Raw genomic sequence first — 72,089 nt, 5'->3', positions numbered from 1 at the left:
TATAAAGCCTTGCACCAAGGCCTTGAATTCTTCACAATTTTGAATTTCGTGGAACTCACCATAGTTCCTCTCATTTTTAGAGGTTAACATACCTCTCTTTATCATCTCCTCCCAAATCACCTTCATGGGCATCCTTACCTCCGCAACATCTTCTTTGATTCTTCTCTCACTGGCTTCACCAATGGCATTCACTCCTTGGTCACCATGATTTGGCAACGGGTTTTCAGTACTAGGGCTATTGTCAAACTTTACTACCCCCACCTCAATAAGCCTCTCTACGGCTTTCTTGAAACCGGTACAATTTTCAATCGAATGGCCTAGTATTCCAGCATGGTATTCACATCTGGCATTTGCGTCATACCATTTGGGATATGGGGGCTGTAGTGGTTTCAAATGGAAAGGAGAAATAGCATGTGCATCGTATAAGCTTTGATAAAGCTCACGATACGTCACAGGAATAGGTGTGAATTGCATCCTTTCAGTATTCTGTCTGGTTCTCGACTCTTTCTTTTGAGAACTCTGTTGATCAACTGCAGCTGTTTTAGGTTGGCCGACTGTGATTGCCCTCGTATTGTAGGTGCTTGTATTATTCATTTCACTATCCTTTTTCCTTGGGGCCGATCTCTTGGTTGCTTCTCCCTCGATTTTGCCACCTCTTATGGCATTTTCAATCATCTCTCCTGCCATGACTATATCAGCAAAACTTTTAGTGGTGCTTCTGATCATATGGGTGATGAATGGAGCCTTTAGAGTGTTGATGAATAACAAGGTAGTCTCCTTCTCCAACAAGGGTAGTTGAACTTGCATGGCCATCTCTCTCTATTTCTATGTATACTGCCTAAAATTCTCATTAGGCTTTTTCTCTATGTTTTGTAGCGTGATCCTATCTGGAGTCATGTCAGTCACATGATTATACTGCTGTATGAAGGCTTGTGCAAGATCCTTCCATAAACTTATTCTAGCCCGGCTCAACTGATTGTACCACCTAGCTGCCGCTCATACTAAACTGTCTTGGAAATAATCGATCAACAGCTGATCATTATTTACGTACCCGGCCATTCTTCTACAGAACATCGTGATGTGGGCCTCTGGGCAAGTAGTCCCGTTGTACTTTTCAAACTCCAGCATTTTGAATTTATGAGGAAGCACCAAGTCTGGGACCAAACTCAAGTCTTTAGCATCGACTCCATGATGCCTATTAGCACTTTCTAAAGCTTTAAATTTCTCCTCCAGCCATTGGCAACGTTCTTCTAATTGTTTTGCAGCTTCGGCTCTCAAATCTCCCTTTTCAGCTATATCCAAATCAGGAATGAGAGGATTGGTAAGGTTATCGCCTAAATTGAATCCCGAGCCAGTTGGGAAATTTATAAGGATCCCAGCATCAACTTGACCCTGTTGAGGCCTTATTGTGACAAGCGACCCTCGAGGATATGCCTCAGGTTGAGTTCGTATGTGAGGTGGAGTGAAACCAGGAGGATGACCCTCATTCTCCTCTCCAGCAATTGCCATGGGAGCCTTTCCCTTATAAGTGGCGCTCAGTAGTTGAGCCATCTCAGCCATCATGTTCTTCTGAGCTTCTAGCATTTGCTCCCTCATGTCATTTTGTATTTTTTCCAATTGCTCTTGCAGTTGGTCTTGCATGTCCTTCTGTAGCTGTTCAAATATTTGGTCTATATTCTTCAACTTAGCGCGTGTACCGTAGGGATGTGTTGCTTCCAGATTTTCTTTTTCTTACTCTGTTTCTCCCTAATAATTTTAACTAATTAGAGTCTTTCTATAAACTTGAATGCATATGATGTAATGAAATGCAAATGCATGAATGCAAAAAGATGTCGATTCTGACTCAGTTTCATTTTAGAAAACGTTATTTAAGGAAAAAAAAACTTTTCATAAAACGGATTACAAATACACTTTTGCCCGTAGGCCTAGAGTCTTAACCCTATCTAATAACAATGCTAACTCTCGTCCTTTGTCTGACGATGACTCACACATCATACTCAACGTTCTAGCCTGTGTTTCCAACTCCTGCAAGTGTTCAGCGACCTCTCGAATCTGAACTAGGGCCTCTCCCATGATATGATCTCTATCTCCCACTTGACTCTGAAGATGGTGAAGTTCTCCCTTCCACTGTTCTTCTCTTACCTCGAGCTGCTCAATCCGTAGCTCACAGCCCTGTAGTGCTGCTTCTAACTCCCCAATATTGTGCTTCATTTTCTCAATCTTGTCCAAGCTTGCCTTTAACTCGATCGCAGGGTTACGACTTCGGTAATGATGAAGGGATTGTCCAAGCTCTGTCACCTTAACTTTTAGTCCTTGATTTTCCTTTTCTAGGGCCTGATTATGTGACTGCATCTCTTGGAACTTCTTCTCCCAATACTCAGCCTTGGCTCGCTCCTCTTGAATCTCATGCTGCCACTGCTCTGAAAACTTCCCTAATCCGACCCTTTTCAATGTTACCTGGGCTTTCTTATAATGCGTCTTTAAGTCATCACGATCTTCCTCGACCTCTCTCTTTTCCTTTTTCACCTTCTCGACTTCCATATTTTGAACGTCAACATCGAGACTCAAGCACATTTTCTCCTCTTCGAGCTTCTCAATCCTCTTTTCCAGCTTCAAATTCTTTCTCTCGAACTCTTGTTTCATAACCTCCAACTCTGATGGAATCACTCGTAAGCTCTCCTCTAATGATCAAGCTACTCCAGAATTCGGCCTAGGAACATTATCATTGACTCTCTTACTAAACCACCCCTTATACTCAAGGGTTGACGCCGAGCCTTCAGCCAAGATCTTCATACAGAAAGGCTTCTTCCAAGCCTCAGAAATCTCTCGCATCCTCTTCTTGTAGTGATCTCCTTTGTAAGAGAAATCACTTTGAGCTAAACCCTGTGTAGCTGGTATAAACTGCCTCACTTGATACTGCCTTAGACCTAGCAACGGTGTATATCCAACAACTCCCCAAATTCCTAGCAAAGGGACCCAATCAAAACTGTTGCATCGGTAAAGGACTTCACTAGGAACCAACCAGGGAGCCTTCCACATAACATCCTCTTCTCGAAGATTCTGAAGAAGGTCTATCCACCTCTCCTCCGAAATGTCATCTCTCCTAGCCATGTCTACTGCTTCCTTTAAAGGAGAATAACCCTCAAAGAAAACTCGGCAAGGAACCTTATCTAGCTTCCAGAAGTGACTATGAAACTAAACCAACAGCAACTGTGCACATCCAATGAATCTTCCTTCACCAGCTCTTCTACATGCGCTCAAGGATCTTATCGTCTCAGCTAAGATCGCGGGCACAGGTGTGTTCTGTTTACCAAGTCAATCAAACAAATCTGCAACTGACTCATCTATGTGCCCTAACGCTTTTGGGAAGATTACTATCCCTTAAATACTCAAAGCTAGGAAGTCGACCTTTTTCTTCACATCTGGATGCGTCGATATCAAATCCCTCAAAACGGCCCATGAAATACACTTACTATCACTCTTTTTCTGTACACGAGCTACAACCCACTGCTTACTCATCCCAGTAATCATCACCAACTTCTTCGCAAAAGTTGGAAGGCTAGCAGGTCTAACATAAGCCTTGTAACCCTGAATCCTCGGGCAACGCAGTAAAGTAATATACTTCTCTAAAGTAGGTACAAGATCAACATCACCAAATGTAAATCAACTATAAGCAGGGTTCCAGAACTGTACCATAGCTCGAAACAAGTGCCTATCTACCTTGACGTCTAGCAAATATGGAAGGTCTCCATAACTCTGATAGAAAAGCTGTTTAGCCTTATCATCCCATTGATCCTAAATATTTCTCAGCTCCTAGAACTCATTCTGCGTCGAATTAACACGGGTGAAGTCCCATAACTCAGACGTATACCCCTCAGTGATACTATCTCCTTTCTCTAACTGGGTTTTCTCTGACCAGATATAGACAGAAGCATTATCTTCCACTTTATTAAAGTATTCGTTCCTCATTACAAAATTTTCTAATCCAGAAATCGAGCCTTGAATCGACACCTTTAAATGCGAAATGACATGCAATAAAAACAAAATAAAAAATAATAGGTCAGTATCATATATATAAGAAAATGATAAACAAATACTTATAAGGGTAATTTTCTAAAGGTTATCACTATTATCCCTATGGTAAGCACTTGAAAGTTCACTATATGAGTTTTAGTTCTATAGCCAGGGTACCTGAACCAGCAGATTCCTCGGTCTTCACCCATTATAGGCTCATATAGACCAAGTTCAGTTCAGGGGGACACTTCTCCCTATGGCCATACGGAGATGAAAATCTCATGAAGACATAGGTACAGTGTCCCGAAAGCAATCCACTAGCTCATACGAAGGTGAAAACCTCACGAAAGCGTAGCTTCTCACTCACACTTAAGGGTATGACCACAACGGTCATGCAAATGCAATGTATAGCAATAAAGTAACAAACATATGCAGCAGACACATGTAAAAAAAGATCAAATTTTAAATGTTCCAAATTTCCGACATTAAGACAAAAATACTCAATTCTTGGCTTGACTCTCTTAGTGTCCACAGCAGAGTCGCCAAGTTGTCGAAACCATTTTTTAAAGGTGTTTGAAAAATGGGGTTCGACTTTTTGAAAAATAAGAATGGGAGTCGCCACCAATCTTTTAAAGTGTGATTGGATCACTATATAAAATGTTTTGGTCTATGAAACTATGAGAAAATAGGTTCGAGAGTCGGTTACGTTCGAGGAAGGATTAGCACCCTCGTAACGCCCAAAATTGGTACCAAATTGAATAATTTTGTCTTAATGTCAGAATTTTGAAAATATTTAAAAAATGAGGTTTCATTAAAACCGTAATAATTCAAATTAAGAGAATCGAGATTCATTCGCTTTGAAGGAGTATTAAATATCGTATCCAGCATAATTGGACACGATATCTTTAAACTTTCGTAGTTGAAATCATCTTATGATTTATAAAACTAGCTTAAAAAGGATATTTTAGATATTTGGACAAACGGGAAATTGCAACCCAGCATGTTAGGCCACTACTTCTCGAATTTCCAAATATCAAAACATTGCCTTACTTTTTAAAATTCCTTTTGAATCAAATGAGATTTCTTTTGTCTTGAAAATAATGATGTGTTACATACCACAAGAAATCGAATAAACCTAATTACAATATATGTTTTATCATTTTATGCAAGTATAGTAAAGATGATGAACAAGGATCTAAATTACATAATACGTTATTATTTCATGCATGATCATAAATAACATAAACATACATATATTATTATTACATGCAAAATACAACATGGAATATAATGAATTCAATAATAAAATTGTATAACGATACATAACAACATTTTATGCAAATATATATCTAAACTATCATAATTAACTAATTTTATGTGAATATAAAAAACAATAATAAAATGATATGTGAAATTTAATCCATTAGACAATATCAAAATAAAGGAGAATCTAAAATAAATAAACAAATTTAGTGTATAAAATATAAAAAATAAGCTATTTAGAAATATATTAAATAATATAAAAATAATAAAAAGAGGACTCCATTTTTAAAATGATACATATATAGATTATACTATAGGGTATAAGTTAAATGTACTAAATATTGATATTACATTTATTTATTTAATAGTAAAATAAAATAATGAAACTATATAACTAATGAGTGCTAAAATAATATATATTTTATAATGAAATAATGTAAGAAATAATATAGTAAAATATAGAATATAACTTATAACCAAAATATATAATAATATATACCATATGATAAATAATATAAAAATATATAATAAAATGTAATATGTAATAAAATATAATGAAATATGAATACTATAAATAAGGATAATATACACTATTTATTTAACAATAATTTTAAAAAAATTATTTATACAATCAATGAGTAATAATATATAATAAAAATATAATAATATTATATATATAATAAAATATGATAACATGTAATTTATAAATAAATAATAATAAAAATATAATATAATATAATGAATGTTACATAAATATATTATTTTATACAATTAATATTTTTTAAAAATTAAATAGTATTTAAAATAAACTAAAATATATAAAAGGATTAAAATTAAAAATAATTGGAAACTTTGGGCTAATTAGAGAAATATAAAAAGAATTTGGGCTCATTTGGAAATTGCATAAAAATCGAGGGACTCACTGGGCAATTTGCCGTAATCCCAAAACGACACCGTTTCCCCGAATACGGTCTTAAATCACTGTGAGGGCCAAATTGAAATAGAATTAGAATATTCGGGCTAAATTAAGAAATAAAATGAAATTAAACTGGAAATACCGAAAACACAGAAGGATCAATAGGGCAATTTGCCCATTTTCCAAAAACGCGCGGATCCTCCCCGAGTAATCGGGTCAACGCGCGGATCTTTTGTTGAAACGATGCCGTTTAAATGCTTATTGAACTAAGCCAAAACGACGTCGTACTCAAGTGGTTATATAAACCAAAATTTAGGCCTGAAATCATTTTTAAACTTGCCTTTGAAAAAAAATGAAAGAAAACTCTCTGAAAGAGAGTTGAGGGTAGGCCCTCGGAGCGCCGTGGTGTCTCCGTCATCGGGTCCCCTACGCACCTACGCACTGTCACCAATCTCGCCGAGTACGGTGATTTAGAAGGCTAAAAGTCTTCGTTTCTGGGTAAAACACAACTAACCCTTTTTCTTTTCGATTTTTAACAATTTTTTTGCAAAATAGAAAGTAAATAAATAGATCCGCATATTTATACATGAAAAAAACCAAAATATCATCTCTTGGAAAATGAACGATTGTTTCTTATTTCTTCTGTGAATATTTGTGTGTTCTTTTTCTTTTCTGCCAAAAATATCCCCTTTACATCATTCTGATTCGGGTTTTTATAGCCACTGTACATAGTATTTTGCATATTTTAAAGTTATTCCCTGCCATATTTGTTTTGTTTCTGTCGTTTCTTTCCATTTTTGCAGGTGATCGAGGAGATTTAGCAACAACGAACACCGGCGTTGACTCGGGCATGACTCGAAGCCTGAAATCATGGCCTGGAATCATGGTGCTAATGGTGCAAGATGAATCGACGCATTGATTACGGTGTTTAGCTTCTGGAGCCTTCCATTTGCGGCGCCTAAGGTTTCTGAAACCCTAGGGCTTTTCATGTTTTGTTAACAACTTGGGCCATTTGGGCCTTGTACGTCTTGGGTCTTAGGAGTAGGCTTTTAGAAATGGTTTTGTAATGTAACGGGTTGGGTCTGCCGAGTAGTGTTGGTATTTGGGTTTGATTTAGGCTAATGGGGTATTGGGTGTTGGGCCACATGTGCAATGGGTTTATAGGGTATAATTTGCCTTTTGGGCTTTATTTCTTTTGTAACATGGATTGTACAAATTGGACATTTTATTTTATTTTATTCTTTTGGTTTTCTATTTGGTTTATTAAGCCCGGGCGAATTTGGGCTATCACAGAGTGCATCAAGTTTCGGTCGATGTAATCAGAATTGACTTGAACAAGCCGTTATGATCGATACAAACTAAAATTTCACTAATGTGGAAAAGGATGTTGCTTGTTCCACTTTAGCATTGAAATGATGCATATCGACTTGTTAGAAAAATAACTTATTTGAAAACGGTTTTCTTTTATAGCGGAAAAATAAAATTTTGATTTTTTATATTTATAGTAATAATTTTTTTTCCCAAAATCGCACCTGTGTTTTGAGTTAGACGGACTCTTGTAATTCTCGACTTTCAATCAAACAACCTTCTCTACTATTCTCATACCACGAACTGCTTCGAGTGTAGACTCAAACACATAACAAAAAAAATATTTTCTTTACTTTTAGTGAGAAAGAATAATTTTCTCTTTTATAGAAATTGGTAGAATTGTTATTCTTGGAAAATAGAATTTATATTTAGAAATAAATTCTTACTATTTTCGGATAGAATAACAATATCTCAAAGTTGTATATATATTTTTATTTTTTTATTTTTTAGCCCTACCAGTGTCATCTATTTATAGGGAGAGGAAGTGAAACCTTAGTTAAATTAGAAGAACACAAATAATACTTATTTAACAGAAAAAGTCAATCCCCTAGTTAAACTAGGAGAGATGGATGGCTAATAGAGTATATTTCCCCTCAAATTTATTGTGATGAAGATTCAGGCCTCTTTTGTATTGGGTCCAAATATATGTACTTCTTAGACTTTTAATCCATCATTTTATAACTTAACCTAACCCAATACATGTTATTCTATTTCCTAAACTAAATATTATTTATTAAATTATTTTAAATAAATTGATTTTTCTAATCAAACAATTTTCTCAACCCAATTCTAATTTTGTTAAAATCATGACATGTAACGCCCCAAAGTTTTAAGTTTTAACTGGGCAAAATCAGCAGTAATTCATTTTTGTATTTGTGGTTCTGTGTTCTGCTTCAGAGTTTAAAGTTTAAGGTTCGAATCGCATTATCAAAGTTTTGTTTTTTTTAAAACAACCCACAAGCAAGCTTTGCCACTTAAATTCAATTCGTTGTGTTTTTGTGACAAGAATGAGCCTATTGGTTCACTGGTTAAGCATCTGTCTGTATTTTATTTAGTACCGAGTTCAAATCCCATCGTATTTCTTAGAGGGTATTATTTTTGGCTATTGCCGAAAGAAGGTAGTTAAGCTTTAAGAGTTTGAAAGTTTTTATTTTCTTACTGTACGTTACATTTATTTTTTCTTTCTTTCTTTTGTTTTTTTTTAATTTACACTTTTGTACTTCGATTTTTTTGAATTTTGGAACAATTCGATGCTGTTGTTAGGTCGTCGGAATATTGAGGGCAATAATATCGCAAAAGACGCTAACTCTCCATGTTAATACGATATATTACGTCTCGAGCAAGATGAGTGGTTGAATTGGAAGAGGTTAATGTCAAAATTCTCGACAAGTTGATGTTAGATTAGTGTTGTGAAAATGTGGAATTGATTGTGAAATTTTGGTGTAAAATGATTAATTAGGGATTGGAAAGTCTCCGAAATAGTTCCCGATAAAGCGAAATCAGGTGCGTAATGAAATTATCAAGTTTCACAAGTTGCAAGTCGCCAAAAATGGTGGTTGTCAATGCCACACGGCCAGGCACATGGGTGTGTCTCACACGGCATGTGGCAGGCCGTGCGATCGGTCGTGTAACTCACTGTTTGTTGAATTAGGACTACACGGGCTAGCACACGAGCGTGTGGCTAGGCCGTGTGCGGTCAAATAATGCAAGCTTCACGCGGGTAGAAGACATGGCCGTGTGTCCAAGCCATGTAACTCTCTGTTTATGGATTAAGGACCACACGGGCCAGCACACGGGCGTGTGCTTAGGCCGTGTGAGTCACATGGGTAAGGACATGGCCGTGTGTCCAAGTTGTGTAACTCTCTATTTATTGATTGGTAGCACACGGATACACGAAACGGGTGTGTAGCAGGCTGTGTAAGTCACACGGGCAAGGACAAGGTCATGTGTTCAGGCAGTGTGACATTTATTGTAATTTAGAAATTCGTTTTATGATCGTAATTGTTGTTGTGACTTGTTTGATATGAAATGAGAAACTATTGTTAATGTACAAGTGATATCTAACTGATAAAATCCGTGAATGTAACGAAAAATTCTGTGTTCTGAATGTGTTGGATTGGAGGAGTGCGAAGAAGGAAGTATTCTACTTTGAACAGTGGTTTAACCACTTTCTGATTGAATTTGAATTTGGCATTTAACGCAAAATGTGTTAGCATCTATGATGCGATTCTGTAACGTGTCGAACCAATACATTGAGGTGTGTAGGGATGGATGGACATTGAACGTCCTTAATTGTGTGTTAGGTTGGTCAGAGACGGTGTGTACAGGTTGGAAACTAGGAAAAACTCTTATGAATCTATTCTTCTATCGGATTAAGCGTGATGATAAACTGCTATCGTTTATATATGTTATCTGAATATATCGAATCTGCTCTATATCGAGATTGTGAATATTAGAACTGTATAACATTCTGAATAAGATCACTTTATGATCGTATTAAAGTTGAATTACTTATTCTTTGTTACACATTAGATTCACAACTCATTTTGTTATATTTGGCTTTCAGGTGACCCACCAAACTAAATGGGATCGATGTCGCGGTGACTCAGTCAGCTTTATTAATTTATTATGCTTAATAGGATACTACATTGTTAATATGTTATGGATCTATAATGTTTGGGCACCAAAACCTTTCTACTGACTATTTAAAGCTTTGTAATTAGGTTTACCTATCATATTAACTTATTAACTATTGGTATGATATTTGTAACTCTCTGAATTCGGTCTGTACGTCTAGGCCGAGGTTAGGGTATTACATTTAATGGTATCAGAGCCAGGTTAATCAACACTCGGACTGTGTTTGGGCTCTTAATATATGAAAAAAATAGCTAGTAACGATTAACAAGTGAACTGATGTGAAAATATGGAAACTATATTTTGTAATCGAGCTCCTAACTCCGATCCTGTAAGTATAATTTTCATTGTTTTATTTTCATAAAGATTGTGATTCTGATTCTGATATGTGTGATGTGGATTGATGGAATTGATATATTGGATGTCTGAACTGATCTATGAATTTTGCTATTGTAGTCTAATTAATATGATGAGTTCGCATGGTAGTCGTAGACGTGGTAAGAGAGGGCGTCGAGGACACCGAGAAGGATGAGCTCGAGCAGAGTTTTCCTTGATGGATAGTATGCCTAATTTGGAGACCGGCGAGATAGTTGGTACTCCCACTACTGAGACGGATTCCCAAACTCCGACGGCTGAGGACAACGCACTGTCCCAAGCTATGGTTTAGGCACTTGAGAGGGTTGTTGGAACCCATTTAGGATCAAGAAGTCGAGGGTCGATTATTGAACAACTTCGTTCAAATGGGGTTGAACTGTTTAGGGGAGTCATTGGAGTTGCTCCTACTGTTGCTTGAGAGGGTTGTTGGAACCCATTTAGGATCAGGAAGTCGAGGGTCGATTATTGAACAACTTCGTTCAAATAGGGTTGAACTGTTTAGGGGAGTCATTGGAGTTGCTCCTACTGTTGCTGAGTATTGGCTCGAGGCTACAGAGTGAATTATGATTGATCTCGACTACACTCATAGTCAGAAATTACAGGGTGTTGTCTCTTTATTACGAGATGAGGCCTACTAGTGGTAGTTAACTGTTGAGCAAAGTGCTCAGCCGGGACAAGTGAATTGGGACTACTTTAAAAATTCCTTCCAAGGTAAGTATGTGGGGGAAGTTATGTTGAGGCTCGTCGATGCGAGTTTATGATTCTAGTTCAAAGTGATAAGTCAGTCGCTGAGTATGAGGCTGAGTTTTTACGACTGAGTAGGTATGCTCGAGCCTTGGTAGCATCTGATTATGATAAATGTATACGGTTTGAAGAAGGTTTGAGGTTCGACCTGCGTGTTCTGATAGCTCCTCAGAGGGAGCTAGTATTTACTGCTTTAGTTGACAAGGCAAAGATTGTGGAAGAGGTAAAGCGTCTCGAGCGTGAACGCCGTGACCGTGAGAGAGGTCAGCTTAAGGGTAAGAGGGATTCGGGTCCCTCTGGTTCTATTTAGCACCCTAAGAAACGGGTGAGGTTTGAGAGGCCTCCAAGGGTCGAAACTTGCTCAGTAGTGACTGAGGTTCAGTTGTGTGGTGAGTGTGGGAAGTGCCACCCGAGGGAGTACTGGAGGAAATTGGAAGTGTGTCTCCATTGTGGTTCGATAGAGCACCGAGTTAGGGATTGTCCCTAATGACTAGATTCAATGTCAGCTGGGACATAAACTCAGACTCCTAACCCTATTCGACCGCTAAGAGAGACTCAACAATCTTTTCGTTGTCACGGTGTTGGTAAAGGTGGTAGTGGATCTGGGAGAGGTTAGAGAGCATCGACTAGAGGTGCTGATCAGACTGAAGCTCGTCAGCCGGCACTGGTTTATGCGGCTAGACGCCGTGATGAGAGCGATGATGCTGATGTCATTGCAGGTACTTTCCTTATTATTTTCACTCGGTCGTGAAAAACCTCTGTCTGTCAATTCTTACAATTGAGCTTTCAATTCTTTTAATTCTGTTGGAGTCATTCTGTACAGAGCTATCAATATCGGTGTTGTTCCCGGTACTAATTCAATACCAAATTCAACCTCTCTGACTGGTAGCAAACCTGGTAATTTTTCTAAAAATACATCCAAAAACTCACAAACAACATGTACAAATTCAATTTTTGATTCAAACAACTTAGTATCTAATACGTATGCAAAATATGCATCATAGCCCTTTTTCATACATTTCTGAGCTAACATAGACGATATCATAGTAGGTAATTCACTCGAATCATCAGACTTAATTCAAAAATTTTCACCGTTTTGATATTTCAATTTGATAATCTTTCATCTACAGTTCACACTGCATCATGCACAGTCAGCCAGTCCATACCCAGAATCACATTAAACTCATCGAATGGTAGACGCATCAAGTCAACTGGAAAATAGTAACCCCAAGTTATCAAATGACAATTCTTACAAATTTTACCAACTAAAATAGACTTACCTAAGGGGTTCGATACTTTAATTACAAACTCTGTAGACTCGATATGCAAACTCTTTTTAAATACTAAATTCATATAGATATATGAATGGATTGATCCAGGATCTATCAATGCAACTATATCAGTATCAAAAAGAGAAAAAGTATCGGTAGTAATGTCTGGCGATGTTGCCTCCTCCCGTGCATGGATAGCATAAGCTCGGGCAGGTACTCGTGCCTCAGATCTCACAACAGAATCTCTTGTAGCACCTCGATTACCACTCATATTTCCAGTGTTTTGGGGTGGTCTCCCTCTAGTAGTCGTATTACTTGCTTTCACTTGTTGATCTCTTTCAGCTATAGCCGGAGATAATGATCAAAAGATCCACATATAAAACAAGCTCCACTCATTATTTTACATTCACCATAATGTCGCTTATTGCAGTGCTTACATTCAGGTCCAACATTTCTAACACTACCCACACTGGCAACAGATGTCATCTGAGGTTTAGAGTTGAAATGTCTCAAATCTCTATCATTGATCGAAATCTTTGCAAAAGTAGTAGAACTAGGATGATATTCTCTAGATTTCTTTGATGCTGACTGATGTGATCTGCCCACAAATCTCTTTCTAAAGTCTCTTGCCTTAGAATCGACTTTTCTTTCTCTTTGCTAAGCTCTTCGGCTTTGTAAGCTTTGTCTACTAGAACGAAAAACTCTTTTAGCTCAAGAATCCCAGCTAATAGTCTAATTTTTTCATTTAATCCATCTTCGAACCTTTTGCACATTATAGCCTTAGAAGAAACACATTTACGACCATATTTACTGAGTTGTACAAAATCTCTTTCGTATTTTGTTATCGACATACGACCCTATTTCAGTTTAAGAAATTTTTTTCTTTTTTGATCAATAAACCTTTGGCTGATGTATTCTTTCTAAATTTAACTTGAAAAAACTCCCAAGTAACTCTTTCTCATGGAGCTACGGATTTCAAGGTATCCCACCATTAATATGTAGTATCTCTCAACGGTAATACAACATATTTTAAACATTCTTCAGGTGTGCAAAAAAGTTCATCAAAAACCTGAATCGTGTACTCAAGCCAAAACTCGGCTCTCTTAGGGTCATCGTTAACAGTAGCTCTGAATTCTTCAGCCCCGTGTTTCTATATCTTATCAATATGTGGTTTATTCAATCGCAAAGGATCCATACCTTGAGGAACTACAGGGATCAGTTGGGGAATAGATGGGGGTAGAGGTTGTTGAGCAGCCAGGTTCGTACGAATGTATTGTGTGAGCCACTCATTCATCATTTTGAAGAAGGCTTTTTTAGCCTCTCCTCCCTAGCTGCTCGATACAGGTCTAGAATCAGATGGCGTTGTCTCTTGAGTGAGAGCAGACGCATTACTCTCAACCCCATCAACTATAGTTCGATCAGGATCCTTTTACTATATAAAAACACATTTGAAAATGTTAGGAGTCATCACACTATCTCAGTTTATATATGGCATATATAGCTAGACTCACATACGCTACGTTAGTCCTAGAATCAACTAAATCGTAGCTATGATACCAATAAATGTAATACCCCTCACCCGTATTCAACAGCAGAATAGAGTTACGGAGCATTACCGGACTTACAATACATATAAACGTACTTTTATCATACATTCAATCATTTCATACAATCATCATTCAAATTCAATCAATTTATAAATTTTACGAGCCTACGAGTCCCTAAATATGCTTTAGGAGTGATTCAAGACTAAACTGGTAACTTAAGAAACTTTCACAGAACTTTGAAAATTTTTCTTAAAACAGGGGACACACGCCTGTGTGGCCAGACCGTGTGTCTCACATGGCACCAAACACGTTCGTGTCACAAGCCATGTGGACATTTGAAATGGGTGCACATGTCCATGTCCCAACCCGTGTAACTCTCTGATTTGGGTCACACGGCCAACACACATGCCCGTGTGCCCTAAAAATGGCCATACACGCTCGTGTAGCAGGCCGTGTCAATCCTGTAGGGTATACTGACTTATGTCACACGGCCAAGTCACACGCTCGTGTGTAAGGCCGTGTGGAGCATACTGACTTGTTTTCAAATTCAACACCAGAGGACACACAGCCATGTAACATAACCGTGTGTCACGCACACCCGTGTCTCTGCCCGTGTGGACAAAAATAAGCTATTTACAAAGCCATTTTACCACCCATTTTGCACATACCTATTCAAGCTCAAATTTGAAACATTTTATAACTCAATAAGCAGCAAATCCAAAACATTTCATACATATGTTAAACCAATTCAACTACAATAATTTCTAAATTCAATATTCAAACGATAAAACCAATCGAACATGGTATCCAAATACCTAAATTATAATCAAGCATTTTCCATTCATATGCCTATCACATATCAAGACAACATTTGCATATTTCCATTCCATTACTACTTGCCAAAATATACCATATTGAATACTTATATGCAACCAAAACATTATACCAAGTTAAGCCAAATCACATGGCTTAATTTTATACACAAAATGTATGAAAATCACTAACTCAAGTAACCATAACTATCATCCTTATAACTAGCCTATACATGCCATATTTATATATATCCATAAGTTCAAAGGTATCAATCGACAACTGGATAGTGTGATGCGTATCTTCGACTTTATCTGAATCGAGCAAGCTATCGAACCTCTATAAAACATGGAAAAGAAACAGAGTAAGCTTTATAGCTTAGTATGCCCGTATAATTCAAAATTTAACTTACCATTTATACATAATCAAACAATTAAACAAAGTACATCAAATTCATTTGCCAAATGCCTATACACAAGCATTCATTAAACAAAGTACATATAACCAACCTTTATCTCAATTTCATACATCAATATATTATATCATACCAACTTCATGTAATATGTATAACATGTGTAACAATTCATCCTCATTCATATAATCAACAATGCATTTATATAACTAGTAATTCATCTGTATAACCATTATCAGAATTATGCCCGTTGAACCTATTAAAATATTGATAGATACACGGGTGATACACACTAAGTGTATTAATCGAAAATCCATCAATTCATCATTGTATTCACTCTTTCAAGCTATGATCGGTAAACTCCTTCTAAGTTGATGAATATTAAGCTTTATCGAGCTAGAAACAGTAAGCTCTGAAGAGCTAAAAATAGTAAGCTCTTATGAGTTGATATATCAGTAAGCTCATACGAACTGCAATGAGTCTGCAACATATGGAGTATCTCGACCTAAACGGTAACCCTAATGACATGTCACTCATATCGTATGAAATCCTGCAGTTCAAACGAGGCTCGATAACCATCAGACTATATCAATAAGGCATTCAAATTTCAAGTAGATCATTTACTCAATTACATACATTCATTTCAAATAATTACAAGTATTTAAAAATTCGATTCTAATTATACAAACTTACCTCAAGTTCACTTTTCCTTTTCCCCGATCAAATCCTAATCTCGGTTTATCTTGATCTATATATTATCAAATTTAGCACATTCAGCATTCGGTCTATTCAATTTAGCCTATAATTTATAATTTAAAAAATTTACAAATTTTCCCCTAAGGTTTCACATTTTCACAATTTAGTCCTTATCACATAAAATTGCAAATTCATGCAATCTAGTTCAAACCCATGCTTAGCCAAATTTAATACATGTTACTAGCAGCCCATATTTTCAATTTATTCACACTTTTAACCACCACATTTCATATTTTATCAATTTAATCCCTTTTTAACATTTTTACCAAAATTCACTTTACAAAACTTGTACTTCTAACAACAATGATTTATTTTCCATCATCAACTAACAAAATACTCATGCATTCAACAATGGCAACATTCAAATACTTTAACAGTTTTGAAATCGGAGATACGGGCTAGCTAGATTAAGCTGCAACGATCTCAAAAACGTAGGAATTTTTAAAAACAGATCAAAAACCGTACCTTAATGAGCAATTTAACCAAGGCCGAATAGAAAACCTAGAAATTTGGCTTTTTTATTTCCAAATTCGGCTAAAGAGATGATGATAATATAAAATGGATTTTGTTTTTTTTATTATATCATTTATTAACTATTTTATCATTTTAACCTTAAAATTAATACAAAATTTCATTTATGCCAAACCATTAACATCTACTAACAAACTAATGGTATATTTACCATTTAAGAACCTAAAATTCAAGGTTCTATAGCTATTTGACATCATTAGCTAGTAGAACAACACTTTTGTACTTTACCCGATTTAATCCTTTTTACCGAATTAACCACTCAAACAGTAAAATTTCTTAACAAAACTTTCACGTAATTAATCTATCATGCTGTAGACTTATTAAAATAATAAAATAAATATTTTTACTTCGGATTTGTGGTCCTGAAACCATTGTTCCGATTTGACCCAAAAACTAGCTGTTACAAATCCACTAAGCACTAAGCAATGTATAACAAGAAATTCAATTTCTACAAAGGATTTCTTTAGTAATACTTATAGAATAATCTAATAATATTAGAAAATAGAGGTAGGAAAGAAAGAAAGAATTTTAGAATTTGTTGGTATGATTTTTAAATGAAATCTCGTTCCCATTTATAAGAATTCTCGTGGCTCTTCATAAAGACATCTTTCAATAGGTGTCTTTTCCGAATAATAATGTCTTTAAAAATACACATAATTATTCATTTAATATTATAACTATTCAAATAATATTGTTTGAATAGTTATAATTTTTTCAAAATCAAATGATATAACTTTTGACCAATGACCAAAAGATTTATCTTTTGATTAATTACACCATTCATTTATAGTTATTGGAACACTATAAATATTTGAAAATGTTCCAAATTGATTAAAAATCAAAAGATTAAATTTATTTTAAAAATATTTTGAATTTATTAGAACTTTGTATTTATATTTTAATTATAGAAAATATTGGATTAGTTACTAAATTTAAAAATCCAGTTAATTATTTTATTTCCTTTATTAAAATTGGTTAGAATTATAACCAAACTTTAAATTTAATGTATTTTATATATTAAAAATATTTACATTTACTTAGTAGAAAGCAATAAAATTCTAATTATGTAAAAATATATTAATTTAAGGAAATATATTCTTGAAAATTTAGAATAAATAAATGTAAAAAAAATTGTCAAAACAAATTAGCATGTAATACATTTTCTTAGTTTCCGATGTTTAAAATTAGTAAGCATACAAATATTAATAAAATTATTTATAGTAAGTCATACAAATACATACAATAATCATGTCAAGAATGAAAATAATTTATAAATCATATATAATAAATAATTAAAGCAAGAAACTAACTGTGGCGACGTAAAAATCGGTTTCGGGGTCGCTAATTGTGGCAATCTAGTGAAAAAGTTTGGAAACTGAAGTTCGATTTTGAAATAAAAGGGGAGTCGCCACCGATCCTTTTTATAGGTGTGATCGAACACCTTATAAATTTATTTTTGAAATGAAAAGAAATGAATTTAAGTCCACGCTAAAATCCAGAGAAAAATAGGGTTCGGAAGTCAGTTACGCGCGAGAAAGGTATTAGCACCCTCGCGACGCCCAAAATTGGTATCTCATAAACACGTGTTGTCTTGATTTTCAAAAATACGAGTCCAATGTAAAATTTAGTCGTGATCTGATTGAAAAGACGAGAAATTTTAGTTTATTCCGTCTTTTTTTAGGAGGGTATATCGCTTTAACACGAGTCAATTGACGTTCACCCAACATAGCGATGAACTCGATGACTTAATGTTAAATCGATACATTGTCTTGATTATTGAAATTAATTTGGAAAACAAGAATAAGATTCTCGAAATAATGCAAAGTAAATTGATATGAAATAGAAATAAATAAAATGGCGGTATATGCTAAAATAAATAATAACTATGATAATAATATTAAAAACAATAATTATACATGCGATATTAAACATAAATAAGGATAATATTAAACATGAGATAAAGACAACGAATATGTACATAATATTATTAAAAGCGTATATATAGAATACATATAAAAGAGTCATAAATATACTATATCTAGTATTTAAAAATATATATATATAAAATAGGAAAAGACTAACTAATATAGTAAAACGTATATACATGTATGATATTAAAATGTATACGAAAGAAAACATGTGTGCAAATGTATGTACGTAAGACCGCATAAAAATATACAACTAGGATGCTAAAGTGTATATATATATATATATATATATATATATGCATGATATGTAAAATCCCACATTGAGAAAGCATATACACATATAAAATACACATATAATAATACTCTAATATTTACATAATACATACACTTGGGAAATAAACCCATTACAATATTACATAAGCATGTACTTATATATACACTAGAGAGACATACACATACATACATAAAACACGTATTAAGATTAACAATAGTAATTAAGATAAAATATGTACATAAAGTAATAATACTGTATATATAACTAACAAGAAATAGGAATAATGAAACATGTATGACATGTATATAAACCTATATGATATATATATATATATATATATATATATATATTTATATTGAAAATGATATATAAAAAAATATTCGTGTACTAAATAGATGTGTACATATGTATAAATAATAATGATGTTATAATATATGTTAGTATTTGAAATGTGAAGGATAGGTAGCTAATAACATTAAAACATATGCATAATAATATAATATTAAAAAGTACATATATATTTATACTTTAATATGAAGAATACGGGCATATATATATTATAGTATTAGAACATTTACATAATATACTAATATGAGTACCATTAATGTTTAAAAGAAATTTAGTAATTATATTACATAAATATGTTATAAAAACTTAATAATACATATATGATAATAACTATAATAATAATATATTAGTAATAAATATAAGAAGAATAAAAATAACAGTAAAAAATAAAGACAATATGAAAATATGCTTAAATCTGAAAAAAGGACTAAATTTAAAACGAAAACAAAGTTTTGGGGCGATTTTAAAAATAAAAACAAAGGGAGGGATTCATTAGAACACGGGCAATATTAAGGGGGATCAAAAGCGCAATATTCCCTGTTGTTAAAACGCTACGTATGCAGGGGGACCATATTGAAAACGCTGAAAAATTAGTGGGCTAGATTACAGAACGTAGTAAGTCTAATTGTAAACCCAAAAGAAAGCGGAGGGGCTGAAAGCGCAATTAGCCCCTCCCATTAAAAACACGCGGATCCTAACCTGGGGGGGTCGGGTCGATCCGACCCATACTCAAAACGGCGTCGTTTTCTAATTAAACGGGGGGACCAAAACGGTGCGTTTTGGTCCCCTATAAAAGCTAAAAATTTTGTAAAAAAAATCATTTGAGAAGGGGAAGGAAAAAAAAGAAGAGAGGAGAGGGAGAGAAAAGAAATCCGTACGGGAGGGGAAGGGTCCGATCACGGACGGTCATCGAGTTCTCATGGCGCACGGCCAGGAGAGGTATTTTATTTTATTTTATTTTTTTTGTGTGTTTATACTTTGTTTTGTATTTTTTATATATATTAATATTTATGTATGTAAAATAGATTTAGAGAACGAGATTAAAAAAAATAAAGAAAAAGATTACCTTATATTTGTAGTTTTTGATTTTTTGACAACTTTGAACTTTTGATTTCAGTGTTAAAATCTCGGCTTGTACATGTGTTTTGTTCTATCTTGGTTATTGATTTCTTTTGAACACTTGAATGAATGTTAAAAAACGAAAACCGAAAAGAAAAAAAAAACCCCTTTTACAGAAAGCCAAATAGGCTTTTATAGCCTTTACAAAATTGTATTTAATATTTATTGTCCTGTCTTCTTTCTGGTCCTGCAGGGAATGGGTGAAGGTGACAGAGGCATGGTGGTACAGAGGAGCAGGTGGCCGACATGGTGGCATGGAGAGCTGGTGAGCAAGTGGGAGAGGCAGGGGGTTGGTGCGCAAGTGGGGTTCGGGTTTCTGAATGCTGAGTTTAGGTTATTGGGCTGGGGTAGTTGGGCTTCGGGTTTAGTTGTTTAGGCTTAGTTTAGGATGAGATGGGTATGGGTTTTGAGTAGGTTTAGTTATTGGGTTTTGGGGTAGGTTAGTTGGGTTTTGGGGTTTAATGGGTTAGTTTAGGATGAGATGGGTATGGGTTTTGAGTAGGTTTAGTTATTGGGTTTTGGGGTGGGTTAGTTGGGTTTTGGGGTTTAATGGGTTAGTGATTTAATGGGGTTTGAAATTGGGTTGGCTGATGTATTAGTTAGGCTTAATGGGTATTGGGCTGTTTAGGTTAGGGTAGGTTAGTTGGGTTTTGGGGTGGCCCAAAATTGGCCTGTACACTAACATAATAGGGATTGAATTGAATAAATACAAACTAAAATCAAGGGCTTAACCGGATATAGTGATGACTATAGAGGACCGACAATGAAATTTATTTCTCATATTCTTCATTTGCTTTTTCTCTTCTAAGTTCTAACATCAACATTTTCTCTTTAATGGGTTATTTATTTATGTTTGAGTTTGTTCTTGACTGCTTTTGGGGCTATGTGGCTATTTGGATGATTGTTTTGTATGCAAATCTTACAGTACTTATACATTATGGTTATGATTCTTCTAATCTTTTTATAAAATGTTATATTTCGCGATGATCAGCAAATTCAAAAATTCACTGGAAAACATATCTTCTTTTTCAGATAATTTTTTATATATTTTTGGAACCTGATTTCATTTTCTTAAATAATCATTTGTTGTTCGTTTATCAACTTACCTTGATTCATATTCATTTATAGGATGATCTTCTATACCGCTTATCTTATATCCAACACAAAGCTATTGGTTCTACCCCTTCATCGAGTTTCCTTTCGTTCACCTAAATAGCACAAAATGTTGTAACTGGCTTCGAGACTAGTACTGAAGTTAAATTTTTGTGTGTGGTAGATAAAACAAGTGTTGAGAAATGAGAATTGTTTCTAACTGTTTTTAGAGGTGGTGGAATACAGACAATTGTATTTAAAGTGTAACAAGGGTTTTTACATATTGAGTTAATATTAGGAAAGCAATATTGGAGTTTATTGAGTTTTAGTTTAATTGACATAAGTATTATTGTCAATATAGAAAGACATAAACATAAGAATTAATATTTATAATTTCATAATTTTTCAAAAGGTTTATAAATAATTTTATAATCTTAAGAAGGTCAAGACCATATTTTTAAAGCGATAGTTAAAATTATTGTTAGACACTAGTTTGATAGGATGTCGAATTATGTTACCTCATCATCTATCCTTAATATTGTATAAAAAATAACTATGAGCTTAAATGAGTTTTATATATTATTATTGTTAAATATAACTCCTATTTTGAATCAAATTTGAAAAATAATCTTTCAGTTAAACTCATTTACTTGTTTCATTCAAACACTGATTAGTTTAGATTATTTTATTATTATTTGACCTATGAATTTAGCCTATAAATAGGCTTTTTTACAACCTTAGAAAAATATACTGATTAGAGATTAGAACTTATAACACATTTAGAAAATTTTGTGTTTACGTTTTGTGGGTTTTTTGTTTTCGGATTTTCGGGGTTTAGTCTTAATCTCCATCTTTTGTACTCTTCGTTCTTTTTTCCATTATAGTAAAATTATCTTTGCCCGTGGTTTTTTATCCTCTTTGGAGGAGTTTTTCCACGTTAAATTTGTGTGTTTAATTTCTCATTTTATTCTGCTATTTTTCTTATTCGTTGCTTAATCGGGTCGAAATCCTAATAAGTGGTATCAGAGTTAGTTCAATTTTCATAGATCAGCCCGTTCAGAGATGGCAGCAACAAGATTTGAAATTGAGAAGTTCGATGGTGAGACAAATTTCAATCTGTGGCAAGTTCGGATGATGGCAATTCTAGTTCAATCCGGTTTGAAAAAGGTTGTTACCGGGAAAAAGCTTGAGAATCTAAATAAAACAGAATGGGAAGAGCTTGATGAAAAGGTTTTGTCTGCAATCTAGCTGTGTCTCGCGAATATGGTATTGTAGGAGGTATTGATGGAGAAGACCTCATCTTCCTTGTGGAAAATGTTAGAAACTCTTTATGTGACTAAGTCTCTAGCTAACCGTTTAGTGTTGAAACAACGTCTATTTACGTTTCGCATGAACGAAGGTAAGCTTCTTAGAGGTCACATCATTCAATTCAGTACTCTTTTAATGATTTAAAGAACGTTGAGGTTCATATTGATGATGAAGATCAAGCTATGCTATTATTGTGCACTTTACCTCCTTCATACAAGTCTTTCAAGCAGACTTTGATTTATGGAAGAGACAAACTCTCGTTTGAAGATGTGAATGGTCATTTGTTGAGTAGAGACAAACTCGACAATGAGCTTCATTTGGATAGCGAGACAGATAAGCAAGCTTCCATTTTGGTAGCATCAAAGAAAAGAGACAAAAGGTGTTGCTATTGTAAAAAGTTAGGTCACGTCAAAGCAGATTGTTATAAACTACGAAATAAAAGAGCTGCTGAGAGTAACGAGGAAGATGTAGCTGGTGCTAATTTGGTCGATGAAAATGGTGATGATTTCTTGTTAGTGTCAACAAGCGATAACTCCAAGTTCACGTCCGAGTGGACCCTAAATTCAGGATGTTCTTTTCACATGTGTCCCAATAGAGAATGGTTCTCCATATACAGTTCGGTTGAAGGTGGAGTTGTGCGCATGGGAAACGATTCATCTAGTAAGGTAATTGGTATTGGTACTATTAAAATTAAGATGCACGATGGGACTATTAGAACACTCTCAGATGTCAGGTATGTACCTGATTTACAAAAGAATCTCATCTCCTTGAGTATTTTAGACTTGAAAGGATGCAGAATCAACATCGAGTCGAACGGCATTAAAGTATCTCGTGGATCTCTCATTTTGTTAAAAGGTAAAAGAACTGACAGTCTTTATATTCTGGAAGGTTCTACAGTGATCGGTGAAATCGGATGCCCTTTGTTCGTTACGGAGTTGAAGTTAACTAGTTTGGAGCGGAAACAACTTGGTCATAGGAGGGAAAAAGGTATGACTGTTTCGTTGAAGAGAGGTTCTCTTTTGGATGCAAGTTTTGAAAGGTTAGGGCACTGTGTTCGTAAAAATCATACCCGGGTTAGTTTTGATTTGACAGTGTACAAGTCGAAGGCTAGAAGTCTTTCAGTTTCTAAGCACAAATTCGACTCAGTTAATTCCCTGCATAGTTCAAGATAGGCTCGTGGCGGGCTTTGGCAAAGATTGCATTGTGGAAATATGAGTCAAGGTGGAGATTTGTTAAATATGACTCCTATTTTGAGTCAAATTTGAAAAATAATCTTTCAGTTAAACTCTGTTTACTTGTTTCAATCAAACACTGATTAGTTTAGATTATTTTATTATTATTTGACCTATGAATTTAGCCTATAAATAAGCTATTTTACAACCTTAGAAAAATATACCCATTAGAGATTAGAACTTATAACACATTTAGAGAATTTTGTGTTTACGTTTTGTAGGTTCTTTATTTTCAGGTTTTCGGGATTTAGTCTTAATCTCCATCTTTTGTACTCTTCGTTCTTTTTGTCATTATAGTAAAATTATCTTTACCCGTGGTTTTTTATCCTCTTTGGAGGGGTTTTTCCACGTTAAATTTGTGTGTTCAATTTTTCAATTTATTCCGCTAATTTTTTTATTCGTTACTTAATCGGGTCGAAATCCTAACAATTATACATTTTTATAATGAATATAGATACCTAATTTTGTATGAATTAAATTTCATAGTGATTGGGTCTTCAATGTGCTAAAAGGGGCTTTTAAATAGGATTCAAATTAAATTAGTTTTAGAGTTAAATTAATTTTAAACTCGGATTGGCATAATCTCGGTTTAATTATTTGTTTTAATTAGAATATAGTATGGTGGGAGATATTTAGATATCCAAAGTTGGGGTTCGAGTGTTCCTAGAAAAGAAAATGATTAAAATTAATTTAAAATAATATAATTTTTAATTGAGAATTAATTAAAGTCAATTAGGTTATAAGTTTAATTTAACAAGAGACTCTTAAACTATGCTTTTGTTTAAATTAGATATTTAAACTTTTCTTTTTAATGAATTAGATACTTGATTTTACTTCCGTAATCAATGTAGGTCCTACCATTACATTTATTTTAAAAAAAAACTAGTAAAACTCTAAGTCTTTGCATCATCTCTTTCCCGCACTTCCGCATCAATATGAGAAGAAGAAAAACTCCTTAATTGAACCAACCAACCCTGCTTCCACCCTAGAGATAGCTCTCCTTAAGAGCTAGAAGCATCAACATCAATACCATTCTCAAAACCGCATAGCTTATGAACTATTTCCATCCTCATTGCACTTATTTTTGTTTCAATAAGAAACAAAGTCTGGGGTTGAATTACTCTTAACTTATTCCTGAAACGATTGGCTGCCCATGATTTCCCCATCCCACGACCATTCCAATTTAAAATTTTCATTGCATCCGACTGGCCTGCAAAGCAGAACCTGCAGATATTGCTTTGATAGCTTTCAAATCTACCGAATCATTAGTATTTGGAACTTGTGAATTTGAACTAAGTAACCATTACCTCTTCTTTTCATAAACTCTCAACTGATCTAAGAGAGGATTGCATAGAGTTTTCAATTGAATTATATGACTTCATATTATAGATGTATTGATAATGAATTATATAATATCACATAATATAATTATTTATATCTAAATCGAAGAATATTTTTCTAGTTTTTAGTGGAGTGTTAAATATAATAAAATTCGTTGATAATATATAAAATCATACACAAATAATACATCAAATACAAGTGGATTAAAAACAAGATGTACATAAAAGCATTGAATAGGATAATTGAATAATAATAGTGATGGTTAAGCAGTAAATAATAAAAGCTTGATTTGATGGCGTAGAGCCCAAATTTTGTCCGGGCCCAACAAGCAGAGCCCAGAACACCAACCATCCAATTAGCATCCCACTAAATTGACCACTAACTCCATCATCCTACTTGCCACTAACTCCATCACCCCACTAAACTACCCCACTAACTCCATTACCCCACTTGCCACCATGGAAGGAGGCAATCAGTTGTAAAATTTGGCTATAAAAGCCATTCAAAACTTTTGTAAAAGGGGGGTTTTTTGGAGAAAAGGAGAGGAGATGCTGAATACGAACACAAAAAACAACGATTGAATAATGGTTTTTATTTCGAAGGATTTACTCATCGTTTTAATTTACTCCTCATTTAAATACTGCCTTTTGTGAGTTGGAATATTTGTATTTTAAATCCCTATTTATTTAGGCACATTTCATTCTAGTTCTTGTCTACGCTTTAGGAATTCTATATGTTTACAAATTATCCCCTTAATTTTGCTTTTATTTCCATTGAGTTCTTTTAAAATTCATGTTTTATATTATTTATAATTCATTCATTCTTCTCCCCTTTTCATATTATTTTAACATTTTATTAATTGATTCCACTTTATTTTAATTTTTCTTGTTGTTTTTTTTTGTATATTTTCATTCTATTTTATTCTATTTTATTATATTTTCTCTTTTATGAACATTTTTAAATATTATATTATTATTTGTGTATATTTTATTTATATTAAGTTATTTATATTTTTGTATATTATTTATTCGTATATATATATATATATATATATATTGTTTTGTATATCATTTATATTGTTTACATAAAATTATTTCTTACACTTATATATATGTAAATGTTTACTATATCATCGTTTTGAATTGTTGTACATTATTTTTTTATATATATATTGTTGATTTTATATTATTTTATGTATTTTCTTTTAAATCTATTTGTGAGTATACATTTCCTTTTAAATCTATATATAGTTTATGCCTTTTAAAGTTATTTTATGATGTATTTTTGTTTATTTCAAACGTTTTATATTATTATTTCGTACATATATTTATAATAGGTTTTTCATTATATGTATATTATTAATTTAGATAGATCAATATTTTGTATTTTATGCATTAATTATTTTTATTTATTTTATAATTAATTTTAAAGTTTTGCATGTATTTTTTGTCTCGTATACATATAGTTTATTTTATGTATTGTTCGTTTGTTTATTGTTTGTTTTATGTGTTTTAATTTACATATCTGTACCTTTGTAGCATCGTTGATAAATGGTGTAATATATTAACTATGTACATATTCCATATTGTTGTAGGCCAATTTTGGCCCGTTTACAAAATACCCAGGCCCATTAAACCATTTAACCCATCCTCAAACCCAAAACCTAAAATTAACCTAGCCCAACATCCAAGCCCAATCCCAAAACCCTAGACTCCCACTTGCCTCTTCCCACTCTCCCATGCCGTCGCCACCAAAGACCACTCCCACTCTCCCATGTCTTGTCTACCACCAAGACCATCACACACTCCCACCGCACTGCAAAGACAGAGGAAGGAAGCAAACATGCAACAATAGTAAAAATAGTAAAAATAATTTGTAAATAAGGCTATAAAAGCCGAATGAAAAAGGTGGTAGTGGGGGACTCTTCTTCTTTTTTTCTTTCATTTTTGCAAGTGAGAAATGAGCACAAAACAAGAAAGTGAAACATTCAATCTCAGATTCAATATAGTGATTCAATCTTTAAATACGAAATAGCATGCAAGCATAAAAAATACCAAGATCAAAGGATTGAAAGCTTAAAAAAAACCTAAGGTGATTTCTTTTTCTTTCTATTTTAAATTCGGTTTTAAGTTTTTTTAACCTATATATATATTAAAACATAAAAATATATATACAAAAAATATACAAATTTTTTTTTTACCTTTTTCGCCACCACGTGCGGTGGCCGTGGCGTCTTTTGAGCCTCGGTGGGTCGGTGCCCCTGACCCACCGCCGATTCCTCCCTTCTCTCTCCTTCTCTCTCCTTCTCTCTTCCTCTCTCTTTTTTTTTCTTTCCTCTCCCAAATGATTTTTTTTTGTTATTTTAGGCCTTATATAGCCCTCCAAAACGAAGTCGTTTTGGGGGCTACACTTAAACCCCAAAACGACGTCGTTTTGGCCATGCCCGACCCATCCGACCCGACCCGCCAGGAGGATCCGCGTGTTTTGTTTGAATAGGTTATTTATGCGCGCGGTCCTTCCGCTTTTTCAAGGTTTTGCAATTAAGTTTTTTTTATTTTCAAATTGGCCCCATAATTTTTTGCGCTTTTCGATTTAGTCCCCGCTAATGTGCTGCGTTTTAATGGGAGGGAATAATTGCTGTTTCGGTCCCCCTTTGTTTTGTGCGCGCTCAAGTAAGCCCTTTTCTCTTTATTTCCTTTCACATTTGCCCCATAACTTTGTTATTAGTTCAATTTTAGTCCTTTTTTATTTGTTTTTGTTTCTTTATTAAATATTACATTTTTGCATTTCAATATTATTATTATTATTATTATTATTATTATTATTATTATTATTATTATTATTATTATTATTATTATTATTATTATTATTATTATTATTATTATTATTATTGTTGTTGTTATTGAAATACATTAGTGTATATCTTCATGTATGTATATATATATATGTAGTAATGTTTCTATTACTTTATTTTAATATTTTTATTATAATGGCTTTTGTGTTTCAATATTATTATTATTATTATTATTATTATTATTATTATTATTATTATTATTATTATATATCCTTGTTAGATGTATACATATGTATATTACTGTTTTTAATACCTTTATTTTAATATCATTTTATTATATTTACCTTTTGGTATTGTATTACATGGTTATTATTATTATATTTATTAGTGTATGCCGCTTACCCCCGTATATATTTTTAGTGCGTATTAATAGTCAATTTTTAATATATATTATATGAATAATTCATATATAATATTATGTATATATTTTAATATTATCGTTATATATACTATATGATTTCTAATACTATTATTTATATATATATATATATATATTTTCTTAGTACCACATTATGTATATATCATGTATATATTTATTTTTACCCATATTGTATTTATTATTAATTTTAATACATTTATTTTATAATCCGTATGTATATACCTTTCTTATTTGTATTATTTGTGTATGTTGCATTATTGATTTTGTATTTATTATTTTCCCTATTGCTACTTATTATATTATTATTTGGTGTATATATATCTTTTACTATTATTAGTATAAATGTATTTTCCTTGTCCATAGTATTCCTAATATTATTGTATATGTTGAATTATACTATGTGTATTTGTATCTAGTACGTATATATTTAGTAATATTGCATATATATGTCTATTAGGCATTATATTTTCATACATCATGTATATATGTCATATATTATATTTTTGCATATTATCTTATGTATATATTACCTTATATTATTATTACTAAATGTACTTTATATTTGTTTATGTTTGGTTTTATTTCTCTTTTAAATATTATTATTGTTTTGCTCTTGCTCTAGTATTATGTTAATATTTTTCATTTGAAAATGTCATTGTTTGCATATTTGATTTATTTCAAATTCTTATTTCATGAATAGTTTTTATGTTTTAATTACTAGTCGAGGCAATACATCGATTTAACGTTAAGTCGTAAATTTCATCGCTATGTTGGATGGAATTTGTCGGCTCGTGTTAAAACGGTATATCCTTCTCAAAATCAAAATTGAAAGTTCTCGTCTTTTAAATTGGATCACGATTGGAATTTAAATTGAACTAGCATTTTGAAAATTAAGACAACACATGTTTAAAAGATACCAATTTTGGGCGTCACGAGGGTGCTCATACCTTCCTCGCAGAATCGACTCCCGAACCCTACTTTTCTCTCGATTTTAACGTAGACCTAAACTCGGCCTTCTTTTTAAAAAAATAAATTTATTAGGTGTCCGATCATACCTATAAAAGGATCGGTGGCGACTCCCATCTTTATTTCGGCTTTTCGGTTTATGTTTCAAAAAAAATCAAACTTCAGTTTTAAAGTTCTCAATAAATTGCCACAATTAGCGACCCCAAACCAAAATTTTTTTTACGTCGCTACACATATTAGTTACTTTGCTTTTGGATTTCTGTGTATTGATTTATGATCGAGCTTGCTTACTTTGTCATCTTAAATTGTTCAATTCATTTTTTTATATAAATCGAATAAATGTACTTCACCGCTTTTATAATCACCCTGTAGCACCCCAAACCCGGCCCAGAAGTTATGGCCGGATCCGGCATGCCACATCAAAAACGTAAAAAAAAAAAATTTCATTCTAAGTCCAAAAAATCGTACTTGATGTTCAAAAGATTAATTCATTAAAGGTTAAAGTGAATGGAAGTGTGCACCGGTAGGAAACCGGAAAGAGGTGGTGAGTCCATCTGATTGCTAATACCAAGCTCCTTTCGGATCCAATCCTAGACATGCATACCGCCATTGCCACACATTAATGTCATGGATATTTCTAGGAAACCGATTTGATTAAGTCATTTTTAGGAAAAGTGATTAATTTTGGAAAATACTTTCATTGCGGAAGCTTTGCTTGTTGTCATGTTATTTTGAAATCAACTGTTGTTTTTGAAAACGCGCCCTAAAGCTATCCAATTTCAACAGTTAAAATAAGTAATACCTATCTTAGTAATACATATTAAAAACCATTAAAAATAATTAAGCGGCCTTATTACATTTAAAAACCCAAAACTTCAAACGTAAATAAAAGGATGTCCAGTTCACCGAAGAAAATCAAACTTTGAGCGGTGGCCACTCCAATTCCCTCACGACCCAAGCCCACTATGGTTGGGGATTTCTTGCGTGGATGAAAATAAAAGGGTGAGTTTGGGGAAACTCGGTGTGTAAGGAAAACCCATTCAAAGCCCAAGTCACTCAAGCCCATTGGGCCTAAGCCCATTCAGTAATGATGGTCTTGGGCGAGCCCTTTTCAGATTACAATAAACGGGTCTTAGCCCTTATTCAGATAACAAGATGGCCCATAGGCCCATTTCAAAATACATGCAACATCAAGAAACATATGCAAGCCCATTTGGGGAGACTACTCAACCCACCAACCACTACACTCCACTGCATACCAGACCATACACTCCATGTGGGATAGCTCAACCCACCCATTTAACACTCCACAGATTGCGACCTTAACGCTCGATTATCAAGAATTGAGGCAAAGCCTCCAAAGACGTGGACAAGCCACTTTCAGTACTTCCTCCGTCAATATCCCAATCCCATGCATCGATAATAACAACATGGCATGCAATAAATAACAACAATCAAACATGCATTTAGGTCAATTTAACCCTGGGGTATTTGTAATTTATCTACTAGGGTAAAGCGTAAATTTTTCACTTTTAAAGGTATTTCAGTAATTTATCTATTTTAGGGTTTTCATGCATATTCCTACCTTTCACGTACTACGTAATCACGCATCAAGGTTCTTACGAATTGGGCCGTTGGCCCATCATTCCAATTTTGGCCCATTAAGCCCAAAAATATCGAGGGCACGTAAATCATGCACTTTGCGGTCCAAACATTGCAGCTTACCAAAAACATTAATCGATTTACCTCATGAGCATTCGACACTCGCAAATCTACAAAATACGGTTTTCGGCATTTCGATTTTCGACTTTTACCGATCTAGACTAAGAAAGAGGGTGTTAGTTACACACATTTTATGACGATATATGTCGACGAGATCCACACACAAACCGCCTACAATTGGATTACTAACACGTTAATCTAACTATTCAAATACAAACTACGATTAATCCCTTACAATATTCGGCCAACCACACCTACAGATCATAGTAAGCTTATAAGAAATCAATAAGCAACTCATTAACAAATTTTTGTCAATGTTTACCACATAATCATAATCTCACTGCAAGCTGTCTTCCTAAACAACAGTCACTAAATCATTTATAACTGGAGCTACGAAACTCAAAATCAAGTGCCGTTAATTTTACCTGAAAATAGACTCATATATCTTCTATCCATAAAATTTTCAAAACTTTTTGGTTTAGCCAATCAATACCAGATTTTTCTTAAAGTTTCCCATGTTTCACTATTTGACTAATCTGACCACTCTTCATTACAAATCAAATTTCTCATTGTACAGAATTCAAAATATGTTCTCGTTTATTTCATTTGAAACTAGACTCAACAAGCTTTAATCACATAACTTATTCAGCTTCTAATTCATCTCTCACAATTTATGATGATTTTCCAAAGTCACGTTACTGCTGCTGTCCCAAGCAGATTTATTACCAAATTCACTCTTTCACACCTAACTTGCATGCTTGTTATTTAAACATGTATATCACCAATCAATCATCACATATCTATGATTTTACTTAAGTATAATCTCCATTTCATCATTTTAAAGCACAACATGTTAGCCAATTTTTCCCCTTAACATCTAAGGCACATGCATGCTCATTTGTTTGGCTCAACTTCACCTATCTTCCATTTTTCATCAAAAGAACATAAAACAACAACCATTTCCTTCATTTTAATTCATGACCAAATGCTCACAACACAACCAAAAACCAAAATATGCTTCAAGAGTTAAGGTAGAATCAAGAAGAACTCATGAACATCAAGATAGAAGCAAACTACCATGAACTTATCTTCAATTTTCTTCCCCAAGTGACCGAACATTCAAGAGCTTTCTCCTCTCCTTTCTCTTCTCTAACTTTAGGCTATGATGAACAAAGATGGACAAAACTTTGTTCTTTTCACCCCTTTTTCTTTTAATAAAATTTCATATTTCATTCATTTAATTCTTTAATACAAAAGACATGAAATGCCCATCATGGAACATTTACCTAAACCATTATCATGGAACATTTACCTAACAATATTTACCTAATCCATTATCATGGAACATTTACCTAACCCATTATCAATTTGTATCAATTTGTACCATAAATTATGGATATCAAGTGCTCATATTGTCTACAACAACATGATGGCTGGCCACTTCATGTAAAATGGGAGGTTTGTCATGCAAATCCTTCTATTTTGCACTCCTATTTATTTGGCCACTTCAATTTACCCTATAGCATTTTCAAACATTTTCACATAGGTTCTATTTCATAATTTCACCCCCTTTTTCTTATGGAACAAAAATTAACTAAAATTGTCGGGTTCTATCTTAAGCTTGGCTTTCTAGAGGCCCACTAACATAATTAAACTTATGCCAACATTCACAGAATTCCCGAAAATTGGGGCGTTACACACCCTCATTTAAAAAAACCTCTTAAAACGAGGCAATATTTCGTATTTGGAAGTTTGACAGATCGTGCCCAATCGTGCTGGGTTTCAATTTTTCATTCGACTAAAATACAGAATATCCTTTTGAAATTTCATCCATGTTTTCTTAAATTAAAATGAGGCAATATTTCGTATTTGGAAATTCGATAAATCGTGCCCAATCGTGTTGGGTTTCGATTTACCGTTTAGCCAAATAGCCAAATATCCTTTTAAAATTTCAAATGCATGAGTTTTGGAAATCATGAGATGATTTGGTATCGAGGTTTGGAAATATTGTGTCCTACCGTGTTGGATATGATATTTTATTCCTTCTGAATGAAAGAATCACAATATTCAATTTAGGATATCTAAATATTTTTAAAGCGATTGTGTTTTAAAATCTTTTCAACTTTTCAACATTAGGACGTTAATTGATCAATATGGTACCAATTTTGGACGTTGCGAGGGTGTTAATCCTTCCTCGTGCGTAACTGACTCCCGAATCTATTTTTTAGTAATCTATTTTTTAGTTTTTCGTAGACCAAAAACGTTGTTTTAATAAACCAAAATACTTTATTAAAATGATCGATCACAATGTGACCTGATCACACCTAAACAAAAAGGATTGGTGGCGACTCCATACCTCGTTTAAAAATCGATTCCTGTTTTTTAAAATAAAAATAGTTTCTACAGATGGAGATGAGATTATAAGTCAACAATAAATAATGACCATTGTTGATTTTCAAAGTAGGAGAAACGTATGTAAAAGAGTAGTTAAATGAAAATGATATTTCCAAATGAGACATTAATGAGTGATGGGTTATTACTCATGCTATTCCAATGCCTTTCCCTTCGACTAACTCTGCACTTAACCACCATATCATATACCCAATTTTTGTTTACCAGAAAACTTTTCTCAATTTTGGGTACTATTGTTTTTTACTTTTCGGAATTTTTTTTTTCTTCTCACAATTTGACCAAAATTTTTAAACTTTCTTTAAACAAAATACACAAATACCATTTACTTTTATTACATTTACTTTTTTTTATGTAACTCTCAACGAAAATTTAACTCAATTGTGAAATTACCAACAACTCAATATTTTTTATAACGTGACAAATAGAAAATTGAAGATATTATTATCTTTTTACATATAATTAAGGAAAGTATTTATACATCTTGGGATTTTGAACTTTGACCTCAAAACTTGAAAATTTTTTCAACCATAGTTACATTTTGGCTTAAACCACAAAATGATATATAAACTATACCAATTCTTTTCCAAGTTGGTACCCAATTTTTTTTTGGTCATAAGTTGAATTATACTTCGTTATCCAAATTATCCCAAAAAGTTTATATTGTTAAAAAAAATCTCTTAATTAATTATTTTGTGGCACGTGATACTTCTTAACTAAAAGAGTTAAAAAGGAAAGTTAAATATTGTTTCCTTAAACTTTTTTTTTAGAAAAAAACAAAAATTTAAAAACATATTTGTCTTTTTTTCTTCCAACCAGAACTTCGATGATGAAACATTTTGAATCCATTGAAAAATTCATTCAAGCCTAGATTCTGACAAACTTCTTTTCATTTTTAAGTCTTGATTCAAAACTTATGTATTATTTTTCATAAAAATAACTTTCTTCATTCTTTTAGATATTTACAAATCACATTTATCTAACAATAAAACAAAAATACATTAAAAGAGAAGAAAGAATTGGGGGTGGAGAGTGTAAATTTTTTAAAAATTTTAATTTAATTTTAATTTAAAATGTCACATGTCACATAATGATTTGTTTTTAATGGTATTAAAATTTTAAGTAATTTAGATAACTGTTATAATTTAGGAACTACTTATAACAAAAAAAACCAACTTAAAAAAAGTATAATTTAAATACCATTTTGTGATTTAAGCTTTTGACTTTTTATATCATTTTGTTAATGATTTATAATGTGACTCCTTCCGGCATCAACACTTTGAATTGCCTTCACTTAATGTATCTTTAAAGACATAGTATGTTAGTAACTGAGATTTCTTTTATAGATTATATGAAAATTTTAAAATCTTACGGAATAAAAATTAGTTTATTCAAATTGTTATATTCCTATTTTGTTTGGACATGTGACAGCTTAAAAGGTAACTGTGAATGGCTTTTGTCTTATTTTTCGAGTAATAGTTGTCGAAATCAATTTTTTTTAAAAACGGGTCGATTTTATATTTTGAAAAGAAAATGAAAATTGGGAGTCGCCACCAATCTTTTTTTTTTGTTTAGGTGTGATCGGATCACCTAAAAATTTGGTCATTTTAATAAAACATTTCGATTTACTAAAACAACGATTTTGGTCTACGAAATTTGAGAAAACGGGTTCAGGAGTCGGTTACGCACGAGGAAAGATTAGCACCCTCGTAACTCCTAAAATTGGTACCTAATTGATTAGTTAATGTCTTAACGTCGAAATTTAAAAACTCGAAAAGAATTTAGAATACGATCCTTTTTTTTATGTTGATCTATACGAAGAATTTGCTTGAGTAAATTGAAATGGATTCTAAAGACCTTCTTGTCTCGAAGTAATAAAATGCCATATCCAGTACGTTAGGACACAACATTTCAGACCCTTGAGAATAAGTTGGTCTTTTGATCTTCAAAACTCACGTGTTTTAATTTTAAAAAGGATATTCGGTTGTTTGGTCAAACAGTAAATCGAATCCCGGCACGTAGGGCACGATTTATCGAAGTTTCCAAACACGAAATATTGCCTCGTTTGAAGTTTAGAAAACACGAGCAAAATCTTTAAAGGGATATTTGATTATTCGGACAAACGGAAAATCGAAACTTAACACATTAGGGCACGATTTCTCGAATTTTCAAACATCAAACATCGCCCCTTTTTTTTGAGAAATTTTCAAATAAACAATTATAGAGCCGACTCAAAACGCATTAGTTTGGCTTGAAATAAAATGGAATAATTAATTTAGGATCAATAAGTTGGAAATTTCAAATGTAATGTGACACTCGTGAATGAAAGGCGAAATTATAAGCATGGGACAATATACATGAATAATGGACTATACTTAGTGAATTAAAATAGTATAGACAACAAAAAAAAAAATTAACAAACACACAATAGCAATGAGCTCATATCCTATTTTGAAAAACATTAATAATCGAATAATGAAAACTAAAATATAACTAATCAAAGAAACATATTAGAATAAAATATAACAAATTTTCGAACATAGATGAATAACAATTGAAATGATAATACAAAGGACGAATAAACAATATGCAACAATAATATATGAAGTAATATGAAAATTAAACAACACATAATATACAAAACACTATGTGGGAGCCAATATGATACAAATCAATTTAAAACCATATGAAAAATTTGCAAATGAATAATACATGCTAAAATTTGAAATAATATACATATATAAATAAAATCTAATAATACATGAATGATTATTAAAATAGATGTTATGAAAGAGGGAGTTTGGACCAAATAATGTACAAAATATTTTAAAAACAAAATATGTCTATTTAAAGTTGATAATAAATGTACAATAAAACTTAATATAAATAATATATAAAAGGGTAATAATATATGAAAGAGTTTTAAATAACAAAAGTATAAATTTTTAAGAAGTAAACTATATACATAATAGATTTGAAAGGAAATATATATATATATATATATATATATATATATATATATAAAAGACAACATGAAATCGATAACATATATACAATAAAAACAATTTTAACATAAACTATGTATATGATAATATAAAAATAATAATAAAATGATGATATTAGTACATAAATACAAATAGAAATACAATACATAGAAATACAATGATGATAGAGATATAAATAGATAAATAATAGTATTTGAGTAAGAAAATATCTAGAGATATAATAATTGTAGTGATAATATATTCAATTAATGATATAATCATATGATAATATAATAATAGGCGTAAAAAGAAAATACAATTAGAACAATAATAGCATTAAAATAATTAATAAAATAGCGAAAATGAAAAAAGAGGACTGATTTGAATCTTAAAACAAAAATTCAGAGGTAAATCAGAAATAAAAAATAAAAGAAAAAGACCCATTCGAGTGCGCGAATAACAAGGAGGGACTAAAGGGGAAAATATTCCCTCCCTCCAAAACGCTACACTTCATACTAGGCTAACTTGAAGACTGAAGTAAATTATATGGCGCAAATTAAAATAAAAAGAAACTTGAATGCGAACTGGCTAAAAAACGGAGGGACTGGATCCGCAAATAACCCCCTTATGCAAAACACGCAGATCCTTCACCTGTGCGGGTCGAGTCACACGGGTCTAGTGACTAACGGTGTCGTTTCGGTCATTGAAATTTGGATCCAAAACGACACCATATGGGTATTCTATAAGATCCAAATTTTCTTAAAAAAAAATATTTGTACCATACTTTTTTTTTAAAAAAACAACAGGGGGTATTCCCCATTTCTCTCTAAAGCAGGCCCTAGGGTTCCATTAGCCTCCATCGGCCTCCCATCGTACCGGCGACGATGACCACCTCCGGTGGTGGCCAGAGAGACGCCCGGAGCCCGATTTAAACCCTTCTTTCACATGGAAGAAAGTTCAGGACCTCAAAACCCCTAAATCAAACACAAAACTTCCGACTCTTAGCCTCCTCCGTCGAAGCTTTAACCGGATCACTGGGGATCCGTCGACTTTCGGACCAGAGAAGCGGACGCCGAGGATATCAACGCCAAAATACGGGTAAAATCTTTCCCTTTTTTATGTATTTATGAGATAGATTTGAAATAAATAAATAAATAAACAATAAAGATAGGAAATAAACAAAAAATGAAACACCTTTTGAAATGTTTCTTTGATTAATAATCTTTGTATTGATAGCCCTTTTTTTTTTGCTTTTTGCTTTTTTTCTTTTTAAAAAGTCCCCCTTTTACATTGGTGTTCTTAGCTTATATAGCCAGAAAATATAATATATTTATGCCTTGTTTGCTTTTGCTGCTTCTTTGGTCTTCTTTGTGTCTGTTTTCGCTTGTTTGCAGGTTTGTGGTAGCGTTGCAGCGGAGAAGGTGCTGACACTACGTGAGGAGCTTCGCGGCGCAAAGGCTAAGGGCTAGGGTTTTTCCATCCGAAAATTTGTTTAAGTTTTGGGCCATGGGCCTTCTATTTTTTTGGGTTAGGGTTTGGGCCCGTTTTAAAAAAACTTAGACTGATAAATTTTATTAAAAGCCCGGGTAAAATTGGGCTATTACAGCTGCCCTTCTTTGCTCGTTGTCGTGGAACGAGAATGGAGAAAAGACTTTAAAAGTGACCAATTTTGCCCGGTCTTACTGAATCTTGACTTCTTTGGTGCTCTTTTTCTTCAGCTTGCCTCGTTCCAGTCCATTGCACTTTAAGGAGATAAGATCTTCAACTTCAATCTGCTCTACTGTTACTTCAGGGAGATGGGATTTATTGTCTTCAGTCTGCTCCTACTGCAACTTTAGGGAAGCAAGCCTTTTAAATTCAACCTGCTCCATAATAACTTCAGGGAGATAAGGTTTGTTTTGATCTGCTCTACTGCAACTACTCGTAGTTTTAACCTATTCCACTGCAACTTCAGGGAGATTAGGTTTGTGGCTTTAAATTATAGCTTGATCTGCTCCATTACAACTTCAAGGAGATAAGATCTGTTTTCTTCAGTCCGCTCCACTGCAACTTCAAGGAGATAAGACTTGTAACTTCAACTTGCCCCACTGCAACTTCAGAGGGATAAGGTTTGTGGCTTCAATCTACTCCACTACAACTTCAGGGAGATAAGATTCATCATTTTCGATCCGCTCCACTGTAACTTTAGGGAGATAGGACTCGTAACTTCAACCTGCCCCACTGCAACTTCAAGGAGATAAGGTTTATAGCTTTAACTCTGCTCTACTGCAATTTTAGAGAGATAAGATTCGCTATTCTCAGTCTGGTCCGCTGCAACTTCAGGGAGATAAGACTTGTGACTTCAACCTGCTCCACTACAACTTCAGGAAGATAAGGTTTGTGGCTTCAATCTACTCCACTGCAACTTCAAGGAGATAAAATTGGTATATTCAGTCTGCTCCAATACCATTTCATTGAGAAGAGACTTGTAGCCTCGATCTACTTCGCTGAAACTTCAAGGAGATACGAACTGTGGCTCTGAGCCGCTCCCAAGCCATCTCAGGGAGAAGAGATTTGTAGCCTCGATCTACTCCGCTGAAACTTCAAGGAGATACGAACTGTGGTTTCGAGCCGCTCTAATGTCATTTCAAGGAGAAGAGATTTGTAGCTTCGATCTTCTTCGCTGGAACTTCAAGGAGATAAGAATTGTTGATTTTAACCTGCTCCACTACTGCTTAGGGAGATAGGATGATGGGTTAAATCTGCTCCACTATTGCTTAGGGAGACAAGATTTGTTATCTTTTATCTGCTCTACTACTGCTTAGAGAGATAAGATCTTTAGCTTGTTACCCTACTACTTAGGGGGTTAAGCCTCACCATCTTCGATCTACTCCGCTACTGCTTAGGGAGATAAGATCTGAAATTTTCAGCCTGTTACCCTATTGCTTAGGGGGTTAAGGCTCATCGTCTTTGATCTGCTCTACTACTGCTTAGGGAGATAATTTCTGCAATCTTCAGCCTACTCCACTACTACTTAGGAAGATAAGATGGTGGATTAAATCTGGTCCACTACTGGTTAGGGAGACAAGATCCACCATCTTCGATCTGTTCCACTGTAACTTCAGGGAGACAAGATCTGCAATCATCAGCCTACTTCACTACTACTTAGGGAGATAGGATGGTGGCTTAAATCTGCTCCACTACTGGTTAGGGAGACAAGATTCACTGTCTTCGATCTGTTCCACTGCAACTTTAGGGAGACAAGATCTGCAATCTTCAGCCTACTCCATTACTGCTTAGGGAGATAGGATGGTAGCTTAAATATGCTCCACTACTGGTTAGGGAAACAAGATTCGCCGTCTTCGATCTGTTCCACTGTAACTTCAGGGAGACAAGATCTGCAAATTCACCGATGTTGCTACACCATCCTCTAGGGACATGATCTGTAGAATCGGTTTCATGTATCTATACTTATGCCAAATGATAGGATGATATGATCGAAATGAATCAAATGCTCCTAACTAGATGTGATGCTTATGTTAAATAATTAGGATGCTATGATCAGTTACGCACGAGGAAGGATTAGCACCCTCGTAACTCCCAAAATTGGTACCTAATTGATTAGTTAATGTCTTAACGTCGAAATTTAAAAACTCGAAAAGAATTTAGAATACGATCCTTTTTTTTATGTTGATCTATACGAAGAATTTGCTTGAGTAAATTGAAATGGATTCTAAAGACCTTCTTGTCTCGAAGTAATAAAATGCCATATCCAGTACGTTAGGACACAACATTTCAGACCCTCGAGAATAAGTTGGTCTTTTGATCTTCAAAACTCACGTGTTTTAACTTTAAAAAGGATATTCGGTTGTTTGGTCAAACAGTAAATCGAATCCCAGCACGTAGGGCACGATTTATCGAAGTTTCCAAACACGAAATATTGTCTCGTTTGAAGTTTAGAAAACACAAGCAAAATCTTTAAAGGGATATTTGATTATTCGGACAAACGGAAAATCGAAACCCAACACATTAGGGCACGATTTCTCGAATTTCCAAACATCAAACATCGCCCCTTTTTTTTTGAGAAATTTTCAAATAAACAATTATAGAGCCGACTCAAAACGCATTAGTTTGGCTTGAAATAAAATGGAATAATTAATTTAGGATCAATAAGTTGGAAATTTCAAATGTAATGTGACACTTGTGAATGAAAGGCGAAATTATAAGCATGGGACAATATACATGAATAATGGACTATACTTAGTGAATTAAAATAGTATAGACAACAAAAAAAAAAAAAACAAATTAACAAATACACAATAGCAATGAGCTCATACCTATCTTGAAAAACATTAATAATCAAAATAATGAAAACTAAAATATAACTAATCAAAGAAACATATTAGAATAAAATATAACAAATTTTTGAACATAGATGAATAACAATTGAAATGATAATACAAAGGACGAATAAACAATATGCAACAATAATATATGAAGTAATATGAAAATTAAACAACACATAATATACAAAACAATATGTGGGAGCCAATATGATACAAATCAATTTAAAACCATATGAAAAATTTGCAAATGAATAATACATGCTAAAATTTGAAATAATATACATATATAAAATAAAATCTAATAATACATGAATGATTATTAAAATAGATGTTATGAAAGAGGAGTTTGGATCAAATAATGTACAAAATATTTTAAAAACAAAATATGTCTATTTAAAGTTGATAATATATGTACAATAAAACTTAATATAAATAATATATAAAAGGGTAATAATATATGAAAGAGTTTTAAATAACAAAAGTATAAATTTTTAAGAAGTAAACTATATACATAATAGATTTGAAAGGAAATATATATATATATATATATATATATATATATATATAAAAGACAACATGAAATCGATAATATATATACAATAAAAATAATTTTAACATAAACTATGTATATGATAATATAAAAATAATAATAAAATAATGATATTAGTGCATAAATACAAATAGAAATACAATACATAGAAATACAATGATGATAGAGATATAAATAGATAAATAATAGTATTTGAGTAAGAAAATATAGAGATATAATAATTGTAGTGATAATATATTCAATTAATGATATAATCATATGATAATATAATAATAGGCGTAAAAACAAAATACAATTAGAACAATAATAGCATTAAAATAATTAATAAAATAGCGAAAATGATAAAAGAGGACTGATTTGAATCTTAAAACAAAAATTCAGAGGTAAATCAGAAATAAAAAATAAAAGAAAATGACCCATTCGAGTGCGCGAATAACAAGGAGGGACTAAAGGGGAAAATATTCCCTCCCTCCAAAACGCTACACTTCATACTGGGCTAACTTGAAGACTGAAGTAAATTATATGGCGCAAATTAAAATAAAAAGAAACTTGAGTGCGAACTGGCTAAAAAACGGAGGGACTGGATCCGCAAATAACCCCCTTATGCAAAACACGCGGATCCTTCACCTGTGCGGGTAGGGTCACACGGGTCTAGTGACTAACGGTGTCATTTTGGTCATTGAAATTTGGATCCAAAACGACACCGTATGGGTATGCTATAAGATCCAAATTTTCTTAAAAAAAATATTTGTACCATACTTTTTTTTAAAAAAACAACAGGGGGTATTCCCCATTTCTCTCTAAAGTAGGCCCTAGGGTTCCATTAGCCTCCATCGGCCTCCCATCGTACTGGCGACGATGACCACCTCTGGTGGTGGCCAGAGAGACGCCCGGAGCCCGATTTAAACCCTTCTTTCACATGGAAGAAAGTTCAGGACCTCAAAACCCCTAAATCAAACACAAAACTTCCAACTCTTAGCCTCCTCCATCGAAGCTTTAACCGGATCCCTAGGGATCCGTCGGCTTTCAGACCAGAGAAGCAAACGCTGAGGATATCAACGCCAAAATACGGGTAAAACCTTCCCATTTTTTATGGATTTATGCGATAGATTTGAAATAAATAAATAAATAAATAATAAAGACAGGAAATGAACAAAAAATGAAACACCTTTTGAAATGTTTCTTTAATTAATAATCTCTGTATTGATAGCTTTTTTTTTTTTTTTGCTTTTTGCTTTTTTTTTTTTAAAAAGTCCCCCTTTTACATTGGTGTTCTCAGCTTATATAGCCAGAAAATATAATATATTTATGCCTTGTTTGCTTTTGTTGCTTCTTTGGTCTTCTTTGTGTCTGTTTTCGCTTGTTTGCAGGTTTGTGGGAGCGTTGCAACAGAGAAGGTGTTGACATCACGTGAGGAGCTTCGCGGCGCAAAGGCTAGGGGCTAAGGTTTTCTCATCCGAAAATTTGTTTAAGTTTTGGGCCATGGGCCTTCTATTTTTTTGGGTTAGGGTTTGGGCCCATTTTAAAAAAACTTAGACTGATAAATTTTATTAAAAGCCTGGATAAAATTAGGCTATTACAATAATTATTTGACTGGTTTTCATATTTCATAGCACCTGTAAGAGGGTCATTTGTTTTTAACCACTCGCTACGACTTGTCCATGGTACTATTAAAAGATTACTGAGAAATGATAATCTTATACTATTTTAACAAAGGAAATGTCAAGATATAACCAAACAGTACTATGTTTGACGACAACTGACATATAACTACTGAAACTGCTGGAAAAGAGGCCCTCCCCCTAAGCTTCCTCCTTCCCGAATCTTCCTAAGTCCTATTCTGCTCCCTTCTTATCCTCTCCTTCTAGCTCTCCCCCTAACCGGCCTGCAAATAATCACCACTTTCTCCTTTCTTCTTCCTTGTTGAACACTAATATCAACCATAAGTATGTATCTATTTAGTTTAACATACCAGTTAATAGAAAATGAATTTAAAGAAAAACAAAAGCAAAAAACTGTATTAAGGAGTTCGAAACATTTTTATTCGGTTGAACGTACACAATAATAGCATCAAAGTAACTTTGATATCATTCTCTGAGAAGGTCTAAACGTCAATTATTTGGTTCAAGTACTAAGAGTTGTACCTTCAAAGATGATGATATGTTATACTATCCAAATACTATATAAGGAAGAAATTACTGAATTCTCAATCAAAAGGCTTTTAAGCTTTCAGCAAGATTTGAAGTGAATGCATCCATTTGATTCTTGCTAAGAACCAAGGAAACTTCCATGCCGCCAGATTCGTTTTTAGACTCGATCAACGACAAAGATCCACCATCGTCGATGTGAATAAACTCGATCTTTAGAGGTCTCCCCCACCCAAAATCCATATCATATACACGAAATTTTGGTGATCCAGAGATCCCTACATGATGCCCCGACCTAAACATTTCCTCAAGGTTTGACGGTCCTTTTTCTGCTTCTTTCAGGGCGCCGCTCTCCATCTCTTTCACCTTTTTGGCAATTACTTTCCCCGCTGTGACTATCCCCTTTGGGCCCATCAGCTCACTCTTCTTGGCTCGTATAACACCCGGTGCTAGGCAGTTCCCAAAATATGTTACAGGCAGAGGAAATCCAATTCGGTTCCGGCAATCAACCGCAAAAAGCAAGTAGTAAAACGTATCATCACCATCGTCACCATTTGTTGATACTTGAATATTATTCTCTTGCGACTTGATCATACATATCCACATGATAGAGCATGTGACTACAAATGTTGATATCTTTACTTCTTCGGAATCATTGCTGCTGTTCTTGCACTGAGTCGTGAGCCACTGCTTGAGTTTGGTGATTTGAGCTCGGGTCAGTACAAATGTGGCTCGAACCTTGTCCACCGATGATATTTCCTTGGTAGGACCAGCAAGGTTCTCTCTCCAAGATGATATCCAATGCCAGTAGCATTTTAGGGCTTCCTCGTTGCAACCATCAGGGTCTCCCAACGCATCCCTGTTATAGAAAGGTCTCCGCGACACTTTGTCGAGAAACGTCGAGTCTCCTTTTGACTTGCAAACGGAAGACCAAGATCTCATGAAGTGCATGAATGCGCTTCCATCGGCTGCCACATGGTTATGCGCCATCCCAATGCAAACGCCAGTGTTTGGAAACACTGTGACCTTGACGGCCATGATGGGCCTCACTAGTATGCCATCCGATGACATAGTGGATGGTGGCAATTCGGGAACGAAGGGGTGTAGTAATTTGAAATCTCGTGGGTAGTTGGCTGTAAGATGGTCGACATCAGCGCCGGTGAATTCGGCGACGATAAGAGGAACAGAATCGCCGTCGCTGTAAAGGATATAAGGCTTAAGTGGAGGCGGAGGGCAGATGAGCTTCGCTGCAAGTGGGAAAAAATGTTGAAGAGTTAGAGAAAGAGACTGGGTTAGAGTTGGGAGCGTGGTTTGCATGAAATGAGAGGTAGGGTGAGGGAATTCGTAGAAGAAAAGGCTTTGCATGGGAGCAGAAGGAAACCATGGGAGGTCCAAGTAAGTAAGAGCAAGTGTTGTTGAGGGAACCGACCCTTTCGGTGCTGAAACATGGTTGCTATCAAGGATATTCACAAGGTAGGATGGAACAGCCATTGATCCAAGATTAAAGCTGCAGAATAATAGTTTTAGAGAAATTGGTGCAAAGTTAACAAACATATGAAGTGATGAAGAGGAGAAAAGTCAATTTATAATGTAGGGGATGTACTCAGCCTATAGTACTCCCTTAGTGTGTGTTTTTGCAATTCAATTTAAGACAGATAAAACTACAAACCCGATGAGGGCTCCAACATCATTGGATGGTGACATTCTACTTACGTCTAGCACCTAACCAAATAAGCCTTTACATTTTGGTTGAAGCCTCCAACTCATTAATCACGTTTCCTTATGGAATTTATTTACATGACAAATTTTATATTTTATTTAAAAATCAAAGAATATCATTATAACCTTACATTCATATTTATTTCCGTAAATAAATTATCTTTTAAAATTAAAAAGAAAAATATATAATTCATTTTACATAACTTACAAATTCTCATTTAAATATTTTGTAAAATCTAAATGTCGACGCACTCCACTATGGTTCTTAAAAAATTAAAGTTAAGTTACTTGATGAGTTGAACAAAAATTAAATTAGTAGGAAAAAATTATATTTTTTTACTCAGAAAAAAGAAAACATTTATTAATAAACATAAAAAGCACAAGCCACTAGAATCAAAACCAATGTAATAAAAATGACTAAGCAAACCAGCATCCATTTCCTTCATCAAACCCCATTTCCATTTTGCAAAAGAAATTCTTTGACACTCAACCTTCATGTAAAAAGTTAATTTAAAAATCAGATGAATGATTGATTGAAGTAGTGAAGTTGAGATATTAAGTTTATAGTGTTTTAGATTCAAATCTCTGTAATTTTTAAAAATTATTATAAAAAAAACGCTTGTATAATAACATTTATTACCTTATAAAAATGAATTTTTGGTATTTCCGATAAATAATAGTAACATAGTGAAACAATGGTATAGGTAATATATATAAATTAACAACAACAAATAGAAGAATTTTATAGAGCAAACAAGGTAGGTGCTAAATAATAACATGATGTGGGCGAAAAGAAAAATTAATAAGGTGAAGTTGATGGGCAGCAGACTAGTAAAATGCTTTAGAAAGCGGGAAGCCAACAGCTTGGAGAATACAATTTAGGATTTGTGGTTAACAACAGTATCTGCGTAAGCATGTGCAATTACGTGTTAGATGGGTGGTAGGTGCTTTCTTTCTCTTATAATATGCCCCCTCCAACTATGGTTAAAATGGAACCCTACAACACTTATTCCTTCAGTGTTTCTCTGATGTTTATGGAAACAGCTGATTCAATGGTTCCACCTAAGCCAGGACAATACATGATACTTTTACGCAAGACTTGTAAAATCCTATGTTTTTCCAACTACTTTTTGTTGTATACTTAATATTGATGTAAAAATATAATTTTTCAAAAACCAACAGTTATGGCGAAGAATTGTTCCCCACCATACACCCATTAACCAGTGGAATCCAACAACACATCCCAACAATTCTACTAGAGGATTTTTGGATCTTCCATTCAATATTAATGGTCCAATGAAAATTTTGAGCCTTCAACATAACTAAGCCCGTTAATAACATTGATTTTTCTGTCCCCACCCTTTTTCCGGTTAAGATTACAAAGAAGCTTCTTTCCAAATATAAAAATTTTCACCCACATGATTTTAAATTAAAACAGGAGCAGATAATAATTATGTGAGAGTCGGTTATGTGTGAATCGTGATGAAGGTTTTAACACCTTCACAACGCTCAAAATAGATAATAATTATGTGTTGTTAAACATTTCAAAATTTAAAAATGTAAAATCTAATATTTAATTATGTATTTATATATAAATAAATGATTTTATTTTCTAAATGAATTAAAATGGTATCATGTGGTTATTAAACATCAATAAACTTTTTTTATTTTATATAATGGAATGTTCTATAAAAGCAAAAAGAAAATTGAAATAAAATAACTAATTGGGCCAAAAGCCTAAAACACCCAAGAAAATTGTCTAAATGTCCAATTAACTCAAAATTATCTCAAATTAGGGAGTCTTCTACTTGAAATTTTGTTCAACGTAAATTTAACTTGAACAAACATTAATTTGAAGCAGTTAATAAGTCAATGAATTTTACTCTTAAATCCAACAATTAAAATTAAGTTAATTAATGTTAATTTAAAGTCGGAGGAAATTTGGTGTCTACATTAGAGGTTCAGTCTTCTATTTATTTGGGTTTTAAATGATTTTTGTGCCATCAAAATAGCTAAGCCCCTTAATCAACATTCATTATATTTTCTGTATTAGTTTTAGAGTTTTTTTTCTTTTTACACTACAAATGAAAATTTTTTATTACACAAGTAGGAGTCTGGAGCCAAATATTCTCTTCTCTTTTTTTAATTTCTTTTTCATATTTATTTTATTGTTCATGTTTAGAGTTCATGGCTACCATTTTTAACAATAATATTTCCAAGGTTCCAATCTTTGTCTCCCTTAGAAATGTAACTAGAATTGTCTATGGGCTATGTAACCCGACTCGCCATAAAAGTGGGAACGTTTGAGTAAAAATATAGGCTCAAAAATGGGTTTGGACAAAAAGTTAAGGCTCGTTTTTTAAAAAGACTAGGCCTCTGGTAAGCTTTTTTTGCTCGACTTGGCTCAAATTTACAAAAAAAAAAAAAATTGATGTTATTTTTTGCTGTTTTGCCACTGATTTTTCATTGTTTTTCTGTCATTTCGCTATTAGTTACTACTATTTTGTTATTATTGTTTGAATATTGTATAATTCTTATTTTATTATTAATTTTGCTACTATTTTAAAGGTATTTGCTTGTAAATTGCATTTATCTTAGTGTTATTTAAGTATTTTTCCTATTTTTAGAAAACATTTTTGGTGTTTTTAGTGTTTTTGATGTATTGTATTTTTAAAATTTATTTTTATATAAAAAATCTAATACAGACGGGTTGGCTCTTTCTCAGGTTTTAACATTTTTATTTGGGTCGGGCTTGAACAAAATTTTAGGTTCATTTTTTGGGTTCGGCTTAGGCTTAGAAAACGATACACAATTTTTTACTTGTCCCAGCCCAAAAAGTATTATGTTAATAGTTGAACCTAAATTTTGAAAGCTAAAAAGTTGGATTCAATTTCTAAAAATAAAAGTATAAAGACTAAATTTCAAATCTACGAAAAGTACATGAACTTATATCATATTTAAACCTTTATGATGTTTGGCTAGCAAACCACTAATGGTAGCAAAATTTTCATTTCTAGGGGGGTCATGGAGCACGAATAACTAAGGCTAACAACAAGCTTATCACTTCCCCTTTTCAATTTTGTTACAATAGCTCTGTCAGCTTTCATTGGTCATTTTCTAACTTCTCACCGTCGTTTTTGACATAGCACAACTAATACGACTACCACCCCTACCCTAACTTCTACTAGATTGTTCACTTCTCTTAGTTACTTTTTCAATAAAAACTATAAAAGGTTACTCTAGTAACTACAAAAAGAAGCAACACAAGGTGAATCGAAGCAAACAAACCATTAAAACGTAGAAGTCGTAAAAGAAAATAAATAGGGGCAAGAAAGCCGCCAACAACGGTTGCAAAAGTTTCAAACAAAAAGGAGGCAAAAATAACTTTAAAAAAGATAACCCAAAATATACAGACCTATCTCCAAAAATACATACTTTTAAAGATGAAACTTTTTTAAGTTAGTAGCTTTGCAAGATTGCTCCACTGAGTATTTGTTGTGTATAACCTTGGGTGGACATATGATGGAAAGATGAAAAAATATATGGTAGCTATATGTCATTACGTTAATTAGCTTGAGTATTGGAAAAAGGACTCTCCTTGAAATTTATTTGTAAAGTAGTAATAACAAAGGGCATTTTGAGTTATGGCACTTTTTTTCTGCCTATTGGTACTTTTACTTCCATGTTATTTGGATTCCAAATTGAGGCTCAACAATTCATTCTCACATGGAAAGGAAAGAGTGAGTGCCTAAAAAAACGGCCCTTTTTCTTTGTGTTTTTCATGCCTTGAATCACTTTATAACTAGGAAGGAAGACAAACCGTAAAATTCAAAACCCAATTCTAGTTGCTTGTTTCTTATTTCAATGGCGAGAAGCATTATAATGTACAGGCGTCAATCACATATCACGTCTCAAGCCAGCTAGTTCCGCAGCCAAACCGTGGCAGTTGGTTGCTAGGGAAAGAAGCCAAACCTAGATGAAGCATTTGATAGGAAAACTGGGGACATTCATTGTTGCAAACAACGTTTGGGGATTGTCATTAAATTTGGAATTGGTTAACTATTTGAAGTGGTTTTGATAGTGATTTAACGCTTCAGTGCGGTATGATTTGAGTGCTTTTTTGTCCAACGATGACATTGTGAAAATTGGAGTTTTATGGTCCACAAAAACTTTATACCTTTCACAGATGCTCATTTTTCCTTTTATATCTCTCTTCTCTTTTTTAATTAATATATATTATTACCCATGCACTTTGTTTTTTCGTTTGTAACACCTTTATTTAAAAGCTTATACATTATTTATTTTAATATTGTTATTTGATATAATAAATAATTTAAAAGGATTATAAAATAACTAATTAAAATCTCTATAAAAATATTGTGATGCATATTATTATTTTATTAAATAAAATTATAATTTCACATACTTTTAATAATTTCATTAAAAATAAAATAATTTATCTTTCTATTGTAGATAATTTCTAATCTAATGTCCTTTGTCATCTTTTTTCGTTCTTACCTCAATATTATAGTTGCATTTAATTTCAAATACACATCCTACCACTTATTTTAATCCCACTAATACAGTATTCAGTATCACCGCTATAGTAATTAATCTCATCGCCACCACTATTTAGAGGTAATTTCATCGATAATCCAAAAGAAGCCTTGGTAAACAATGTGATCTTAATTTTGAAAGCAAATAGAACAATTTTTATACTAGTTATCAACAGGGAGGAGAGGATGGTGGAAAGGACTGTTGGTTCATCTAAGTTAGGAGAGCCAATGGGAGGAGAAAGAGAAGGAGATGGTGATGCCTTAGAGTTAGTATGTAGGTGTCAAAAGGAAAGAATTGATCCCTGGTGCCTCATGCACCCAAGCTTATGTCGGGAGTTATCTCTTGTCTTGTAGTGCCACGTAGCCAACAGTACAATGTCCTGTATGTTTATGTGAATTGACCAAATAACAATGTCGTTATAAATCAGATGTTGCGATAAAAATATTGTATATTTTTATTATTTTGAGTTAATATGTCAAAGTCGTATATTGCATTGTGTTTCTACTACTTATTGAGTCATTTTACATTTTAATTATCTTAGTTGATTTATATTTGGTATATTTCGTCATAGTAGACCATTTTACCAATAAAGGCCCATTTCCAACTTTATTTACGAAAACGAGTCAATTTTTCATTGTTTATCGGAATAGGCTGAAAAATATAAAACGCGTCTACGTAGGAGCCATTTTGAGTGAAATTTTAGTTATTTTGCTAAAATAATTTAAGGTTTTATTTATTTAGGGTTTAAGAATTTTAAAACAAATTAAGGTTTAGAGTTTTTAAAAAATTAATTAAATTAGGTTTTAAGGGTTTTAAATAAATTAATTAAATTAGGGTTTAGAGTTTTTAAGAAAATTAATTAAATTAGGGTTTAGGGTTTTTAAAATAATTTTGTGTTTAGGTTAAGGGTTTAGAAAAAAATATATTGACAAGAAGGATTTTATTTTTTTTCTACACTTGTTTCAGATAAATTAATTTTGAGAAGACAGTTCTGAAAAGATAATGTCAAAACGCTTCAAGCAGAATGCACTGTTAGCAAAATTAATGAAAAAAGTTCCCACGTGGACGCTCTTTTTCTACAGTAATTCCTAAAAAATAATTTTAAGAAGACGGCTCTAAAAAAATAGATTCAAAAAAGCTTTAAGCAGGATGCATTGTCAGCAAAATTACTGAAAAATGCTCCCACGTGGACGCTCTTTTTCTACAGTAGTTCCTGAAAAAATAATTGAGAAAACGGTTCTGAAAAAATAGTGTAAAAAACGCTTCAAGCATGATACACTGTCAGCAAAATTACTGAAAAAAGCTCCCACGTGGACGCTCTTTTTCTACAGTAGTTCCTGAAAAAATAATTTTGAGAAGACGGTTCTGAAAAATGGTGTCAAAAACGCTTTAAGCAGGATGCACTATTAGCAAAATTACTGAAAAAAACTCCTACGTGGACGCTTTTTTTCTACAGTAGTTCTTATTTGACCTTAGGCTATAAATGAGCCAAATTTCATTCTCATCATGTTGCATAAGTTACAGCAAGAAAAATTAGAGAAGCTAAGCAGAATAGAAATTAAAGATGAGTGAATGTATTAGTGTTGTTATTTACTATGATGGTGAGGTCTGTGACACCGAGAACGGCGTTGTTTTTTTATCAAAGAACACAGTGCTATTGATTTTTAATCAGAACATAAATTTGACAGAACTTCGTAAAATACTTAGGCGCAAAATATTCGAAACGACACCAATGAGAGTTTCGTTTATTAAGTATTGATTTTGTACTTCGTTTTATCCCGTGACATATGACTCATTTGATATCAAAGGTGGTCGTAGCTTGGAGGCAATGGTACAGACTTATCTCACTAGTGGATCACCCTATCTTGAGTTATATATATAATTTTCATCGCCAAATAAAGCATTTGCGACTTCAACATCTACTGCAATTAGAAAAGAATACACGACCCCTACCTGACATTCTGTTAGTAGGAGGCAGAAGACGAAAGCACCTGTGTTTGGTGGCAGTATAGAATACACAACTTCTGCACGACACTCGGTTAGTGGATGAGACATGCACCTCAGTGGGTCGCAGTTCGATGTTGGAAAACGTACTGGGAATGACATCAACTTCTAATGGTTGGCAATCCACAATTGATTTGGGACGTTATGAAACGTACATAAGAAGGGATGATGTACCCCACGATATCCACCGGTGAGGGGACCTCGATGTTACAGATGAAGGTGGGTTAAATGATGAATCCAATGTGGATCTACCTTGAGAGCCCGGCCCCAATGGTGCCGAAGTTGCATTATTTTCTGAACCGGAGCTTATTCCAACCGAACCTGAAGGGGGTTTAGATGATGAAGAAGAAGATCTGCGATTCAATGTGTACTCACCTCCAGCCCACATGCATAATGTCGATCTATCGGCAAATGATACATTGGAGTTTCTAGATCTACCACACAAAAGGCGTGACCATACAAGTTCGTCAATGAATTCGGGTGAATTGGAAGTTGGTAAGGAGTTTTCCAGTAAGGATGGTTTTCTTGGTGCATTGAAATAATATAGCATCATGAACGGGGTTAACTACCATGTTGTTAAATCCAAATTCGAGAAGTCTGAGGCCAAGTGTACAGTGCAATACAGTACATGTTCATAGAAAATCATGGCTTCGGTTAGGAAAAAGACAGGCTTATAGGAGATAAAAAAATACAAAGGTCTATATACCTGTATTACCGATACAGTATCACTGGGTGTTTAGGGTTTTTGAATAATACTGTTATTATTTAATGTTGCATTATTTAACGTATTTCGTTGACAGATGTTTCACAAGATCATCTCAAGATGGATTCAGATATGATAGTTAGCTTAATACTACCGATGGTGAAGGTGGATCTTAGGACTTCTGTGTCAGTCTTAATTACCAATATTCGTAGCCAATTGAGGTACATGCCCTCTTACTGAAAGGCTTCGATAACTAAGTAGAAGGTGTTGAAAAAGATGCATAGTGGGTGGGACACTTTATATAATAAGGTATGACAATGGTGTCAGGTGCTGGAGAGGTACGTCTCAGGTTGTATAACAGACCTTGAAACAGGCCTTGCGTACTACAACGACCGCTTGCTCTGTGAATGCCAAGTGTTCAAGCGTCTGTTTTGGAGCTTTAAGCAATACCAGGACACATTTGTGTACTGTAAGCTATTGGTACAAATTGACGGTAGATTTATTTATGGTAGATATACCCATCGGCTATTGCTAGTTGTGGTATAGGATGGCGGTAAGAGAATCCTTCCAATTGCGTTTGCAATAACACCGGGGAGTCAGGTGATGACTGAAATTTCTTTCTTTCTAGGTTAAGGAGGCATGTTTGCCCCCAACCTAATATCTATGTTATATCAAATCAGGACACTAGAATACTAGTCGCAATTGAACTATAGGGAAACCTATGGGATCGCACACACCATCGGTATTGTCTAAGGCACATTGCATCAACTACTACAGGTAATATCGATTTACCACTAAATAACAGTAAGTGACCAACATGGGTATTTAATCTCTATTAATATAATTTCATTTGTAATATTCAATTTATTCTGAATGGAAGTTTGGTTTGTAATTTTCGCTATCAACTTATATTGGTATGGTATGAGATTAATAAGGACTATTTTCATGATATGTTGGCGATTTTATGGTCGGTTAACGAATAAGACGCAGATTACCTCTGTAACATACCTTTCGATCAGTGGACACAAGTATACAATGGTAGCCTACAATATGGTCACATGACCTCAAACCTAGCTGAATGCATAAATTTTGTTTTAAAAGAAATGCATCATTTACCGATACTTCAGTTGTACGAGAAACATATTTCTATTTGGCGGCACTATTTCCAAAGTAAACAGCGAGTTATTAAGGCCAAATACAGGGAGGCCATGTATGGTGCTGGAAGGTATTGCAAGAAATTAACAAGGCGAAGACGCGGGCCAATACTATGTACACAATGTGTCACGATCACGACAATCTATGGTTTCGTATGACGGAGTTTGACAGATTGAACCAAGGTATTACTGACGAGTAATATCGTGTACACTTGAGCAATAAAACTTGTGATTGTAGGACGTTTGACGCACTTTATTATCCATGCGCTCATACAATTGTAGCTTGTCAGAATCTCCGTTGGGATCCTATGAGTTATGTCGACAAAGTGTACAAAATAGAATACATGTACAATGTGTGGAAGCATGTATGCCCACTAGTCCCAAATGAACGTAAGTGACTGTCTGTATCGTTTGCTCTGTTTAATTTGTTACCGGATAGAGAATTGTGTCGCAAACCAAAAGGTCGACCTTGCTCGAGTAGAATACGTAATAATTTGGATATCTGAGAAAGAACGAACCAATAGAATTTGTACGGATGGTGTAGGAACCTGGGTCATACAATTCGAACATGTCCAAACCGAAATAGTTAATAATTGCTTTAAAAAAACTATGTTATATTATTTCTATTGCCTTATTCAAAAGAACTTCTATTTTATTAAATATGACAAAAAATAAAAAAAATTACTATTAAAATATTCAAAACAAATTTTATTTTATTAAATGAAACAATATAAAAATAGTTTGTACAAATATATTAAAAACAATCAATGTATGTGCTAGTCAGAATCAGTGTCACATGAGAGTGGTTGACGATTAACGCACTAGATTCCTCCTTGGTTTAGCTTCCGGCGGAGGTTGTAGTTGCTCCGGCTGGGGTTGTGGTTGTTTTGGTTATGGATGTTGAGAGGATAACCCACATTGATAGAATAAAGAATATGGAGGTGTTTGCATCACCCAGGATGAAGGTGCTTAAATCCCATAAGGCGATAGGGATTGGTAATGAAATGAGCTCCCCGACTGTGCCTCGTGCGATCCTTCCTGAGATGATGGCCTATATATCATCAGTTGAGTTGGAGGCATCGGGAAATAAGATGTATCAAGACATGCATTTCAACCTGGCATAGGATTGGAAAAAGGAAACATATAAGGGCTGAGATACGCACATGGCATAATCTAAAGGAAACATATAAGGGCTGAGGCGTTAGGCCCGGTGATTGTGTGAGCGCTACTGATGGGCCCGTGCTGTTATTCCTTCTTCTCAGATTTAAAGGGCCTGTCGTTCCCTTTCGACACGGATTTACCAACGCCTTTGCTCTTCAGACAGCAAATATGGCTTGCCATGGATCCTAAATCATGACATTTAATCCAGCGCGCACGCTAACTCTGGAATGATAATCGGTTCGCAAGTAGGTATATAATCATATCTATTTTTCAAATTTTGATATATTCCAAGAAGAATATTTGTCAATTCGTATTCGATTTATGTAAGTCGATTTTGTGCTCATCATCGAGCAGCTCAGGTGCCCGGGAATCGGTTGTCGGAATCTAAATTGTCACAACACTTTATCCGTTTGGTGCATCTCAACAGTAACATAGTTGACCAGTGAGACCTTAACATGCCAAATGTTTGGATTTTGAAAGAATTCATCCAAAATTACTGCCCGAATTACCAGATCCTTGTATTGTGTCCATTGAAACTATATGAATGTGATAAAAATATTAGTTATATATATAATCCTAAATACTAAATATGAAACGACAATGTTATGTGTAATAGGCCAATTTTGTCTTGGGCCTGAAAATAAATAAAACCAAATAAATAAACAGTCCAGGGCCTAAATTATAACCCAAATAAATAGTCCTATTTAAAGTCCATTACAATATGACAAGCCCAGTTTATAACCCAAAACCTAGTCCAAGAAAATACAATGCCCAAACGGCCAAAAAAAATTAAACATGCAGAAACCCTAGTTTTTTTTGCATCAGTAGTTCCATGTACGACTCTCAAAGATCTTTGTCGATCGCCAGCGCCGCGCGCCTCAGACGCTCCACGTCGCCCTTCCACCTCGTCTTTCGTACCTGCAGAGAAGACAAAGAAACAACAACTGTAGAAGGAAACAAAAGACGATAGGAATTTGATAACAAAATGGTATCTTTAGGCTATAAAAGCCATAGACATAACACTGCAATTTTTTTACGCAATCAATAGCAATCGGAATCAAATTCAAAGCAAAAAAGGTGCCTTTTTTTTTTCTTTTTTTTATAAATAAATGAGTATTAGAAATCATACTTGTCGATTTGTCTTCTCTCTGCCGAACGCTGTCGATACTCAAACACCTAAGAACCCATAGCGGTTCTGATGAGGGTTCAAAAGGCAACGGAGGTTACTGGGTTTTTGCATGTGGTGTCCCTTTTTATTTTCTCAACCAAAATATTTTTTTAAAAAGGGGTTTTTTAGGGTCTTTTAAGAAAAATAAAAATGAACAAAATGGGGTTTCAGAAGCCCGATTTTGGGCACCTCTGGCTGCCGTCTATGGCAGGGCTACAGCGGAGCCATGGTGGAGGCTTGTTGGAGCCTAGCTGGATTCTTGGTTGAGACCCAGAGAGAAAACCCCCATTTTCCCTTTTTTTTTTAAATACACAGAAAGTATGGTGATTTTTTTTAAAAAAAATTACTTTTATAAGCTATAGAAAATGGCATCATTTAGGGCATATTTCAGTGGCCTCAAAACGGCACCGTTTAGAGGCCAAACCCGATTTTTGGCTCGACCCATTAGGGGATCAACGTGTTTTTTATGCGGATGGGCTATTTGTGACTTTGGCCCTTCCGCTTCTTTTTGTTTTTTTAATTCGGTCCTAATATCCCTATTTTCCTTTTTTAAAAATTTGGCCACTTGATTTTATGTCATTTTCAATTTAGTCCTTGATACGTTGATCCTCTGGAGAAAGGACGCGTGTCCACATATTGGGATATTTGGCTATTTAGTCCTTACCCCTTATCGCGCGTCTTATTTAACTCCTATTTCGCCTTTATTAATTAAATTTGTTGCGATTTTCGCTTCTAATTTTATTCTGATTTCAAAATAGTCCTCTGATTAATGTATTTTATTATTTATACATTAATTCTTTTTGTTATCCTTCGTTTTAGTTAATATTATTTTTATTTTATGTCTACTATTTATTTTTATATGCTTAAATGTTAAAATGTCATTTAATATTTTATTTATTTATTTCTTCACCCTTTTTTATAATTTAAATACATTTAGTTATCTTTCATTTACTTACATATATTATTTTTATTACTATTATTGTTATTGTTTTGTCTATTATTGTTTATTTATACATGTTTATTATAAATTGCGCCCTTAATTTTATTCACATTCTATTTCGATTCTTTATTTTCAGAGTTTTTACAAATCATTTTCCTTATATTTATTATGTACTTATTTATTTGTTCCTTTGTCTTATTGTTATTTTAAAATTGGTATCTTCCTTTTATACACCGTTTTGCCATTATTGTTATTGTTATCATCATTATTATTTATTTTGTTACTTATTTCATTTTTCTTTAATTATTAATGTTGGTATTAAATTGATGTATGTTATGTGATTATTGCCTTTGTATCATTGAATCGTTTATTACTAGTACACTTATATTGGTGTCATTCAATAGCGTAATGTTTTATTCACATACTATTTTTTATATTGCATTAGTTTTTACTCAAATTCGTAAAAAGAAAATTTTTTAAAAATGAGGTAATATTTTGCGCTTCGGGAATCCGAGAAATTATACCCTAACTTACAGGGTTTCGATTTTCTCGTTAAACCGAAATAGCCAAATATTCTTTCAAATTTCAAAATACATAAATTTTAGATAAAAATAAAGGCAATATTTCGTATTTAGAAACTCAAGAAAGTCGTGCCCTAACTCACGGGGTCTCGATTTTTCTCATTGATTTTAAATTGCCGAACACCCTTTAAAAATCAAAGTACCTTTTTTAAAATAAAGCATTTAAAAGGCTAGCTTACTTTCGAGGGATTCAAATGTCGTGTCCTAACTTAGAGATGTGACATTTTAGTACTTCTAGATGAGAAAGCCTTCAATACTCGTTTTAATTCGCTCAAAGTTTTTAATCGACATTAATAAAAAAGAGAGGATCGTACTTTAAAGTTTTCTTTTCGGGTTTTAAACTTTCAACGCTAAGATATCAACTAATCAATTAAGTACCAATTTTGGGCGTATCGAGGGTGCTAATCCTTCTTTGTGCGTAACTGACTCCCGAACTCGTTTTTTAAATTTCGTAGACTAAAAATTATCGTTTTAGTAAATTTAAAATTTTATTAAAACGATTAATTTGAGGTGATTCGATCACACTTAAACAAAAAAAAGATTGGTGGAGACTCCCATTTTCGTTTTCAAAATAAAATGTCGACCTTTTTTTCAAAAGCAAAAAAATGGTTTCGACAGCTTGGCGACTCCACCGGGGAACAGGAGAGTCAAGTTGTAAATTGATTAATTTATGTCTTTTCATTGAAAATTGAAAATTCATTTTAAAATACGATCCTTTTATTGCATTTCATTTGTTATCTTCGTAATCTTAGTCATGATACTTGTTTTGTTCGAGTCTTTAAATATTTTTGCATATTACATTGCATAATTGCAAGGACTTACCCTTTAAATGAGAGTGAGAAACTAGTCATTCGTGAGGTTTTCACCTCCGTGTAGGATCATAGATCGTTTTCGGGATACATCTGTACCTATGTCTTCATGAGATTTTCATTTCCATATAGCAATAGAGAAATGTATTCCCCTGAATCGAACTCGGTCTATATGAGCCTATAATGGGTGAAGATTGAGGAATCTACTGGTTCAGGTATCCTGTCTCTAGAACCGAACCACATGTAGTGACCTATAGGAGCCCACCCTAGGTAAAGCCACACCAAACCATTAGCGGTCGTCCGAAGAAGTGTTCTAATTGTTATTTCTTACTTGCTTTAATTTCATATGAATTGTACTGACTTGTGTTGTTTTACTTGTGATTGCATGGCATTTTATCATAAAAAGGGTATCGGTTCAAGTTCGATTACTAAATAGAGAGTTTGTCATGGAGAACGAATTTCTTGATAAAGTAGAGAAGTATGCAGCTGCCTGTATATGGTTAGAGAAAACGCAATTGGAAAGGGGAGAGAGCTTGATAGCGGGGTATACGTTAGAGTTATGGGACTTCACTCGTATTAGCGTGACACAGAATGATCTTCGGGAATTGAAAGAAAAATTGGCCCAATGGGGTGATGAAGTCAAACAACTATTTTACGATAATTACGGTGATCTGCCTTATTTACTTAACATTAAGATAGAAAAACATCTGTTTCGGGCTTTTGCCCAATTCTGGAATTCGGCCTATAGTTGTTTCACCTTCAGGAGCATAGATTTGGTGCCCACAGTAAAAGAATATACTGCCATACTTCGTTGTCCAAGGGTTCATATTGATAAGGCCTATTCTAGAGCTGTTAATATTCCGACCTTCGTGAAGAAACTGATGAATATCACTAGAATAAGTGAGCAGTGGGTTACGGCTAGAATCAAATAGAAATGAGAAAGTAAATGTATCCCTTGGAAGAGTTTACGAGACTTGATTTTAGCGCACCTAAACATGAAGAAGAGAGTGAATGTTTTTACTTTAAGTATCTACGGGTTAGTGGTTTTCCCTAAGGTACTGAGACATGTAGACGAGGCAGTTTCTGATCTGTTTGACCGACTGGATAAGATAGTTACGCCGGTTCCTGCAATTTTAGCCAAAAGATTCAGGTTCTTTAATGCGTGCCGAAGAGCTAGTGAGGGTCAATTCATAGGATGTGCGCAACTGCTACTAGCTTGGTTCGATAGTCATTTCTAGAAGGTAGACAAGGTGTCATATCGAGTGTTCTTTGAGAATTACTCATCATTAAAGGAAATAGTGGCTACACTAAGACGGGATGACATATCAGAGGAAAGATGGATGGCAATCCTCCAAAATCTCTAAGAAGAGGATGTCGAGCGGAGAGCTCCTTGGTTGGTTCCCGATGAGATCTTATACCGATATAGAGATTTTGACTGCGTCCCCCTACTTGGGATTTGGGGAGCCGTAGGATATGCTACTTTGCTTGTGTTGAGGCAGTACCAATCCAGACAGTTTATACCAGCGTTTCATAGGCTAGCTCAGTGCGAGTTTTTGTATAAAGGGGATAACTATAAGAAGAAGGTACGAAAGATGTCCAAAGTTTGGAATCAGACTCACTGGGTGAAGAGATTGGCATTCTATCTGAATACAACCTCTGAGTATAATGGGTGGTGGAGTAAGAGAATCAACAATAATATTCCTAGCCAAATCAAGAGGGAGCACAGTCAATGGAAAAATATCTACAAGTAATCCCCTCTGAGTTAAGAATCATCAAGCAGGACTTTGAGAGAAGGAATTCAGAGCTCGAAAAGAAAATAGAGCAACTAAAAGAGGAGAAGATGCATCTGAGGCTAGATGTCCATGTTCATAAATTAGAGACCGAGAAATGGAGAAAAGGAAAGAATAAAGTCAAGGAAGATTTGGATAGCCTAAAAACGGATTACAAGAAGTTGTGTCTATTTATGAGAACTGCGGGGCTGGGAAAAACATCTGAACAATGGCAACACGAGATCCAAGAAGAGAAGGTCAGAGCTGATAGGTGGGAGAGAAAATACCAAGATGTCCAGGGTCGAAAAGAAGCCTTAGAAAAGAGTCTGTCGGAAATCCAAAACGAGAAGATCGGGTTGAAGGCCAGAATAGCTAAACTAGAAAAATCGCTTTATCAGCATCATAGCCGTAACTCTGCAATGGAGTGGAACGCGAGCTTGGTTGAGATTAAAGAGTTGAAAAAAAAGGTCGAAGAACTCGATATTACGTTACAAAACAGTGAACTCCGGGTTAAGCTCCTTGAAGTGAGTGATGAGCGGTGTAATGAGCAACTCTATCGATCTTAGAGTCAAATTAGGGACAGTAATTACATTATGGGTGAAGCTGTGGCCCAGGTTCGAGAGGTGACCAATCATATATAGACTTTAGCAGTTCAAGCAGATGTATTGAGTATGAAATATGAACTAGAATCAAACTGGGGCCAAGAATTGGCTTGGTTGCTTAAGAAAGTTAAAACTTTGAGTATTAGGGCAATGCCTTATCTGTAATCCATTTTTATGTAAAGAATTTTGTTTTCTAGTAAAGTGTTCTAAATAGAGTTGAATTAGAGTCGATACATTTTTTTCTGCATTCATGCATTTGCATTCCATCGCATTATATGCATTAACTTTCACAAAAAGACCCTAATTAAAAAAAATTATTTCAGTAATTTGGAAACCGACAAAAATTTACCAAGTACGTATCCTTATAGTACACAAAGAAAGACTAAAGCAATGGATAAAAGACTAGAAAGGTTGGAACAAATGTAGAAGGAGATACAAGAATAGATTCAAGCACAAATACAAGAGCAATTGGTTAAAATCCAGCAAGATATGAGGGACCAAATGCTAAAATCACAAAGGGACATGATGAACCAGCTAACACAACTGCTGACTGGTGGACAGGAGAAAGAAAAAGGCCCTATGGGCAATACTGGAGATGATAATGAAGATCCTTTTTACCCTCCCAGTTTTACCCCAACAAACACACAGACACAAGTCGAGGTGTGCATACAAAGGTCATTCGTTACAATCAGGCCCCAACAATTTCAGGCTAGTGCTTCAATGCCAGTTAACTATCAAGTAGGCTCAGGCTCTAATCCAGGGGATAACCCAACTAATCTCGTCGTCCCCGATCTGGATGACATGTTGGAAGCCAAAAGAGCGAGAGTGGAGCTCTTAAAATAATTGGAAGACCGATGCATGTGGTTAGAGGAGAAGTTTAGAGTGATGGAGAGTGTTGACTATCACTGTGGGATCAATGCTAAAGATTTGAGCTTGGTTCTAGACCTGGTGTTTCCCCCCAAGTTCAAAACTCTTGAGTTTGAAAAGTATAACGAAATTAGCTGCCCTGAGGCTCATATTACCATGTTCTGTAGATGAATGATTGGGTACGTCAACAATGATCAGCTATTGATTCACTACTTCTAGGATAGTCTGGTTAGGGCAATATCCAAATGGTACAACCAATTGAGCCGTACCAAGTTTAACTCATGGAAGAACCTAGCTCAAGCTTTTATGAAACAGTATAGTCACGCGACAAAAATGACCCCAAATAGGATCACCTTGCAGAACATGTAAAAGAAATCGAATTAAATCTTCCAACAATACACCCAAAGGTGGAGGGAGGTTGCTATACAAGTTCAGTCACCTTTCCTAAAAAAAGAGACTACCATGTTATTCATCAATACCTTAAAGGCTCCATTCATCACTCATATGTTGGGGAGCGCTACTAAAAGCTCTCAGATATAGTGATGACTGACGAAATGATCGAGAACGCGATAAGGAGCGGTAAAATAGAGGCAGAGGATAGTACCAAGAGGTCAGCCCCAAGGACAAGAGCGAATGAAATGAACAATATGAGTACATACAGAAAAGGTCATTCCAAGTCACTCACTGTGAACCAACCGAAGACAGTAACTGTCAACCACCAGAGCACCCTAAGACAAGAAGCCAATACAAAGACGAATATCGAAAGGATACAGTTTACACCTAAACCTATGACGTATAGGGAGCTGTATCGGAACATATTCGACGCACACATGATGTCTCATTTTTACTTAAAGTCGATTCAACCCTTGTTTCCCAAGTGGTATGACGCAAACGCAAAATGCGAATATCACGCGAGAATCACCGGACATTCGATTGAAAATTGCACCACGTTCAAAAAATTAGTAGAAAGGTTTATTAAAATGGGGATTGTAAAGTTTGATGACTCTTTCGCGCCAAATGTAGCAGAAAACCCGTTACCCAACCACACTGACTAAGGGGTAAACGGAATAAACTAAGGTGGGAGCAAGAAGGTCAAACATGATGTTGCAGAAATCAAAACCCCATTGAGACGAGTATGGAAGAAAATGGTCAAGAGAGGATTGATCGTATTAGATTCAAAAGAAGAATCTGAGGAAAAGAGGAACCACTATGAGTTCCACAATGAAGCGGGGCATGAAATCCAAGAGTGTGGAGAGTTTAGGGCCCTAGTGCAGGACATGATAAACAGCAAAGAAATGGAGTTTTACAAAGAGGTCAAAAGCCTCAAAGATGGAAATATATGTGCATCAAAAAGAGAATCGACGACACAGATCCAAAAAGTCAACTACCCATTGGTCATTATTTTACGACTCAAAAATAATAAAGTAGGAGCATGAATGCCACCAAAAGTTATAATCCAAAAGCATACGGTCTTTCCTTTAAAGACAGCAAGAGGGTCCCATAGAATTACAATTGTAACGTGACGATCCTGGGGAAAGAGAACCCGACTGGCACTTCAAAGAATGACTAAGATGTGGGATCCTATATACGCAGCGGGAGGCATTACGATCCAGAAAACACGAGAGCGGAATCAGCAAAAAGAAAAGTTATAGTGGTCGAACAAAGGAATGAAAGAACGATCAGACCTAAACTTCCTATTAATGAGCCGGTCAACGAAGATGAGGCAAAAGAATTTTTAAAGTTTCTAAAGTACAGCGAGTACAGTGCCGTAGAGCAGTTGCATAAACAACCAGCTCGTATCTCAGTGCTAGCCTTACTCCTAAGCTCGGAGGTCTATCGCCGCGCACTGATGAAAGTCTTAAATGAAACCATCGCAGCGCACTAGATCGCTTGGTTAGCAACATAAGTGCTGATAACTTCATCTTCTTCAATGATGATGAAATAACACCCGGTGGCATAAGATCAACTAAGGCTCTACACATCACCACTCGCTACAAGAGGTATACGCTATTAGGGGTGCTAATTGACAACGGATCAGCCCTAAACGTCTTACCATTATCCATACTGTACAGGTTACCTGTAGATAGCTCTCACATAAAAGTGTGTCAAAATATAGTGAGGGCATTCGATAGCACAGAGAGAAGGGTAATAGGCAGAATTGAAATACCTCTTCTGATCGGCCCAAACATAAATGAGGTGGAATTCCTGGTGATGGATATTAAGCCTTCATACAACTGCTTATTGGGGAGGCCCTGGATACATTCAACAGGGGCAATGCCTTTATTACTCCACCAAAAGTTGAAATTGGTAACGAAAGGTCGGTTGGTGACGATAAATACAAAGGAGGACATCATCGCAGCAGTGACCAGTGATGCACCATATCTAGAGGCAAATGATGAAGCAACCAAATGTTCCTTTCAGTCTTTGGAATTTGTGAATGCGACATTTGTTACCAAAGGGAATAGAATCTTAATGCCAAAGATATCCAAGACTATAAGAATGAGTTTACAGTTGACTGTCGAGAAAGAGGCCTTACCAGGAAAAAGACTTAGGAGACACCTTCAAGGAAGCGTTGAAGTGTCAATATTGAAGGACAAACAAGACCGCTTCGGCTTAGAATTTAAGCCAGATGCAAGACAAAGAAAAAATGAGCAGGAAAAGAAACAAGAAAGAAGGAGAGCATGATTGAACAGGAAGGAGATCAAATGGGAACCAATGATTTTTCTCCACATATCGAAGACTTTTGTGTTTGGAGGAATCATTCACCCTGAGCGGGGGATGCTAAGGAAAGAAATTATGGAGGAAATATTGGGAAACTTAAACATTAACACAGCATCTAAAGAGGGAACTGAAGGAGAGAATTTGTCAGGCATTTGCCCTTATGAGCCGAGGAGTGTTTTGGACAATTGGACTGCAAAAGAGATTCTTATAGTCTTTAGAACTAACTGGGCTACATTTGCCCTTTGTTCAAAATCGTTATTTTAATAAAATGCATTTTTGCTATCACTTTTGAACGGATATTCTTTCATTCTTTTCATTCGTAATTACACTATGCAAATAATTATTCTTAGACTCTTTTGTCCTTTGGACTTTTTTTCAACTATTCTTTTATTCTTCATTCATAATCATACCATGCAAATAATTATTCTTAGATTATTTCGTTCTTTGGATCTTTTATTCGCTTCTATAACAGGTTTCTGAATATCAACGACATGAGCGATGATGCTAATGACTCAGAGTCTCCTTTCGAACGAGATATGTGTGTGGATAATTCACAGGGTTTTGAAGGTGATCAAGATTGTAACCTATCTCCTGATTTGTTGAGGATGATAGAACAAGATTAGAAACAAATCCTACCTCACAAAGAGGCGTAGAAATCGTTAGTTTGGGAGAGGAGAAAAAAGTGAAGATTGGAGCCGGTATCACCACGGAGACAAAGCGAGACCTTATTGAGTTATTCCAAGAAGTCAAGGATGTCTTCGCATGGTCATACCAGGACATGCCCGGGTTGAATACTGATATAGTGGTGCATCGACTTCCCATAAAAGAAGAATGTAAGCCAGTTCAGTAAAAACTCTGAAGGATAAGGCTCGAAGTCTTGCCAAAAATAAAAGAAGAGGTCAAAAAGCAGTTTGACGCTAGATTTTTAAAAATGGTAAAGTACTCAGAATGGGTAGCCAACATCGTCCCCGTCCTTAAAAAGGATGGAAAAGTACAAATGTATGTAGACTACAAAGATTTGAATAAAACCATCCCGAAAGATAATTTCTCACGGCCTCATATTGACACCCTAGTGGGCAACACAGCGGGTTATTCACTGTTCTCTTTCATGGATGGTTTCCCCAGTCATTACTAACACGATCAAATATTTTTGAAATTATAAAAAAATAATACTAATTTAGAAAAAAATTAAAGGAAATAATTAATTAAAGAGAGCTTTGAGAAATTTAGAGAGAAATTCCAAAGCTTTTTTGAGAAATTTGAAAGAAATGTTGTGTGAAAAAAATAGGGGGTTTTATAGTTTTTTTTTTACCGTTGGAACCCCCAATGGTCAAAATTTTAAATGACCTTTGGGAAAAAAAACGGAGCAAATCGCGTCCTTGAGGGAGCAATTTTGCCACGTCAGCAAAACGCGTCCTTGTCAGTGCGTTTTGTGCTGACATGGCAAATTCGCTCCTTTATGGTCGCGATTTGCTGAAATATCACCCAAAAATGCTCCTACGTAGACGCGTTTTTTATTTTTCGGCCCATTCCAGTAATTAATGAAAAAGTTGGCCCATTTCCATAAATAAAATTAGAAATAGGCCTTTATTGGTAAAATGATCCGTCTAGTAACTTAATTTAAGTCTATTTATTCAAAAATTGAATATTTAAAATTTTTGTTTAATTTTCAAAGAATAGCGAGGGTATAAAATATATTTCATCTCGAGTTTGTTAAAAACACAAATAAGGAATATAAAATTGGAAATTAACTTAAATAATAATTTACTAAAAAATCTTAAATAATAATTTAAAAAGAACATAGCATAAATGAGAAATCTATTGGAAGTGTGGTATGAGCAATTGTGAACTTCCGGAGCCTAAAGCCTAAATGAGGATATCATTGCAGGATAGAATATTATCATCTTTTTTTTTTCTTTCTTTTTTTACATTAATGGCACATCTTTTAAAATAAACGGTGGATTCCATTCGGAGCAAGGCATCCTCTTCTTCTTCTGTAGAAATGGCAGACAAATATGAATCAATACTACTTTAATTAAAGTTATCCTTTTCGGGGCGACAAACAGCAAGTGAGTCTGAAATAATTGAGGTATGGACTATTAAAATGCCTTGGATATGTACATTGGAATGGGTGGCATCTGAAAACTCCTCTTATTATTGAATTTAGTTCAAGTGTAGCTTTGAAGTGGTTGTTGAATAGGAATATTACACCGTGGTTGTTGTAGAACTTTCTTTTCGATGTTGATAGGAGTATTAATCAGTTGGTCAATGTTACATTCTTAGTGGTTAAGACGCAAGGTAATAGTATGGTTGCAACTTTGGCTATTGCTGGGGTGAGAAGATTAGAGCTATTTAAAGTTTTGTGGTGATACATATTTGATTAGTTGTTAAGAGTTAGGTCGAATGACGAATGTTTTTATTCTTTATTTATTTAAGTATTTTTGTTATTTTAACTAGGAAGGTGGTTGATTTTTCCCACCAGCTTTTTAGTTTCAATTATGCACTTTTCTTTTAAGACGCCAAACCAATGTCTTAAAATATTGTTTAAGGCTACTTTGGGCTAAAAACTGGTAAATTTTATTTACGTTTTGAGATTAAAAAGATATTTAATAAAATTAAATATATTATTTTAATTATTTCTATATTATATTTATATCGTGTTTGAGTTGATTTTATATTTTTGTATTCTTTCATATAATTCAATTTTGTGTATTATTATTATTTTGTGTTGATGTGATAGAATCATGTATCATATTATGTTTCTATTATTTATTGTGTTATTTTGCATTTTAATTATCTTTACATGTTTTTTATTAACTCTTAATTCATGTATACTTGGTATATTTTGTCATAAGGATTCCTTTTAACTTAGGCTCCGTTTGTTTCATTGAAAATGACTTCTGAAAAATAATTTCTGGAAAATGATTTACTTTTCTGGAAAAGCTAATATTTTCTGGTGTTTGGAGAAATCTGTGTAAAATATTTTCTATTGTTTGGTAGATTTTTTACTGTTAAAATTAAGTGACCCAAATTTTATTTAAATAAAATATGATAAAAATAAAATAAAAGTAAAATCCATATAGAACTAGACTTCTTTTATTTTATTTTAGAATAAGATTTTTTAAACCTTATTAAACTCCGTCTATTTTATATTGATTAGGATAAGGTGTTTCAATCCTACTAGAATATAGCTTTACAAGCCTATAAATAGACATAGTTTATTCCTCTTGTATTGATTCAAAATTTTCGACATAGTGAATTTTCTTCTCCTCTGCCCATGGTTTTTTCCCAAAAGGGTTTCCACGTAAAATTTGTGTGTTCTTTATTTTATTTTATTATTTTTATTTTATTTTTCACAAATTGGTATCAGAGCTTCCGGGTTGTTCATCTCAATCACAAGAATGGCATCTTTGAAGTATGAAATTTCACTGTTAGATCGCAACACCGATTTGCATTATGGCGATTAAGATGCAAGCGCTTCTTGCAGATGGATCTCGGAGGATGCCCGCTAGGATAGATAAGATGCCTTCGACATTAACAGATGGAGAGAAGAAGCGTAAGGATCGAAAGGCGTTAACACAATTACATCTGCATTTGTCCAACAAAATTTTGCAGGATGTAATGAAAGAGAAGACTGTCGCTGCATTATAAAAGAGGCTAGAACAAATATGTATGTCGAAAACTTTAATAAGCAAGTTACATGTGAAGCAGTGTCTTTATGCTCATCGTTTAAAGGAAGGTGCGTCTGTATATGAACACTTAACAGTGTTTCAAGAATTCTCTCAAACTTGGAGGCCATAGAGGTTCAGTATGATAAGGAAGATCTATGGTTGATTCTACTTTGTTCGTTGCCCCCGTCTTATTCAACCTTTAGAGACACGATTTTATATAGCCGCGAGTCTCTCACAGTGATGAGGTTTATGATTCTTTAACCTCGTATGATAAGATGAAGCATCTTGTGGTTAAACCCGACTCTCAGAGAAAGGGTCTTATTGTTCTTGGGAGACAAGATCGGAATGCTGATGATGATCATGGTAGGACACAGGAATAAAATCCTCGTGATAAATCTAAGGGTAGATCGGAGTCTTCAAACAGAGGTAAAACTTGTAACTTCTGCAAGAAGAAAAGGCACATTAAATCCGAGTGCTATAAGCTACAAAATAAGATTAAAAGGGAGGCTGCGAATCAAAAGGGAAAACAACCAGAAAATTCTAGTAAACCTGATGTTATAGAAGACTACAGCGATGGTAAACTTCTAGTCACTTCTGTCAATGATTTTAAAGTAAGTGAGGAGTGGATACTTGATTCAGGCTGCACCTTCCACATAAGTCCCAATCGGGGTTGGTTTACAACTTACGAAACATTGTCTGAAGGTGTTGTTTTGATGGGAAATAATGCTTCGTGTAAAATCGCAGGTGTTGGAACAATTAAAGTTAAGATGTTTGATGGAGTTGTCAGAAAACTTAGTGACGTACGACATGTTCCAAAATTGAAAACAAATTTAATTTCGTTGAGTACTCTTGATTCAAAAGGGTACAGATACACAGCTAAAAGTGGCGTTTTAAAGATTTCCAAAGGGTCCCTTGTTGTGATGAAAGGGCAAAGAAAGATTGCCAAGTTATATGTTTTGCAGGGTTTTACTGTTACTGGCGATGCAGCTATCACTTCCTCTTCCTTGTCAGATGTTGATATTACTAAACTTTGGCATATGCGCCTAGGGCATATGAGTGAGAATGGCATTGCAGAATTGAGTAAAAGAGGACTTCTTGATAGGCAAGGAATTTGCAAACTGAATTTTTATGAACACTATGTTTTTGGGAAGCAAAAGAGAGTTCGATTCACTAGAAGAATCCATAACACGAAGGGAATGTTGGAGTATATTCATTCTGATCTATGGGGGCCATCCAGAGTGCCTTCGAGAGGTGGAGCTAATTATATGCTAACCTTTATTGATGGTTTTTCCAAAAAAGTTTGGGCGTTCTTCCTGAAGCAGAAAAGCGATGTGTTTTTCGCATTTAAGTCTTGAAAAATTATGATTGAAAAACAGACGGGAAAACAGATAAAATACTTCCGTACAGACAATGGCTTAGAGTTCTGTTCTAATGAGTTTAAGAGATTGTGCAAGTTAGAAGGGATCATGAGACACTTGACAGTTCGTCATACTCCACAGCAAAATGGCGTTGCAGAATGAATGAACAGAACAATCACTGAGAAGGTTCGATGTATGTTATCAAATGCCAACTTATCGAAGTCATTTTGGGCAAAAGCAGCCTCTACTGCATGTTTTATGATCAACTGATCTCTATCCGTTGCCATTGAGAAAAAGACTCCACAAGAGGTATGGCCTGGTAATCCTACTAATTATTCTGATTTAAAGGTCTTTAGGTGTCCTGCGTATATGCATGTTGATAATGGAAAATTAGAACCGAGATCTATTAAATGTGTTTTTCTTGGCTATAAAGCTGGAGTAAAAGGGTATAAGTTATAGTGTCCTAAAAATAGAAAAGTTGTGATTAGCAGAGATGTTGTTTTTGATGAAACTGCTATGCTACCTAACTTATCTCTTAAAGACTCTTCCAATAAAGAAAATCAAAAGTAGGTGGAGCATCAGATTAGTACAAAGTCAACTCCTCAAGCCAGAACAAAAATTGAGAATAGAGTTGCTTTTTCACCACAATACTCTATCACTAAAAACAAAACTAGAAGAGAAATTAAACCTTCAAAGAAGTATGCTGAGGCTGATCTAGTTGCTTATGCTTTAAATGTGGCTGAAGATATAGATTCGAATCAAGAGCCATCTAATTATTCTGAGGCGGTTAGCTGTGAAGACTCAGAAAAATGGATGTTTGCTATGCAAGAGGAGATGGAATCACTCCACAAAAATAGAACATGGGATCTTGCAAAACTTCCTAAAGGTAAAAAGGTTGTTCGTTGTAAATGGGTGTTTAAAAAGAAAGAAGGGACTCCAGGAGTTGAAGAACCCAGATATAAAGCAAGGCTTGTTGCAAAGGGTTACAGTCAAATTCCAAGAGTGGATTTCACAGATGTGTTCTCCCCAGTTGTTAAGCATAGTTCGATTCGAGCTTTGTTTGGTATTGTGGCCATGTATGATTTGGAGCTTGAGCAGTTAGATGTAAAAACTGTATTTTTGCATGGATAACTTGAGGAGGATATTTACATGCAATAACCAGAGAGTTTTACAGTCTCAGAAAAAGATAACTATGTTTGCTTACTGAAAAAGTCCCTTTACGGTTTGAAACAGTCACCAAGACAGTGGTACAAGAGGTTTGATTCCTTTATGACTTCTCATGATTTCAAAAGAAGTAGTTTTGATAGTTGTGTTTACTTTAAGAAAAATAGTGATGGTTCTTTTGTGTATCTACTTCTTTATGTTGATGACATGTTGATAGCAACAAAAGATAAAGGAGAGATAAGAAAGGTTAAAGCCCAACTAAGTGAAGAATTTGAGATAAAAGATTTAGGACCAGCAAAGAAGATACTTGGTATGGAGATTCTCAGAGATAGAAAAGCAAGTAAATTGTACCTAAGTCAGAAGGGGTACATTGAGAAAGTTCTTTGTAGGTTCAATATGCAGAGTGCTAAGCCTGTTAGTACTCATTTAGCAGCCCATTTTAGACTTTCATCGGCTTTGTCTCCACAATCAGATGATGAGATTTAGTACATGTCACATGTTCCATACTCTAGTGCAGTGGGATTCTCATGTATGCTATGGTTTGTTCACGTCCAGATTTATTATATGCAGTCAGTGCAGTTAGCAGATACATGAAAAATCCCGGTAAAGAACATTGGAAAGCAGTTCAGTGGATTTTAAGATACGTACGAGGCACTACTGATGTTTGCTTACAGTTTGGAAGAACTAAAGATGGAATCATAGGGTATGTTAATGCTAATTTTGCTGGAGACCTTGATAGAAGAAGATCTCTCACAGGTTACGTCTTTACAATCGGAGGTTGTACAATTAGTTGGAAAGCCACTTTGCAAACTACAGTCGCTTTGTCTACCACTGAAGCTGAGTACATGGCGATTAATGAGGCTTGTAAAGAAGCTATTTGGTTGAAGGGATTATTTAGTGAACTGAATGAAGACCTTCAAATCAGTATAATATTTTGTGACAGTCAGAGTGCCATCTTCCTTACAAAAGATCAAATGTTTCATGAGAGAACAAAACATATTGATGTTCGGTATCATTTTGTTCGTGATATTATTGGTCGTGGTGATATTGTTGTAGCAAAATTGGTACTCATGAAAATCCTGTAGATATGATGACTAAGTCACTTCCTATAACCAAGTTTGAGCATTGCTTAGACTTGGTTGGTGTTCATTGTTAAAGTTAAACCCTTAAGGGGTTTTATAGAAAAGGTGGAGAACTTGTTCATTAAAAGTTCGCGATGAAGAACTTGTTCATTGAGAATTTGTGTCAAGGTGGAGATTGTTAGAATTAAGTGACCCGAATTCTTATTTAAATAAAATACGATGGAAAATAAAATAAAAGTAAAATCCATATAAAACTAGACTTCTTTTATTTTATTTTAGAATAAGGTTTTTTAAACCTTATTAAACTCCATCTATTTTATATTAATTAGGATAAGGTGTTTCAATCCTACTAGAATATGGCTTTACAAGCCTATAAATAGACATAGTCTATTCCTCTTATATTGATTCAAAATTTTTGACATAGTGAATTTTCTTCTCCT

The 72,089-nt window shown here is 34.2% G+C and overlaps 1 protein-coding gene and 1 long non-coding RNA gene across 2 annotated transcripts; one reads left to right on the top strand and one right to left on the bottom strand.

Moving 5' to 3' along the window:
- The first annotated feature begins 42,227 nt into the window (after positions 1–42,227).
- Positions 42,228–43,077, top strand: LOC128285119 (uncharacterized). The gene is made up of 2 exons (XR_008275533.1): positions 42,228–42,544; positions 42,843–43,077. It is a non-coding gene; the product is annotated as an uncharacterized LOC128285119 (long non-coding RNA).
- A 397-nt stretch (positions 43,078–43,474) lies between these two features.
- On the bottom strand, positions 43,475–45,243 carry LOC108477709 (coumaroyl-CoA:anthocyanidin 3-O-glucoside-6''-O-coumaroyltransferase 1-like). Its single transcript, XM_017780218.2, has one exon. It carries the CDS (start codon positions 45,171–45,173, stop codon positions 43,683–43,685), a length of 1,491 nt encoding a protein of 496 aa, XP_017635707.2. The 5' UTR covers positions 45,174–45,243; the 3' UTR covers positions 43,475–43,682.
- Between the last annotated feature and the right edge of the window lie 26,846 nt (positions 45,244–72,089).

The sequence above is a fragment of the Gossypium arboreum genome, chromosome 12 (genome assembly GCF_025698485.1).
Source record: "Gossypium arboreum isolate Shixiya-1 chromosome 12, ASM2569848v2, whole genome shotgun sequence".
NCBI lineage: Eukaryota > Viridiplantae > Streptophyta > Magnoliopsida > Malvales > Malvaceae > Gossypium > Gossypium arboreum.
Note: the sequence above shows the minus strand (reverse complement) of the source record. Positions and strands in the feature narration are given on the sequence as shown.

Coding starts and splice junctions, on each gene's coding strand:
- LOC108477709 (XM_017780218.2), bottom strand. CDS start 45,173: ATGTTTGTTAACTTTGCACCAATTTCTCTAAAACTATTATTCTGCAGC.